Here is a 72,089-nt window from a genome sequence, read left to right as displayed (position 1 = left end):
TTTAACACTTTTTAACAAAAGGTTTATTAATAGTAAAAATTATAAATTAAGTAGAATTTGCTCCTTGATAATTATTTCTAATGCAAATAAGAAAATAATGGCTTAGATTACTAACTGAATAATATAATCTAATACTAACAAATACGATTCATTTACTTATTAATATCAATGAATTCTAATAATCAATTAAATAATTCATTATATATAATTTCTAAGTTAATGCGCTACAATTTTTGAAAAATGTATACTCATATTTTAAAACCAAAACATAATGAATCACTCAGTATCTTTTGTAATTTCCTACAAATCAATATAATATATTTTTTCAATATAATATTTTTTCATAATAAATTAAAATTCTTTACTTCAATATATATACAAGATGCAGAAAAATTCATTTCATCGATTTTCAAAACAAAGAAATTGCGAAATACAAATTTACCGTTGTAAGCTTGTATATTTATCGAAGGTAAATGAATGCACACCACACACTTGTATAACAATCGCAACACAAAGCCTATTAATGTCATATCGACAATACGACCAGTTGTCATTATTATTGGTGCAGTTTAAAGTTGATATTTGTTGCAGTACATCGAAAACAATATATCGAGAACTGACTTTTATCGCATCCTGTATATCTATATATTATAATTCAATTATACTTCAATTGAATAGTATATACAAACAAAAAATTAAGATCATTCTACTTTTATTAGTTGTTGATGATCTCATAAAAAAAAAAATCAATAGTTTTAACTATTTTGTTAATTACATTATTAACCAGCACCTAAAAATAATTAATTATATTTTTTCAGCCATAAGTCATCACCATTTAAGATATAACTTATTCAAACTAACAAACAAATGTATATAATTGTTTGTCCTAAAATTCATAATATCCAACAAAAATAATAGTAAATTTAAATAATTTAATGATTTTAATACAATATGTAACATTAACTTGCATTTAAATATAATTTATAAGCAATGTAATGTGATAGTCTTGTTGAATATTGAAAATACTTGTATAAGATGATCATTGTTATTAGACAATCAGAAGGCAGACAATACAGTTAGTAGTTGGTATAATTAAATTTCGTAAAATTTATTGATAAAATAAAAGTTTTGACTATGTTAATGCTTATTGAACTATGAGTTAGTATTAATTATAAACTTTAAGAGTTGCCAAAATTATTTATACTGACTAGTTTTATAGCTTTTAGAAATTTATATAAATTTCAAATTAATTATACACTATTTTTCTCACCAGAACTCTGGATAATATTTAATGTTTTTGTGTTACTAATATCATGAGGTACTAAATAATTTTAGTAAAATTACATCCGATAGCATTATAATTATTATCTCATGCACACCTCAAATAAAATCATGACCCCTTACCAAATGTTTCACACTCAAAAGAAGTGGTACTAATGGTATCCCTACTGTCACTGATGACGTTACAATCGTCCTTATGATTTGTAACGTCACCGCTGCATGTCAAAACCGGAAAAAGATCATTAACGATACAACTCTGCCCGTTATAACTGAACAAGAAATGTAGATAAATGAATTGAAAGAGAAGAAAAGAAAACTATACATAATGATATATAGTACTTACGAAGACTGGAAAGTTTGAGTTAATTCGTGTTTCAGTTCTCCTTTGTGGTTTATAGTAAATATTCTTGATATTGGTATACCAATAGCTTGATAAGACCAAACATCCTTAAAACAAAATAAAAATTAGTGAATTACTTAACTAAAGATTTGTGAATCACACTTTAAGAATGGTAAATTTATTTTCGATTTTATTTTCAATAAATTTTACAAAATGTTAACACCAGAAAGTAATTATTCAAAAAAAAAAATATCAATATTAAAGTAAGTTTGTATTTAATTCAATATTTAACCATATGCACAGCATAAATGATGACTAAATATATGTTTATTATAATGTATCTCATAAATATTTTAATACAAAATGCTGTCTTTTTATCTACTATTCGAGATTTAAAATAAAAATTAAGTTATTCATTTTTTTTTTCAATTTTAAACTGTTTTTTTATATATTTAACATTCTTTGTACTGCAGTAAAAATTATATAAAATTTCTAAAAACTATGAACATGATTAATGATAAAACCAAATTCACTAAATATATACAAAATGGAAACTAACATTTATTTTATTTCCATAGCCAGCATAAAATGGTTTGTTATCAGCAGGAAATAGAGCTTGAATATCTTTGAGACAAGAAATTTTGAATTCCTCTGGTTTTTTCTCAATGACTTCGCGGTGAAATGCATTCAATAAGCTAGTTGGATTCAATAGCACAGGTCCTTCTGGTAAAGACAAATCTTCTTGTTTGATACTTTTTAAGTAATCTCTGGTAACTCTGGATTGACCAATAGCTCTAGCTGATAAATATAATAATTTATAACCATTATCTTTAATCTTAGTAAACAATTTTGCAACACCACTTTGAGCCCAATCTTTACCAACAATAGGAAGTATATGACCCAAAACATCTGATCTAAATAAAAATTAAACAAATGTTAATTTGAACAAATCATAAATATATAATAATATAATAATATTATATAATTACTTGGTAATGGTGCCATCAATATCAGATATAACAATTTTGTCATCATATCGCCATTTAAATAAAAAACATTTGCAATGACTAGTACCTTGATAGGCAGTTGTTACACTAAACACAATTTCATTAGAACCTTCTCTTAAATTTAATTTTTCCTGAAACAACAAACAATATAAATTATTTTAGATAATAATTAAGTCAATATAATATTATATACATATATAAGTTATTTATTAAATCATTAATTAAAATTATATAATTTAAACATTAGTTTTATATTCAAAAGTATCTCTGGTAGAGGTTACCAAACTTTTCATTTATCCAATCCATTTTGTACTAATCCAGACCATAGACCTTTTTTTGCTAATTGAAATATTTTTCTTTGATTTGATAAAATATACAAATAATTATTTAATACTTTTTAAATTTATTAAAAAAGTAATCTTAAAAATTGTTTGCAATATACTTTTGGGTCGCACCCCAAAGTTTGGGAACTTCAGATATATGAAGTTAATTTACAACAATATAATCATATTAGTTTACCTTAGATCTATAAAATAAGTAATAATTATTATATAATACAAATTATTCATATTAGTTCATTTTATCTTGTGGATTACAAAATTATGCAAATAAAAAAAAAACACCTCATTTAAATTAAATGTATGATTTTTTCTTTTAATACTATATAATTGTAACAATTACACTTACCATTTTTTTCAAAACTATAATCTTTGTAAAACAAATTAATATTTACATAAGATTTTTAATTTAACTAGTTTTCTATTAATTTTTTTTTATTTGTATTGATTTATACTTACAATTTGCTCTGATGTTAATCTTAAAGTTTTTCTACAAATATCATTCTTATCCTTCAAAGACTTCAATGAAAGTTTTGTTGTTTCTAGTTCAAGCTCTGAGTCAGTTGAACTATAGCAACGTTGTCTTGGGCTATATATAAATAATTTAAATTAACAAAAATAAAAATTAAATCATTTCAAAGAATAAACTCACACATAGTTATTATTAGATGTTTCCATTTCATGTTCTGTTTTCCCATCAATTTCTGATTTCATTATACATTCATTTATATCGCTATTTTGGACTAACTGCTCAGATAAATGATTGGAATCACCTTTCAAAATATTAATATTTTCTTTTATAAAGTGTAAAATAAATATTAAAAATAAAAAATTTATGAAAATGCTATTGAAAATTCAATTCAATAAATTATATTTTATGTAATAATGAAATTTTAATTATTAATTCAGGCACAGTAAATAATTTATAAACCAAAATAATTTAAATTTTAGCAATAATCTTGGGTTTTACTTTTTTATATATATATATACTACACATAATATGTATTTTATATTATATTACACTGCTAATCAAAAATTTGAAAATAAATATTTTTTATAAGAATTTTTGTAACAATGAATTTGTTTTGAAGCACAGCTTTGTCAAGTCTTATTAAATAGTATACTCTATGCAGTTTGCTGCGGTGACTACTGTTTCTAACTTGTGACACACAGGTAATCAGTAATGGTATAGGGTTGATCTTCCAGTCATGAGATAGGAAATTTAGTTAAAGTTGATGCTATTATGAAAAATGAACAATATAAAAATATTCTTATCCATTATGTACTTCATCTGGATTTAAAAAAATTGGCCAGTTTTGTTTTTCAACAAGACAAAGATCAAAACACATTTTGGTTCTTTTTTCCAGTTAATTAGAGTAAAAAGAAGTTTATGATGTACTTGTCAATATGACAGGGCCACTGCAACCACCAATCTTAACTCCATTGAAATTTTGTGGAAAATCTTGATCAGAAAATAAGAATACCTTGTCAAACATCTACTGGGGAAAAACTCTATGGAGTTCTATCTACTATGGAAAAAACTAAAAGATGCTTCCCTAGAACAGGAAGTATTGAATAAGCTTGTTAAAAGAATGCCACGGTTGGTGAGAGCATTCTTCAAAAGCAAGGGTGGATTTTATGATGAAAACAATTTGATCTAAATATGTTTTTTTTTTTTGTTATGATGACTGAACACATTTTAAATTTTTTTTAATTTTTTTTTAACAATGGCCTAAATAAGTAAATATATATATTTGTCGATACATTGATAGAAATTTCTGTTTACAATAATAATACATTTTGATTAAAATAGTGTTTCCAAATTTTTAGTCGGCAGTTAGTATAATATACAATATATTATATATTGTATTAAGTGTTAACCTGTTGTTGTAATTGATTTTGTATCTTTACTGGCACGACTCCAGTTGAACCAAGATGTATAACCTCGATTGAGACCTTTAGTTTTTTCTTCTTGTACTTTAGTTTCAGAGTATTCATTCTATGTAATTAAAAAAATAAGTATATCATCTTTATAAAAATATATTTAGAGAAATAATAATCATAATTAATATTATAGCTTAACTTATACCTGGGGTAACAATTTTTGATAAGCAGCTATGGAGATCAAATGAGGCAAAGCAGTTTGACAATTATAATATTTTTTGTTTATGCGCACTACTAAATTAGGATTCTTTACAAGATTATTGAAATCTGAAGAAAATTCTGCATATGAAATCTGATGAGTGGAAAATTTTTCTTCAATTATATCAGTACTACTCAAATTATCTAGTTCTCCACATAAAGAAATTGATACTTCGCAAGGCAAACTAAAATATTCTTGATTAATATACATAGAATAACAATTATATTAAATCATATTTACTTTTGATGGAACTTTTCATCAAAATCACTATCAATAGATTTTGGTCCTTCCCTATCCATGCTAGTAGGTGAATGAGATAATGAAGCTCCTTGTCCAGATTCCATGTCATCATCATCAACATCATCAGTAATTTTAACATCAGGTCTAGGCGGTGTTTGATTGTATAAATACATTTCTAATACCTTTGGATCTAATTGATCTGTACATAAATCAGCTAAATATATTCCGCCATTCTCAGAAGAGTTGTGGCGAATGTGTTTGGTTTTTTTCATGAAACCCAACATATTTGCCAACATAGATCTTTGATTAGCTGCTTCTTGTTTTTTAGAAGCTTCCTGTAAATTTGATATAGGATCATCAGAGTCCAAACTACTACGACGTGCTGGAGGGGTAGGCAATTCTCCCCAACGCCAAGATTGATGATCACTAGAACCATTATTCAAATCAATCTTATTAATTGCACATTTTCCAATAAGACTTTCAATAGCTGAATCTCTGGCTCTTTGCTGAAGTTCATATTCAGTATCGGACTGGACAGTCGTACAATTATATTTTACTTCACCAAAACTAAAATAATATTATATTTTAAAAATAAACAATAATTAATAAAACATCTGAAAGAATACACTTACTTTGAACTAGGAGATGCATCTGTATCACTAAAGAAATGTAAATCATTATCTACATATTGATCTTGGGAACGATCATCATTTAAACAAGAAGGAGTAGGAAGATCACATGACCCAAATGTGTTTCCAAGTTTTTTAGTTTCATCCTTCACTTTCCTTTTTATCACAGATTTTTTACGTCTCCGTTTACGCATTTGTGGACGGGGTGGGGAGTCTTCAATTGGTCGAAACTTTAACGGTTGAAAATCTTGAATTCCACCATCAACAGTTTCAGCACAAAATGTTTTAGGAACAACTAGTTCTGTGTTAATAGCATATTCTATAGATTTTCGTCTGTAAAATCAAATTATATTAGTCATTAACTTTTGAATATTTATGTAAATACTTGAAATGTATTTTTAATTTTACTCTTCATCATCTGGTATTGGTGAACATGCTAAATGAGGTGGAATTGTTTCAATATCATCTTCTTCTGAAATTTCTTCAACAAAAAATGCTTCGCCTGATTCTCCAAGTTTCATATGAAGCTGAACAGGCTCGCCATTAATTTCAATTTCAACCTAAAATATCAGTAACATACATAAAATATGTTTTAGTAAATATTCAAAAAGAATAATTATAATAATCATGTATTTTAGATCAGGGGCATAATTAAGGGGGGGTGAAGGGAATATATCCCCCACAGAGCCTATATATTATAGTATAGGTACTAAATTGTGTAGAACTTTAAAGCAACATTTATTAATACATTTTGTGTACCTATATATTAGTTAAAGGATTTTTGATGAAATAGTACTCTCAGGTTAGTACCACTCATCCCTGTAATTGAAAATCTAAGTATATTGTGTGTAAAAAAATATCTCCCCCCCCCCCCCCCCCCAAAGACAAATTTCTAATTACATCAGTGTTTTAGATTAATTTTGAGGTACCTGAATATATAATAATTAAAATTTAATTTATAATTATTTTAAGTAGAATCTAAATAAAGGTAGTGTTATTGTAAATAAAATAGTAGAAAATAAATTAAGTTAATATGTTGTGGTAAAAAAAAAAAAAAGGCAAGAAAAAAGCAATTCAGTTTAATAGATAAAATATGAAGTTAAGTCATTAGAAAAGTGGTGCGCATGGTATAATAGATTACATAGTATAATAGATTTTCGAATACTATTAATATGATAAGAATAAGTCAGGGTATGGTAACTATAAATATCAAATGTGTTTAAAGGTAAGTTTAACAACAAAGTATATACATACTTTTTTTTATGTACATTCATATATAACCTTACATTTTGAATATCAAATTCAAATAATAAATATTAATCTCTTACTCTTTCTTAACAAAGTTTACAATTAATGCAATCTTTGATCTTATTTTGCTTAGAAAAGATAAATAATACATATAATATAATCTTAATTATATTAAGAATAATAAAAAAATTTATTCTGTTAATCAAAAATATCAATATTATTTACTGTTGAAAATGAATACATTTTCTTAACAGAAATAGAAATTTTAATAAATTGAAATTTACTTCAAAATTGATTTAGACAAAGAATAATTAAACTATTTAAGTAGATTTTGAATTCAATAATATATATATAAAAAAAAAATTAATAACTATTAATAAGTATCAAATCTAGGTAGGTAGGTATATCAGCAAAATATAAAATTAATGAAGAGGGTCAATGATTTTTCTTTTAAAGGTCATTAATTAAATTATAACAGATGTATATTATAATCGTATCTATAATATTTAAAAATATTGATTATCAACTAGGTTCATATTTATATCACAAATACTAACTAGTTATACGAAAACAACATTTCTTTAAATTACAGCAAATTTACAAATAACCTTTAAAAAGGTTAAAAAAATAACATGTTATATCACCTTTACATAATTAATTTCAAGCATAAATTTCAATAAAAATGCAATAACTCAGTTGAAGAAAAATCTATATTTTCATTCATTTTTATATTTAAAAAGAGTAGATACCTATAGTATTTCCCTATTTGTGGTTCTAGATAATTTATCAAAAATAATAAGTAATAAGGAATAACTTGAGATTTAGATCTTTAAATGTTGAGTATTCTGGCTGGTATTTGTTTGCAATGAAAATTGAATAGTATATTTTAGCAAGCTTCAGTCAGTTCAAAAAGCTTCAGCTATTATTTGTTAATCTTAAGGAGTCAAGGATTTAGCCACAAGAATATTTTAAAATTTTCTAGGTAAAAAAATTTTACATTTCAACAAAGATATTCAATAGCAATGGGAAATTTCGCAGCCAATTCATTCCTGACAAACACCACACACCATTCGTGTGATGAATTTCGGAATGAAAGGATGGTTGGTCATAAATGAAGCAAACAGGAACATTGCAGAAAAATGCAGTACTTACAATTTTCTCCCTGCTACGTAGCACACCAATCTTGCCAAAGCGCACATGAAACGGGGAGCATGTGAACGTACCATCTGGTTGTTCGACGACGACGATGTCAATGGCTCCAGTCAGGGTGGCCGGATTGATCTCGTTGTAAACATGCCGGAAATTACTGATGAACTTGCCCAAGTAATTCATGCTGGCCGCAAAGGAGCGGTCAACAGATCAGACCAAACGCCGATGACAACAATGCTACGAAGTAGCTTCACTGACCGCTGTCGGGAACACAACAACGCGATATTAGAGACGGAATATGGAGTACCAGAAAACGGGACAACGGTGCGAGAGTACAGTGGATGAGCAACATGGGTTTGGGTAGTAAGTCGGTTGGTGAATGCGGATCGTGACGGTTAATGATTATAGCGTCGGAAACGGACTAGTAATGATAATAATTTACCTACGGTCGTTTGTACGTGAACCAAACACCGCGTGAACAAAAAATGATTGTGACGAGCAGTAGCAATTCAATACGGTGTTGACCGTCGCAGAGGACGATGGTGGAATATCGACGACGACGACGACGACGACGACTACCGGACCAGCATCAGTCGCGAGAACAAGTAGGTGTAGGTTCACCGAAACGAACTACAATGGAACGAACGCGGACAACAGATTACAACTGCGACGTCGAAGACGCCGTATTTAATCGCCGTGGTAATGCGGTCGATAACGCGAGTCGGTGTCAACGGTACGACGCTGATTGCCGATTTCGATTTCACCACCGAACAGCTGATCCGGCACACTTGACGCGCGCGCGCGCATGGTCGGTGGGAGCAAGCGTGGCGTGACGTGAAGGGGTGGAAGGGGCGAATATCATTACGTTACTATTTCGATGTTGTTATTGTTGTTGTTGTTGTCGTTGCAGGACGTGAAACTCTGCGTCGGTAGTGAAGGGGAAACGCGGGCCGGATCGTGTTGTTGTAATATATATTATCAATTCCGAATTTCGCCAATAGCCTCAAGGACGACGGTTATGTTCTTTGTTACAGATTAACTGTCGTACTCGACTGTACACAATGCCCGCGCGTCCGTTGTCATCAATATTCGTCGTCAGTGCTTATGGCATTAAAAATTAATGAAACACACGCTATCTAATATGACGTTTTATAAATATTTTAGAACAAGCGCTAATAGTATATCAAAAACAATTAATTCCAGAATATTTTCTTTGATCATTTGTTTATGCATGATGTATAAATATCGAAACGGGAATATGAGTATTTTTCATTTCTAGTCGCAAGAATTGTCGACAATTTTGATTAAAACGATGAGATTTCTTTGAAAATAAATAAAATATTGTATACCATAGTATTCAGCACCAAAATTGGAGAAAATCACTTCATAACTGCGAAATATGAAAAATTTTAGAGTTGAATTTTAGAGTTACGAATTTAGAGCTAATAAGGTAATTTTATCTTTATTCTGTCTGTAAAATTTGCATATTAAGTCATACGATAATAATAATCAGTATTCTATAATAATAAGCAAATGCTATAAAGCCCGAGTACTGATTCTCATTTATAATGTATTAAAAAGTAAAGTATATTTGGTACAAAACTGTCATTTATGATAAACTGTAACACTCCTAATGGAATATTATTGGGCTTTAATAATTCAGATATTGCTACTAACTCATTTGTAATTTCTATTACATCAACATCTGATTTTTTTATTTATTTTATTAACAGTAAGTTGTATTATCACAATGAATTGTTTTGAATTATTTCATACTTCATCTCTTAGTTCTTTGAGTTTTGAAACTTTAAAACTGCAATACTAAACAATTTAGGAGTATTGAATATTATCATTTATGTCATGCAAAAAGTTAAAATGATTGAAGTGGTTATGCGTTTGTTAAAATCTCTCTTCAAGATAATTGATTGCTACGTCCAAGTTAAGCTAAATTTTAAATTTAGTTTTTAAATCAATTATGAATTCAAAACAAATCTTATATCAACACATTTTAGTTAATAATAACCAAAGTAATTATATTTTCTAACATATCTATGTCTAATAAGATCTCATTTTAAATAATCTTTCACGTTAAAATAAATTATCTCTATGTAAAACGACTAATTTTTCTCAATATACTCATTCTTTTATTTTTTCGTATTCATTTGTGATTGTATTGACTTTGTAATAATATCTGATGATGAATTTTATAAATATTTTGTATGGGCCAATGTTTCCCTCTAACGAATCATTTTTCACACAATTGAATGTATTAAATCTATTACTTAACTAATGTGGTGAACCTTGAATATACTTTTTCCTATTGGATCAAATGCGAGAAATTGTTAGGTTGAATTAGGTAGATACTCGTGATTCACACAAACGATAGCTTAAAAATCTAAATTTATACTTATGGAACCACAATGTGTACAGGTCAGATATAATCTTATAAAAATCTATCGGCATTATTATATTATTTAATATAGAGCAAAAAAAATAAAATGATTCAAATTGTTTGTAGGTATCCATTATTAATGATGCTCGTGTTACATTAGAGTTGTTTTCGAAACGAGACGCGTGGTCTTGTCAATTTTTTTAAGTTGGCAAACGCCTTTGATGAAGAAAGAGGAAATTTGTTAATAGAAAAAAACAACATATTTGTTCTTAAATTATTAAAATTCATGTTTATGGGTGAGTAATTGAAAACCAAATGATTAAACAATAACAAAATGTTTATTAATATTGTAAAGTCTATGGTTATAGTTTATCATTATCATTATCAGACGGTATAGTTTATCATTATTGATAAACTATCTTAGATTTGTAGCGACTATTTTATGATGTATAAATCCTTAAGAATATGCAATTATGATTAGTAGTTATAAATTATTAGTATCTATCGAGTATTTGAGTAATTGAATAAAGTATAAATCCTATTTTCCTGTGCTCAATGTGCCCATTGTGATATTGCTAAACATAATAAAATAATACTGATAAATAGGGAACGGATTTATATGTAATAAAAATACATAAATATGTACATATGTATGTACGTATAATTTATAAAATATGTACTAAAACCATCCAAATATGTAGGAAAAAAATAAAATTATAATTATCAAATTATCAAAATGATTTGTTGCATTGAATTATTACAATATATTTTAAATTATCAAATATTAAATGTCGCCTATTAGATCTGAAAATATTTTTAAAACGGTTAAATGATCGTTCCAAATCAACCTACGTTGGTTGATTAAAGCATATTTGAAAAAATAATATTAGAAGGCGATAATTCCAAATTTTTAGAAGGGTGTCTGCCACTCATTATGTCATTGATTGATTTAAAATAAATATGGCCTGAAATTTTTTTCGGTAAAAATAGGAATTTTCTTTTTTACTACTTCTCCTATTGGTCCGTTTACGAGTTTTCATTTTGCAATCCTTGATTCGACAATTTTCATACTTTCATTCAAGGACATATTTTTGTTTCTAATTTTGTAAATGTATGTGCAATGAAAATAAAATTCACTGAGATGAAAATTAAATTAGTTTTCAATGTTTCATTTTGAATAATATTTTGAGCTTTTCTAATAGCGATAGAAGTTCTGGATATAAATTTGAAATAATTTCTTGTATTTTTGTACGAAGAAGACGTATGAATGATGAAATAATAAAATATGTTTAAAAATATTTACAAATTAGTGAAATATGTAAAAATATGTAATTATACCAAAATATGTAAAATAAAAGTAGCATCATATTAATAGGAATGATTTAAATCATGAACATTTCTTATCAAATTTTAAATATCTCGTTTTAATAAAAATATGTATTTACATATAAATCCGTTCCCTACTGATAAAGTACTTACCTAATAATTATTGGTTAGATAATAATCTGAATGTAAATATAATGAATTTTTGTTAATAATTTAATCTAGCCTTTCTTTGTTTGAAAAAAAATCGAAAGAGCCTAAACTAACTTAATTTAACAGTTATAATAACATACGTAATAATGTAAAAAAAAAAAATTAATAAATTACTATAATATTTTTTAATACATTTAAACTTTAACCTACTATGTACAGAATTACTAACATCATTTTAATATTGTAAATTGTATGTACAATATAGTAGTAATAAAAGTAAACTGTAATTTAGTAAAAATTCGGTTATGTATTAGTGTTTGCTAATTTGTACTTCGTGTTAAACAACAAAACCCAACTTTTTAATGTTTTACTATACTTTGTATTAACATATAATACACATGGATATTTTTATTGTGCAATTGAAATATAGTTCAAAATAAAATAAACAACTTCATGCAATAACACTTTCAAAATAAAATCAAAATTTAAATTTCCTAAAATAAATATTTATGAAAAATAGTACCTATCCATACAATTACTTATTTTTTACTCATCATTATGTATAATTGTATAATTTTCTCTGTGTTCAGAAAATTGTAATAAATAAACAACGTAAAATAAATAATTTGTAAAATAAATATGCTGTATGCAAAACAATAAGCATTAGAATTATTATTTTATGGTAAGTATATGTTAATGTAAATTGAATGTATCATCTCATAGGTACAACCAATGACGCAAAAACCGGGTGTGCAGAGTGTGTCGTGCACACGGGCTCCTAGACTTACATACATTTGGGGGGCCCCCTAGTCCCAGCCTAAAATAAACTACACTTTACAAACACAAAATTATTTAATAATATTATATTATTATTTTATAATAAAAAGAAGCTTTTTTCAAAATACAGGTAAGGATATTATAATATTTTAGAGTAATATAATATTTATTTGACAATGAGTCCATTGAGTATTTGAGTAGGTATACAATTTACCTACCTAAACTACTTAAATTAATTTACTACATTAATATATAGTGAAGTATAATATACAATAGTTGTAAGTATTTAATTTGATATATATATATAATACACTAACTGATGTGAAACGTGTTTTAAAATCTAAAAAAATTGATATTTATAAATAAGACGTACAACAAAAATAAATCTTAGGAAGGGGCCTAATATAATTACCGCACACGGGCCTCCTATTTTGTAGTTGCGGCACTGGTACAACATAATTATTATTCGAAAAATATTTGACCAAACCTATTAATAGTTACGAACTGATTTCACAAATCAATTCTCTACATTTTTATGATAGATAATACCAAAAAAAAAAAAAAATGAATATACATTTATATATATTTTTATAATAATTATAGTACTAAAATGATATACGTACATATAAACGGGTTTTTATTACAATAATTAACATCTAAATTCCAAGATAAAAGGAACGAAATACGAACGTATTATATGAATAATATTTAATACTTATAACATTTTAAAACGTAGAAAAACTAAACTCAATCAAACTAAAACTAACTACTACTTAATTACTTTTAAGTAAAACTAAGTATACAATAATAATGAAGTACAATTTGTAATCCAAAATGTTATCAATGAAACTATTATGTACACAAACGTGTATGATGTATGTATAATGTATTTACAAATAAACTGTGTAAAATAAATGTTATTAAAACATTACATAGCTAATACAAATTTATATAAATATATCATGGGCAGTCAAAACAAAACTTTTTTTATTATTCTTTAAATGAATTGATTCAACAAATTGGTTTTGTTTCTACAATGATTTTAATAATTAATACATAAATACAAACAATGAACGAAGTATTATATGTAGCCGCATTATTTTTAAATATTAGACGTCAAAATATATTTTTCCAATAAGTTGATAAAATGATTAACAATTATGATTGAGGGAGAGGCAATAGCCATGTTTATGACTAGACTATCATTCAACTTACTAAAACGTATATAAAGATAAATAACTTTGGTTATTTGATTGGTTTAAATAACTTTCGTATTATAGTATAATTATTGCTTGAATAATTATATTATTATGGTTTAAATATTATTTGTCTTATCTAACTGTATAAACTAGTTTTTAAATTGCATTTAAATAATGATTGCTAATTTATTACATAACTATTACGAGTTAGAACGTCTTGTTAGTTCCCACCTGCAGTATTTCCTACATAATAGAAATATAATACCTTTATAGAAATTCGTAAAAGTATAAAGTTTATTAAGCAATATATCAAAGACATTAGACAATCTTTCAAAGTATAAATATTAAAATAGATCAATCAACTAATAGTAGGAATAGTTTTAACTTTTAACAAATCAAAATAATTGTACGGTAGAATTTTGTAACGTTTTACAAAACTCGAGTATCGGCTATAAATGATTAAAAACAAATTTGTTATACCCATATACCTTTATAATCCATATAATTTGGGTCAACGAACAAAAATTTAACTGTCTAAAATATTATACAGATAGTTAGGTCTATTTTATTTTGTCTTAACCCATATACAGACAAATGGTTTTTTTGTCGTGTAATTTCCTACTTTCACATATTCCGTTTATATATTAATAAGTGTTTATAACAACTAACCTAGACCTATAAAAAGTATGTTATGTAAATTCATATTAAAATCGTTTCACCTGTATCTTGCAGTTTCAACTAGAATAAAAATTGCAATATCTATGTATTAAAAACAATGAAATAGAAATAATAACACAAAAAAATAAATTATTAGTTTTCAAATATATTGAAAAACAACTTAATTAACTCTTAAAACTTAGTTAACTCTCTTAAATATCAATTATGAGTTTAATATTAAGCCATAAAATTTTTTTTCAATCAATATTTTATCATATTTTTAAAGTTTGTTATAAGTGTGTTGTAAGAATATAAACAAATACCTATTATGTGGATTCTGTAAAATTGCCTCTAGAGCATTGTGCTAAAAATAATGTGCATGGAAAATGCAATGAACTCATTTTAATTATACATAATTGGTATTCAAAGTAATGCAAATTATTATAGAATATAGTTAAATACAATAAATATAGTATACTGCAAACTAAATCATTTAATTTAATACATATACAATTGATATCTAGTATTATTATACTATAATGGAACAAATAACTAACTTATATGAGTAAAATAAATTTTAAATGTTAATTTTAAATTAGGTAATTAGGATTTTACAGTTTAAATTTAATTTAACTAATTACCTACAGGTTATTAATTGTTAACATATGCGTCACTATATATTTTTGATAATATTATGTATACATACGAGTAAGGTATTTAATTTGTGTACAAAAACTTCACATTTTATCAGACATTTGTTTATTAGTTTAAATAACGAAATCGATAAAAACACGAATAATAACGTTTAAAATTGAAGATACACTACTATAATTGATATTTTAAGTTATGGTGTACATATGAAACACATATTCATTACTTTTCAGCAATAATTGTATAATTATTATATAGTGCTATACTGCTATTACATTCAGCCACACAGTTTTCATCATATAAAAGGGCGGGACACTTTACCACCAAAAGTGTACTTTTCTCTTTTCCTTTAATACCTGTTTCCACTAAATTATATTTTGATCGATACCCATTTCCACTAAATTATATTTTGACTGATACCTGTTTTCACCAAATCATTTTCAATTACACGACACAATAGTTTAACATATTTATACAATATCATATGTGTTAGATATTGATTGGTGTATATTAAACTCTGCAGTGAATTTAATTTTGTTGACTTGTTTTAACATTAAAATAAAATACGATTGCAATAATTTAATAACTCCGCACCAAAACCGAAGAGATGAATTACCATATCTATATAGTATAATATAATATATCATCTATATATTTATAAATTATATACCTAAACAAAAAAATATAGGCTTGGTATCGTTAAATTCAAAATATCGGATTATCGACCTAATATCAAAATAAATTATTTGAAAAAGGCATTTAGTTAATATTTAATAAATATAATTTGCTGAAAACATCAAAATGTTCCCATTAGGTTTTTCATAGTGCCATGAAAATAATTTCAAGGTTACTTAGCAATAAATTGAATAAATATCTCAATAAAATCATGCAAATGCAACATTTTCCGAGCTTTTTGTTATTATGAATACTGTTATCATTGAATATTAAATTATTACTATTAAAATTGGTAACCACACGTTCAAAAGTTGGATAAAATCAATTTCACGGTATCTTATGGTTAGTGAAGTAACTTGTGATTTATTATTCGATATACCTTGATGTAACAATACGGTTCAACCAATCAGAGATAATTATTTTAGAAGACACGACACGACACAGTTTAGTGTGAACCCAGCTAATGTATTAAATGTACTAAATTAGTACATTTTTTTTTCGATCGGTTGAAATACGTATATATAGTTATATGTATCTGTAGTTTTTAATTTTAAATAATAAAATTTGAGAAATTTGTCAAAATATGCAAAATAAGCATAATAATGTTAAAATAAGCATTCTCCTGCAAAATCTATCAAATATGCAAAAATATGTACATTCAAATTTTAGATCTGATATCATGGCATCGAGAAACGAATTTATTTCGCACTCTGCTATATTTAACAATAATTAAAAAAAGTATGCAAATGCTAGAAGTCCCTAAGCATAGTTATAACTAATAAATATAGCGAGAATTTGTATGCATTAAAAACCAAACAAATATGCACTAAAAAATCTTTATCATACACAAGTATATGTACTAATGTAGTAAAAAAAATTTAATTTTTGAACTATTAAATAAAATAATACACAAAAAAATTACATTTAAAATTATGTAGCCCTACTGTAAATACTTTTTTTATTTTTCATTTTAAAGGAAAATTATTTCTCCATACCTACAAAAGTAATAAGTGCGTATTTAAAAATATATATAATATTGGATTTGGAGATAAATCATCGCGGATTTAAATTTATTCACTTTCGCCATTTAAAATTTTTAATGTTTTAGTATATCGTAGTCTTCATTTTTTGATAATACTTTTCTACATTTTTCATAAACAGATTTACTCCTTATATTACAATACCTTGTAAATGTTTTATAAGTATCAATAAAAATAAAATTAAAATAAAAACACTGAAATGTATATTAAAAGATAAAATATGCAATTAAAACATAAAATAAGCCCTTAAAATAAAAATAAATGGGTAAATATCGAAATATGCAAAAATATGCTTAAAAAAAAAAAAAAAAAAAAATGACTGTTTAAATTGTTACGTCATAATACAAATGTTGTGTTAACTTAGCATATCATACGACCAAGCAGAATAAATATGCAAACGTTTATAAATCCGTGTTCTACTAATATTTGAATATTAACACAAAGTCAATTTTCATACTTTGTGTTGTATAGATCCTCTTGATCAGATTTAAAACCACATTTAATTTGATTTTAATCATTTTAAACATTCTTTTATTTAAATTTTGATTGAAAAAACCGAGAAACTTGAATATCAATATTCTTTTTAAAAGCAAAAATTGTTTTATAATTTTAGCATTATTTTGTAAAATTTAAGACATATTTTCAATTGTATGTTAAATGTTTACCTATATGTTGTATTAAATGTATTGAACTTTTATTATCTGCCGGATATACAAATAATATGTACAAAATAAATAATACTGAAAAGAAAGCATAATACATTATAAAAATAATAGATTATTAATAATCTATTATTTTTATAATATATGATGCGTTTTTTTCTATAGTTAAATTTATAAAATATAATAAAAAAAATTCTTAATATTGAACATCAACTGCTATATTCACTATTCACCTTGTGTATAGTGTACCGGAAAATGCAATAGATGTATACCTCATTCAATATTTCAATGTCATTAAAGAGAATAAAAACTGCTTGGTATTATAAGACAGCGCATTGTGTTGATCAATAATTTGATTTAAAAAAATTACTTTTAACATTCTTATTTTTAATCGAAACTACTGACGTACAAACTTAAATGTAGAATTATTCAGTTATGGACAAATTATATTAGAGATTTTTTTTAGACTATTGTAATTGAATACTTGTCTAAAGTTTAAGAATCTGTAATAATCTAATCAAAGAACCCACGTGTTTCTTCAACAAACCTATAATATAATAGATACCCGTATGTCAAATCTAACTACGTTTTTTTTAATTTTTGTTATATGTATAATAATCTTTTATTTTAATTTAAAATCATAGGCGTGCGCAGGGGGTATGCAGGGTATGCAACTGCATACCCTAAACATAGAGCTTTCTTTCTAAAATACAAAAAACAAATAAAAATTATAAAATATTTGGTCTTATGTATATTATGTGATTTTGTATTACATTATGATTTTTATTATATTTTTATATTCAGTCTCAGACACTTTAATTTATTTTTGAAACACAAATCATATGCTATAACGATTGAATGTGTTAATTAAATTAAGAAGTACAATAATTCAAGCGAGATTAAATAGCTATCAACAACAGAACAATAAATGGTTATAAATTAAAATCCCAAAAATATTATTGGTGATATTAAGAACTCAACTGTACGCAGAATCGTTTTATGATTAATTTTGATTATTTATCAAATTTATTTTATTTTTCATTTAAGTATATAATTACGTTTTTATTTATTTACCCTATTTAAACGTATTACTCAAACCATTTCAAGTGTTATGTATTTAATTTTTTGTTTTCGTAATTTATTTTAAATTTTAATTATGAAGACAGTTATAACGATTAAAAAATGGCTATTCAGTTACTTTTTTCAGGAAAAAAAAAATTTTAAATTAAATAGTTATTAAGACTAGAATTTTGAACGCTTAAATTAACTTTCAGTTTAGAAGGGGGAGGTAGGCAATGGCAACCTTTCGCATACCCTGGAAACGAGGTATGAGTACGCCTATGTTTAAAATAATTCACATACAATGAGGATTAATATGTCTTGGCAAATTGTTATTTGTATTATTTATTTACTGTTCAATATAATAAAAAACTTGTTAGATATATTCCGTCTGAATGTAAGTTTTGTGTTGTGTTATTTATTTTTAGCTTACATAAATTAAAAAATACTTTACAATTCTTATTTACTACCCAGAAAATAAAATATAATTTAAAATTAATAAATTTCTCGTTTATCTCCAAGCTTAATTGTATAAATCTATATAAAGAAAGTATGAGAATTATATTTTTTTAGAGAAAATATTGTCATTTTATTTCCATATGATATAAAATATATTTTACAACTACCTTATAAAACGTTTATTACCTACACTCAATAGGATAAAATTATACCAATTAATATGCACGAATTTTATTTTATTGATACCATTGATTATATAAACTTTATACAAACTCAGAATTGTCTATGTTAATACTTTTTATTAAATTATTTAATTTATTTGAAGTGCTAGTATAAAAATGTATTTTCATTTCTTTGGAATTAAAAAAAAAATGTTATTGGGAAATTTTTAAGTACCTACCTATCTATAATACGCAAAAAATATTAGTTCGATGCTTTGATATATTACAGTTACATTTGCCTCGAGTTGAGCAAAACAATTATGTACAACTAACCCATATTTTTTGCGCTGTGTAGACTGAGCTGCAGTATAATTTAAATAATTATCATGGTCTACATACAGAAGTAATAAATACCCAGCGATTTTACACTCTGTTATATTATACTGCGTTGTTTTTGGTGTGATTCTTTGACATTTAAAATACCCAACTACTCAAATCAATCAAATTAAATAAACTGTACATATATTGAGGTTAACAAGTTACAAGAATTTGCATTCATTCGTGAAACGATTAATATTTATACGAAAAAAATAAATGGTTTGAATAAAACCCAATTAATTGCTAAGTATAATATGATAAAAACAAAAATCAAAAATTGTTGACACAAACAACTACTTATTTATAATAGTATAAAATAATTTGGATCTCTCGCATATGTTGATGAATGACGCATACAGACAACGGTTAAGTACTGACCTTGAATTGTGTCAATACATAAGATTAAAATCAACACAAAAAAAAACCATGTGTAACTTCATACTATACATCAAGTAATAACCATAACAAAAATATGTTTTTGTAATACGGAGGTTATTTCCTAAAATGTTTTCTTAAGGATTGTAAACAGAGGATACGCATTATATTTTTATCAAGTTAATACGTATGTTATGTATATACTATTATGACGCACACTAGTCAAAAATTAAAACAGATACGCATGTTGCAAATTTGTTTACTATCAAATTGAAATAAATATTTACCACTTGATCATCAAAAATATTAAATTATTAATCAAAAGAAAAACAACATGTTATTGTCGAATGGGGTGTGTTTTATACAAGATATTTTAAATTAATTTATGGATTAGGAAGATTCGTATTTAATAAACAAGCTGGTACTTTAATTATATCTACACATATAGGTACTGGAATCATATTTATTATATTATACGAAATGTAGTAAACACATTTGTTTTAAATTTATTGTTTTCGATAAGCAATTTTTTTTAATTAAACCGATATTATTGGTTATATAATATTATTAGGTAGGTAATTAAATAGTATTAATTATATCTAGAAGACAGAAAAGAAGTGAATGATGAATTAACACGCATACGATAATTTAAAATTAAAGTACGAACGGCAATTGAATATATAATAAATATTAATAATTCACATAACAATGATCTATTGATTTTTGAAATAAAATAAAATAAAATTAATTACAAAAAACTTTTTTCATATTATATAGACATTCGCATACACGTGGCGTGGGTAATTATTTGTTTTAAAGTTAAAATACTTAATAATAATATGTAAATTTTGTACTTATTGCATATTTTTGTTAAATATATCGTGTATTTATTACAAAAAACATTAATTAATTATGAGTAATATATGGTTTATAAAGTTGTATACACTATTGATTTTGTTTTGTTTATGTAAAATGTTGATAATCTGTTTCTGTCTTATGCAATATAAATAATTTTGAAAGAAAAAATCTAAATGCAATAATACAAATATATTATATTTTTGTGTAAACATATCAGCACAACAATAATCAACCATCATTGTTCCGAAATTATCAAATTATCAAAAAAACGTACACCTGATTACTCTTGTCTTACATTTTTTATGCATAACATATATATATGTATGTATACGTAAGACTATAGTTTTTATAATGTGTTTAAAAATTGTGTGTAGCAGAAATGTAGAATTTTATTAAAATGAATTTATAAATACATTTTATTTGATTTTATAATAAATGTTTTTAAATATTTAACTTATATTAAATTGTAATTATAATATGTGTATATTTTTTGATGAAACTGGTTTTTTATCCATTAAAAATATTTCATATGATTATTATTAAAAGTATATTTTTTTTATAATATTTAATGTTTTTGTTGCAAAAGATTGTCGCAAATACATGAGTTCACAATAATCGTTTGAAACACTAACTCATAGCAAACCATATGAATACCAAACACCTTTTTATAAAATAACAGGTACTTTAAATTGTGTTCGAAACGAAACAAATACATTTAGAATATTAATTATATTATTGTACAATTACTATTTGATTAAAGCTTTAAAAAATCTTAATAAAATACTATAGCTAAAATTAATTAATATAATGTCATATTTTGTGTCACTTTGAATTATTTACTCATATATGTATTATTTATCTAGTATAGAAATTATGTAATAATCTCACAAAAGTACATTGGTTGTTTATGTTTTATACATAATTTTTATAAGATATTACGTAAATTAAATTTTATAATAATATAAATACATCATAACTAAATAAATATACATTTAGCATTGTATTAATAATGATCAAACAATACAGTAGGTTGTGCGCAAATACATATTTTATATCTACTATAATTAATTAACTAATACTCCACAACAAATAGCAATAAAGTACTGCACATGGACTTAAAATGTATACTAAAAGGTCAAAGGACTGATAAGAAGAGGAACTATTTTGACCTTCAAATGGTATACACTCAGTGCCGCAATAATCAGGTGTGTTGCGTGTGTCAAACACACGGGCCCATGACTCCAGCTCATAATAGGGCCCAATAATAATATTTGAAAAATAAGTAAAAATAAGAAAATAAATAAATAAAAACAAAATAAATATTTTGTAATAATATTGGAGATTGTATTATTATTGATTGTATATTAACGTTTTTTTTGCGGCCTATATAATCGAAATTCAAAATAGCTTGGTTACAATTGATTAAAGTTACGGTTTCTCTGCAGTGTCCAGACACGAGGGGGGGGGCGTTAATTTTATTTACACACGAGCTCAAGTTAGTGTAGTTGTGGCACTGTATATACTCTTCCAATACTTCGGTTATTTTATGCTTGTTCGGTGCGAGCCATTTGGTCGATGATTTAGTTGGATTGATAAAATATTATCTAAATATCATGTAATCAAATCGTTTTATAATCGAAAAACAAATAGTCGAATATTTTATTAATATGGTTGAAATATTTTGTCACTGATTAGGTTTTTTAGTCAAATTTAAGATAATCATTAGATTTGCGATTACTTCATCTAATATTTTTATAGATGTAGCCCATATGTAGGTTTATCGAAGATATCATTATCATACAATCGTGAGATTTCATAAATTAATTAAAATATTACAATCTACTCAATACGAAACTAAAGTAGAAACTGAGATATAAATGTTTGGCTTGGTAAAAAAAAAAAAAAAATGAAAACACAAATACAATATGTAAAACAAGTGTAACAAAGAGTCTTAGCTGATCCAGGTTATGATTTATTAGAGTACTAAATAGAAATAGCTCAAAATTTAAAATATTAATTAATTTCATTAATACTAATAATTATATTAATTATTTTAATATATTATTACATTAATTAATAATAACTTAATTAATTTTTTTAAAGTAATTTTTTTTTACTTGTATGAATTTTTTAAATAATTACCTCAAAATATATAAGACTAAAATATATTTGGATTGCATAACATTTAGATCAATTGAATTTCGGATATTAAATTTTTTTCAATCAAAATTGTATTCGAATGGATGACTTTCGTCCACTACATTTTTTATTAGACTCTCTCCCCTCCCCCTATGCCTGTTGTAGCCAGCATACAAGTGTATCATCAAATCTTTTTGTACTTTATCGTTGCTAATAAATTATAACTGTTAAATAATAACATAAAATATTATTAGTCTCATTCCATTATTTCTAGGTTGTATAGATTGTTATTATTCAAACATGTATATACAATTTTAAAATGTATTTATATAATTTTTAATCATTTAAAATGAGTTCTTATTAGACATAGATAACATGAAAAATCATTTTTTATCCTGCTTCGTATGATTTTTCCTGGCGTTAAAAATGTATATACATGCATTTTTGATTATGAAATAGTAAAAATTTAAAAAAATAAACTTATACATAGTAATAAATTCAATATAAACAAAGTACAAGAAATTATTTAATCAATAAATATAATAATTTATTAAAACTATTTTAAATATAATAATAAATTATATTCTCAAAAATAAGTGTTAGTCATGGGTGGACCATTGTTCTTTTATCTGAAATTGACATGCAAAATAATTTTGCATATATATTCTCGTCTATATATAACATTATTAATTTCATAATTATTATAAAACCAATATGTTATTAAAAACAAAATATACAAGCCATATATGAAAACATATTTTAGATATGTTGATGTTACTTTCATTTTATTTAGAGGTTCAAACAGACAAACAGAAAATTTAGTTACTAATTTAAAAAAAAAAATAAAATCATTTAATATACACTCTATATACAAATAAATAATAAATACAATTTTTTAGATGTTACAATTGCCTTAATAGATAAATTTTTATGAACATGAAACCCATCCAAACTGATTTTGTAATACTACATGATTCTAATCACCCATATTTTTAAAAAATATTATTTTTTTTTATTCAATATTTTATAGATTTGAATGTATTCTATTAAATAAATTTAATTATCAATAGGAACTCAATATTATCTATTATATAGCCCAGAAAAATAATCTAAAGTTAAATATTATTAAAAACATTCATAAACATATAAAAAAAAAAAAAAAAATAAAACACAACTCACAAATAATATTGTTAACTACTGTACTATGAAATATCAAAATAATATATTTAACAAATTCACTAAAATTCTGAACAATAATACTTATAAAGTATAAGTATTATACTTGGATGGAGTATATCAGGATCTAAGAGTACTGGAGGTAAAATATTGGAAAGATGTTATCCACGATAGGGGAAGATGGAAGGCCCTGACGGTGGCAGAGAAGACTCTTGGAGAGTTACAAAGCTAAGAAGAAGAATACTTATAAAGTAAGAATCGTTTTTAAAACTAATAATAATTAAATCAAACATACAAATAATAGAACTAAAAACAATTCTTTTGAAAATTCTGGTAAGTATATATAAATTTAAATGTATCTGAAATAAATTATATACTAACAAGACAAATAAAAATTTTAAAATAACATATAAATAACTCTTTTCTGAAATAAAATTTAAATAGACTGCCCTTAATTCAAATTTTGCTAAACATGTTTTAGAAAATAATCATAATATACATTTTGATATCAATACAAACTTAATATAAATATTAAGTACCCAAAATAACATTTATATTAATTCAGAAGAGTTGCATATACACAACAAAATAAAGAAAAATACTTTTAATAATATTTTAAATATACAAACATATTTTAAAAATAATATCTTATATTAATACATTTTAGATAGTAGGTAATGAATAATAATAACCAAAGTATTTATATTTCTGAACTACTGTCTAATAAGAACTCATTTTAAATAGTATCTCCTATAAAAATAAATTATTTCTATGTAAAATGACTAATTTTTTTCAATGTATTCCTTCTTTTAATTTTTTTCATATTCAGTCACAATTTATATTAACTTTTACCTGATGATGAATTTTTAATTCGAAACCGGTCGTACTTCACAATTATAACAAAACTCCAGGCTAAGCTTTTATTTATTCCGATATCTAATATATTTATTTATATAATAAAGAATAATAATTATTCAACATAATATGAAATAAATTACTAGTGTTTTTTTGATAAATTATAACTAAAAGTGAGTGTCGGAATCTAAAACTATAATTTAGTACTATTAAAAATTTAACCATCTATATTATAGTTTGATATATTATATACATTGAAGATAGCTATAGTTATAACATAATGTAGATAGTGTATCTAGATACTATAATGAGGTGTTTTATTTATTTTTATTTATAATAGTTATTGTTAATAACTTTATAAGATTATATTAATGTAACATCGCAACATCTTTCGTATTTCTATAATATATTAATATATCATTTGAATTAAATGCATGAGTAATGTCTCTTCTAGGAAATATTCTCTAAAATGATGTTGAACAGTTCACAATGCAATCTTATTTTTATCGATTGGTATTCGATAACCTGGCTGTCAATGCTAGTTATCTAGATAAATTAATATTAAAATAAATGATGAGCAAGTATGAATAGGTGCATTTAATCTCGTTATAAAATTAGACTTGCATATAACATATTTAAGTAAGTTATTAAACATTGTAATCTATGTTCGCTTGTATAAAAATAATTAAATGTAATCTTATACAATTTAAACATTGTACCGAGCTATTACTATTATTTACCATGTTAATATTGATTATAAAAAAAAATTATTAATAATAACTATCTAATGATTGACGTTTTTTTTTAATCAATAATATAATGTATAATTAAGTTTATCTGTGACTCATGTTTGAGAAAAAATTATAAAATTTTTTTTGATTTTTTTTTACTGAATCTAATTTTAAAAATAATTAAATTAATGTTATTTAAATTGTTCAAACTAGGCAACTACTTGGCTAGCTATAATGGGCATGACCGTTTTCGACCAAAAACGTACCGTTCCCTTTTCAGTCAATTCACTTTTCGACCAAAACAAAAATTTATATAATAAATTTAAAACAATGATGTACAATTGTCAATAATTATTAAAATATTAATATAAAAGATAACGATATTTTGTATCTAGTTTTGATCACTTATCGTAATAAAAATTATTTGCATTTTTTCTTCGAAAAATCAGAATTTTAATTTAAAAATTTTAGGACTACAATCGTTAAGCCTGCCGGTTCCATTCACAAACTCGAGTGCCACTGCGTGGCACTTTTCGGAGGGATGGGCTTTCGCCCCAAGGGGAATTATAGTCTAAGCCTAACCTAGTTTTTGTACAAACTTTGATACTGTTGCAAATGAGATTATGCTCTGTATATGAACCTAAAACCTCGCTTCGCGAGTAAAACCCTGAATAGTTATTAATATATTATAGTAGTTTCCATCATAATCAAACATTGTTTATCATTATTTTATTATTATAAATGTATTATAAAATTTTTTGTTTTGGTCGAAAAGGAAATCGGCTTATTTTAAATTTGGTCAAAAAGTGATTTGGCCGAAAAGGAAAGGGTACGGTTTTGGTCGAAAACGGACTCGCTCGATTGAATATTTAAAAATTGCTTACCTGTGGAAATCATGGCATAAATCATTAGCTTATTTGAACACATTTTGTCTAATATACGAGTAAAATACAAGAATATACATGACAACAGCAGCTAATGCTAAAATCACCAAACTGACTGTTTATTATTAATCCGTTGTTTGAACTCACAGGTTATAACAGTTGTTTAATTTATCATTTCGCTTTACTTTTTTTTAATATTAGATACAATTAACGATACATCATACTTTTCTCGTTTATTGGCTAATATCATTATTTATAATCGAAAATCCTTAAGTGATAGTATTTTTTTTTTATTTTACGATTTTATTCTACGAATATAATCATTAAATATATAATATATTATAAATATGACTCAAATGAGTTTTTATTATATTATTATTAGGGAACGGATTTATATATACAAAAAATTCTCAAAATATGTTCCCAAAAATGCTATAATATGCTTCAAAATATGCACTTGTAATTAAATCAAAAATTTTTTTTTAAATCATGTAAAAATTTCACAAATATTGTAATACAAAATTGAACCATCGATTTTTAAATATTTTTATGTTTGTTTATATATGTCTGTAGACGACTTCTAATTAGTGTTTTTTCTTTAGGTATTTTAAAGTTACGAATGAATAATAAAAAAAAATCACTAGACACAAAAACGGCGACAGTTTTAAATGTAAAAATATACGTACGAATGCTCGCACTGACTAATTGGTTTCCGTAATTCCATAAAGTTCAAGTGTTCAACTCTATCATATGAATTTATCTATATTAATATAATATGTATATAACTACTCATATGTTGCATATAAGTATGTCATTTTATTTTTGGCTATAACGATCGGTTTATTTATAATATGTGGCTGTGAATGTGAAAATATAAAATATTATAAAATAAAACAAATATATGCACTATAAAACTACAAGTATGCATGAAATATGCAAAATAAGGTGATAACGTTGAAATATGCAAAATATGCTAAATAAAATTAATGTTATTTCAATAACAATGATCTAAATTAGGGAAAATTCTCATCAGATTTCAAAAAAATTAATCCAATACATATATGCATTTGCATATAAATCCGATCCATAATTATTATATTATATTATATAAAGTTTAAAATATGTACTGTTTTCTTTGTAAGTGTAAAATGATTAATTATTATATAAGTATCCATTAAACCTTTAAAAATAAAATATTATTAAATTAATATAGCTTTTAATAGGAAATTCTAGAAATATCGAATACAAAAAATTCTTAGAGATAACTTTGGCACGAAAATTATTATGTTGCATATTTTTGGCAGACAGTAATGATAGTATTTTTTCACTTTTAACCTAGCAAAAACAAGCACAGCTTTAGCTGTTTTAATATGTTATTATATTTCATGGTTAAAATATTATTATGAAGTCTTATTATATGTATATTAAAGCATAAATGGTCACTGAGAAATGGTTTTTTTAATAACAACATCTTATTATCATTTAACTGCAGTGTTCTAAAGTATTTGAGTAAAAGTATTTGAATAAAAGTATTAAAATACTTTTTTAAGTATTGAATAATTTTTCAAATACTTTCAGAACGAAGTATTTTCGATGGTATTTTAAATAATTTTTTTTCTGTTGAATACTTATTTATATTGAATACTTAGTATTTTTTTCGAACATTTTATTTTTATTCAAAATATTTGGTTGGAAAAATATTGCGAACTATAATCAAAATCCGAAGGTTTGTGAAAACCAGGTTTCTAAAAAAAGATATTCAATAACAAAATTTAATTTTGTATTTTTAGATAGGTAACTGTTAATATCAGATACGATATTTGTCTGGTTATACGGGATTATGAGAATAACATTGATTTTCCCACAAATCACTATATAGCTGCAAGGCTATAACTTTTTATTTTAAAGACTTTAAAGTTTTTAATTAAAATAAAAATATAAAAATAATAAAATTAAAGTAAAATTTTAAAGTTCTTAAAGATTTGTGTAGTTGTGTTTATAACCTACTGGCTACTACAATTACTTCAAGTTTTAATATGAGTAATTCTAGCCATAATACTGATGATGAAAGTGATTCAGAACCGCATAATACATTTCTTTCAATTATTTCTTTGCAAAATGTTAGTTTATCATAGCCTTATTTCTCCAAATATTTTTTTACAAAAGTATTCCAAAGACTTTTTTTAAGTATTTGAAAAGTATTTGAAATACTATACAATTAAAGTATTTAAGTAGTATCTTAAATACTTGAAAAAAAATGTATTTGAGTATTTACTTAAATACTTTTTAAAATTATTCTTTACAGCTCTGTTTAACTGACTAATGGTCCAATATGTATAAATTGTACAGATTAGGAATTTTAATTTTTATAATTAAACACTAAATAGATATAGGATCAATATATAGCAATCAAATTTTAAAAACAGTATTAGAGACTAATCGTATACAATATTCATATAACCATATAGGATGGAGTAATTATATTATATTATATTTATAACTAAGCATTAAGACTGCACATATCTACTAGTTTCTTAAAATATCTCAATACCTTAATTACTCTCAATTAATTGAATGTATTTAATTAATTAAAAGATATAAATCTTTTAGGAATTCTGCCAAAATTATTGTTGAAACAAGTATTTTGTTTATGTGCTGCGCGGTGCTCAAGTTGACAAAATAAAAGTAGGTGAACTCAACTTAGGACTGTTAACTCAACGGACTGTTAACTCAAAAAAAAAAAAAAGATCATTCGATTACTTTATTTCGTTATGTTACGGAAAATTACAGCGACGTTTCATTCACATATATTTTCAAGGATGAAATGTCTTTCTCAATTTTTTAAGCTCTTAAATATCACTTTGGATTTTATTTTTTATTATTAAAAAAAAATGAATACTTTATAAATATATACATATGGTTCTATACTAGGAACCCATACTAAAATCTATAGTATGGAACATTTTTTACGATGAGCTGCTGAGACTTCCTATACTAGAAGGAGTAGAAATAGTTAAAAGATCGACCTCGTAATAATTTTTGGAGACGATGTGGCACTGATAGCGAAATCAATTGTAACTTTAAAAGTCGAGATACTACGAGTGGAAGCAACAGAAATAGCATTCAAATGGTTGGACAAAACAGGCCTAGAAGTAGCAATAAAGAAATCCGAAGTTATCCTCATCACGAATAAAAGAACACATAATATCATAAAGGTCAGAATGAGGGTAATTGAATTCACATCAATATTAAACATAAAAAAACCTTGACCTTCATCTGGACTCCAAATTAAGGTTCAAGGAACATATACTCGCTGCGGTAGCGAAGGCGAGCATAACAGCTCAAAGCCTGACAAGGCTAATGCCGAACGTGGGTGTACCGAAACAGGTAATGAGAAGACTATTCACGAGTGTAGTCATATCACAGGTTATATACGGGGCGCAAGTATGGGCAGACGTAATGCAGTCAGGTGACTAAGCCATACTAGAAAAGTGCCAGGAAGATCATATGTGTGTTCTGCCAGCAAAGGCGTCATTGGGCAGGGGGGACAGACTATGGTAAATGCCTCACTCTGAAAAATTTTAAAAAGTCGGCAATTCTTTGTCCGGTGATCAAATGCTAAAGTTGGTAAATATTAAATTTTTATTTACTATTTTGTACTCAGAAATCAGATAATATTCTCTTTTAAATACGCGTTCACGGTTTATTAAAAGTTGGGAAACACTGGCTCCTCCCCGTTTATGACAATCGTGAATATAATACACCACCCATTAGCAAAGGAAACGAAAACAGTTTTTGATGCAAGACTAAATGGAGCTGCACAAGAGAATCGATAGAAATGGACAATAGAAAGAAGCTGGATACATGACAATAACTAGGACATAACCAGGAGCGGTAAATGGATTAAAGAATTGAGTCCCATGTGCTGGCCAAGGCCGTCCGTAAAAATATTTCTATGGGGATAGCCAGTGAAAACCACAATTTTATATGGACCATAGAGTTACTCTATGATATGGACCTACAACCATGATTAAAACCATGAACATATATAATGTTAAAACCAAATACTAAATAGTGATATTGAAAACTGACAAACAATTTTGTGTCATCTTATTAGTCCTCCTTATCGCCCTCCAGGACTGCTATAAAAGATGCTAACAAATGTAATAAATTACTACAAAAATTATTATCTAAAGAAATGGGGGTTTCCTGGCACCCCCCTGAGGGCGGCCTTGGAGCTAGCAGAATATTTGGCCGGTTATTTTTTCTTTTAGGCTTTTTTATAATTTGTTGACGTTGATTTTATCGATTTTGATTATCTGCGCAGACATTTTTTTTGTCATCCAGGGAAAATTCCTTAAGATATTCACTGGATAATATGAATATTAGATACCTACGAGTTAAATAATATATAATTATAATATATACAATTATATATTATTTATTAACATAAGATAAAAAGAATAAACTTCATTTTTGTTAATATTTACGAATATTATATTAATTACTTTATGTATCATTGACTACAATGGGTAGGAAGGTCATCTTAATTTTCCTTTCTAATATTTTTACTTATATACCCATGGGTGCCCATAGGTAACATTTTAGGGGGTTAAAATAAAAAAAATGTTTGAATGTAAGATAATAAAGATTTAATGTTTTAAAGATTTAATTTAGCGAATTTGAAAATCAAAAATTGTGTAATAACCACTTTTTCATAAATTGTTCAATTTATTTCGTTCAAGCCACAGACATTGTATACGTATATCTTTAGACGTAAAGTTTAATTAATGTCAATCATTCGTGATATTTAAATATTAATGGTTCACAACGAGTAAGATAATACTCATAAGATAATTCACATCGAGTAACCAACCGCATTCTATCTATATAGGAATAAAACCAAAATATCGAGGGAAGGCCGTATAATTCCGGAAAATATACGTATATTGGTGGAATATATTCGTTCCATAACGTATTTATCCGGACCGTATATCAACGGAATGAAAAATTTGAAAACCGTATTCGACCGGGACGTATAATTCCGGTAAGTAAAATTCTGGGGTCCAAAGTAAATAGTCAATATGTTCGAGAGTATTGTAAATTATCTATATCAAGCCCCTTAAAAATCTACCGTCTAAAGTCTAAGCCCTAAGGTTGACAGTAACACCAGTGGCGGATTTAAGGAAAGAGCTAAAAGGAGCTTTATATAATCCATTTGAATTATTGTCAAATAACAGACTTTGGTGATGTTCTGAATACATTACAGTATTTTTAATAACTTTTACATGTATTCTAAGTACAGCATAAAGATTTAGAATACTTTTTTTAAAGTTTAATCTTATATTCTATATAATTACAGTATTAATTTACCTACAAATCGCATTTATTCTCAAATTGAATAAACCTAATATATTGATAATTTTCTAGTTCTCCGACACTTGGTTCAATGATATCCATTTTGCAAACCAGTAATTTTATTTTTAAGTTTGCCGTTAATCACGTTAAATGATTTCCAAATGAAAGAGTTGATTCACTATTTTAATGCACCTACACAAATAGAATAATATCGTTTCCTATCATCGTGGAATATAAATGTTTCAAACAAGTTAACTTTTTAGTATTTATAACAAAAAAATTATTCATTCGTACACTTTTTAACCATATTTTCGGTCTATGAATGTAATGGGCTACTACAAAAAGATTCTACTATATTTGACACGGCCTCAGATCGGTGTAGATTTTATTTCCTCGGTGAGGTAGCTGGTCACGGTTTAGTGGTGGTGTGTAGTGGAAAGAGTATACAGTTGACCAAAGAAAAACAATAACAATATGCTGAGACAAATAAGTATATTATTCCACAAATAAGAAAAAGAAATGGTGTACATAAAATATACGGTCTTCTGGTGATAGAAGGAAAAGATGACGAAAATCATTCTTTTACCACGGTCGCGAGAACAAATTTGGTAACTTGAGGCGACCGGTCTGTAAGTTGCCACCGGTTCCGATAACTTTTCCCACCTCTGTCCGGTTTTCCGAGGTAGGTAGGTAGTATCGGAAACGGTGTTGTCGTTGTCCTGGTTGGGGCTGGGTAGAGAGCAGTCGTGGCTCCTCGATAGTGGCGTACTTAATGTACCTGCACCACAGCGGGACCGCGTCATATTGTATAATAATTTCAACAGACAAGATATCTAACAAGGATATTTAAGTTATTATTATCTTTAGTTATTTAAGTTAAAGAAGACTCACTAGCGTCTAAAAACTGTTTAATATAGGCAATTTAAAATACACTCCGGAATAATACGGTCCGGATGAATACGTTCCGGGATCATACGTTCTTAGCAAATAAGGTTTTCTAATTTTTGATTCCGGCGAGATACGATCCGGATATATACGTTCCGGGATTATACGGTCCGGACATATATTTTCCGGATTATTTAGCCCTCCATATCGAGCAAAATATTGAATGTAATGTACTCAGTGGCGTATTTACGGGGGGAGGGGGTTCCCGGGTCTTGACCCCCCAGAAAAAAATTTAAAAAGTCATAAATAACTTAGTACGTAGGTACCGAGAAGGAGATTATTAATTTTATATTATGGGTTTATAATGTTTCTATTATAAAAAAAAAAAAAAAAAATACAATACCTATTGATTGTTTAAATAACTTGGGTTTAACTTTTGGTTATTTTTGTTGCGTCGTCGCCGTCCAACGACGACAACTACGACGATAACGAATCCGACGACGGAAACAACGACGATAACGACGTAACATAATAACTATATATTAATAATTATATATTTATGTTAGTAAGTACGCCGACTATTATTGACATTATAGTAGGCATTCAGCGTAGTGCGTTCGTCGTCCGTAATAATTTGCAGTTTGTTATTGACGGCATTGACATAATATTTGCTTAATTCGCTACACGAACACCGAAACCCTTAACAAGACAGTAAGGACGTACGGTAATTGCTAATTTATAATTTCAAATTTAATTCACAAATATTATTGTTTGATGTAACGTGTAAAGTGAAAATATTAAAATGATCTAATTTTTATTTGATACACTACTCAAAATTGTATACTTCTAAATTTACAATGCTTGTATACACTAGGTATATATAATATTATTCTAAATAGATCACAATTATGACTTCTAAAAAGCAACCCAATATTCAGACTTTTTTCAAACCTCAAAAAGTTGATAATATACAAAATAAAACAGGTTCAGTAGTTTCAGGATCAGATAATGATATCCCTACGTCGTCCACGTCCTATATAAATAGACACGATATTTTCAATTACGTCAAAAGAGTATTGACTCAAAATGAAATACATGATATACTAAATGCAATTTGGATTTCCGATGTAATTAATTAATTAAATTAAATTAAATTAAATTAGTTTTCCTGTGAAAATATTTATTGTTGGAAAAGATAAAACTGCTTGGCACTTGAGTTTCAATATAAATGGTTTGCTAGCTTTTCTTGGTTAGTGTATTCTGATATAGACAAGGGAGCGTATTATAAATTATGGTAGCTTTTTCAACAAATTATGCTGGAATTAATAATCATGCGTTAGGATTATTAGTTACAAAAAAATATGACAACAGGAGACATGCATTAGAATATTTCAAAAATCACTCGCAACTAGAATATCATAAAAAATGTATATTAGATTCAGAAAACTTTTTAAATATTATTAAAAATCCCACTTCATCAGTAGACAAATAAATTGATATTGGAAGGAAAAAAGAAATAATACAAAATCGTAAAAACATCATTCCTGTTATTGAGGCAATTATTTTGTGTGGTCGGCAAAATATGGCAATAAGAAGGCATCGTGACTCAGGGAACATTTTCAAATCATGCTCAGATGACAAACAAAATAATAATGGTAATTTTAGGGCAATTCTTCGCTATAGGGCCCAAGGTGATAGTGATATGAGATCATATCTTGAAAGTTCTGATACCATTAAGTACACAAGTTCTACTAGTCAAAATGAAATAATCGATTCTTGCAATAAACTATTATATAGTTTAAACTATATATTATAATATTATATAAACTATAGTTTAAACTATTATATATTCTTGCTGACGAAACGGCTGATGTGTCGGATATAGAACAGGTATCTTTGTGTGTCAGATATGTTGAATTAAGCACCCTTGAACTTCATGAAGATTTTTTGTAATTTTTTCTTGCTATTGACATGACAGAGAAAGGATTGGCGAAATTAATAATTGATAATCTACAAAATTTTGGCATAAATACAACATACGTGGTCAGGGGTATGATGAGGCGGCCTCTATATCGGGAAAATTGAATGGCGTTCAAGCACATATTAAAGACACTCACCCCAGAGGCGTAGCCAAGGGGGGGGCTAAGGGGGCTGTAGTCCCCCCATGGGCTGTGTTTATATGTATAATGTATCTTGACTATTTAATAGAATCAATGGATGCTCGTTTTAATCAAAGGCTTATTGATGTTATGCCACTTGAAGGACTTATTCCGGCTAATTTAAATATTTATGACGATAAAAATATTATAAAAGCTGCTAAAATATATGTCCAAGATCTCCATGATGATACCTCATCTACAATCAGAGCTGACTTGTTCATATGGAGGCAACAATGGAGTCAAAATACTATTCCAAAACCGAATTCTGCTCTTGATTCACTCTCTCATCGCACCAATCTTCGAACTAACATTAAAATACTTTTACAATTATTCGCCACGTTACCAGTTACCTCTTTAACTCCCGAAAGAACGTTTTCAGCACTTAATCGCTTAAAATTTTTTTTAAGAAGCACCATGTCGGAAAACAGACTGAATGGATTAGCTATGGCTAATATAAATAAAAAAGAGCAATTCGATGAAAGTGAAATAATAACTGAATTTACCAGAAATTCGCCTAAGAGGATGCAGCTATCAGAGTGGAGCAAGTGACTGAACACTGAAACCAAAATTATTATTATTATTATAAATTATATATCAATAAATATTTTTAAAACTATACTAAAATGCTTGAATTATGTTTAAAAACTTGGTGGTAGATGGTGGGGGGGGGTTAAGTATGAATTCTCATATCCTCTCTTACCTTACTTATCCAAAAAATGTGGTTAGCCCCCCCATTTAAAAATCCTGGCTACGCCACTGACCCACCCTGTAGCAATTTATGTACACTGTTCAGTACATGTGTTAAACTTGGTGGTATCTAAATCATGTAGCGCGACTCAAATAAGAGGCTGTTTAGGAACTTTAGGGATAGTCTGCGATTTCTCTATTTTTCCGAAAAGAAAATCAATTTTTCAATTTCATATTAAAAATTCATCAAAAACGTCCACAAAAAAGTCGTTGAAAAAAAACTTGCGAAACTAGATGGATAGAACAGTTTCACGCAATAAACGATTTTATGGAACTTTATGAGTATGTCATTGAAGAAGCATTGGATACAATTTCGGAATGGGACGATAACGATACTTCGAATAAAGCAAGACGTCTTAGAAGTTCTATTTTAGATATAGAGTTTGTGATATCATTATTCGTACTAAACAAAGGTTTCAGTATAGGTCTACCACTTTCAAAGTTTCTACAAAAATTAAACATCGATCTTAAATTGGCTGTACAATTAGCAAATGATATACAAAAAGAATTACAAAAACTTCGAACACACGCCGATGAATTTTTCAAGGAAATATTTGAAGAAGTTAAAGTAGCAGCCGAAAAATTTGATATTGAAATTAAAATTCCAAGATTAACAAAAAAACAAACTAATAGATGCAATATACCATTAAATACTCAGGAACAATATTATTGAGCATCAATTGTTATACCTTATCTTGACAAATGTATTACAGTGCTAGATGAAAGGTTCAATGTTCATCGATCAATTTTATCAGGTTTCGATTCTCTATTTAGGGAAAATGGTCCCATCCAAGATATTATACTTCTTTCAAATAAATGTATTGAAGATTTACAGAAGGAAGGATCTCAACATCAAATTATTGAAGCAGAATACAAATTATGGCAAAGAAAACTCATGCGAACAACAGAGAAACCAAATAATGCTCAAGGGGCTATGGCTATATGTACTTAACAAGTCAATTTATTCAAATATATTTAAACTTCTTCAAATCTTAGACACGCTTCCTGTTTCCTCTGTAACAAATGAAAGAACATTTTCATATTTAAAAAGAATAAAAACATATCTAAGGAATTCCATGTCAGAGGTAAATTATTATAAACTTAAATAATATTCTTGTTATTTACAAATTACAATTAAACACTTTGTTTATTTTTTTTTTTATAGGGAAGATTGAACGGTTTAGCGGTGTTATCAATAAATAAAAAGTACTTAATAAAACCAGAAGAAGTTATTGAAGAATTGACGAGAAAAAAAAGACGTTTACCTTTTTTATTATAATATAACTATTAATTTGTATTAATAAATTATAATAGTAGTGAAATATAGATAATATAATACAAATAATATAATTATTACATCAAAACTCGTGTTTTTTTATATTAAAAACTTTGGTCCTTAATATTTAGACCCCCCCCAACAAAAAATTTGAAAATACGTCACTAAATATACTAATTATTTAGTGAAAATCAGTTCATCAAAGTTTATTTTAATCTCAAAATTTATAACTTATTGCATGGTAAGTGATAACAATGATTATCACATCTTGATAACAAATAACAAGTGTAAATATTATTATCAAACATTTTTTTTTATCAGAACATGGTCTTTTAGTATTGAGTGATAAAACCTCATATCGATTAAAATTTTATTTTAACAGTCGAATAAATACTGTATGGTATAAATACATTAGAAACAATAACTTGAATTTATTAGAATATTTTTGATTTTTCGTAACGAAAATTTTAATTTAGATTGTTAAAATGAATGCCGAAGAAAGACGAGAAGCAAGACGTAGGAGAATATTGCAAAATTCCGAAACCAGGCTTAAAAAAATCACTACATTAAGTACAAACGAAAATTTGTTAGATGGACAATCAGACTTCATAAAAGACGAATGGGGTAATAAATAATTTTTTTTTTTTTATATTTATTAACAAATGAATTAGCTATTCATAATATTTATTATTTAACATAAGATTATGTTTTTTAAATAATTCAACTATTAAATATTCAAGCACATTTGAAAATTCTTATCTCTTTTATAATGTTAATTGTAAAAAATTAACTTAATAGTTTTTTACAATTTATCTGAAAATAGTTAGAAAATGATAAAGATTTTTAATTTTTTTTATTTTCAGAAAATAGTACAATGAATCCTGTATTATCTGATTGGCCTGTTCCAAAATGTAATTTAGATACTGGAACATCAACAACAATTCTTGAGGAGAAACGTGTTTTTAACTTTGAACCAAATCATCTTAATACAAATTTACATTCCAAAAATGTTACTTATAAAATCAAATGTTCACCCATTACAATTTTACATATAATATTATCTCAAATTGTTTTAGTATTATTTTACTATGACTTAGGATTTTTATTTGGCAATGTAAGTTTTCTATTATTGAATATTAAATTATTGAATCTAATTACAGTATTTAATGTTACAGTATATTTTAAACTTTTAATTTAACAAAGAAATTATTTTTTGAAACAGATGGTTAAAAAAATAAAATAAAATTAGCAACCAAATTGATCTTAGACTTTAAGTTCTTTATTTTCAGTCTTATAACATAATCTAGATTACTGTAATATTAGAGAAAACTATGAACTTCATGGCAAACCATTGACATGAAATTCATATTCAAAAGAATTTCAGAAAGGTAAAAGTATACCAAAATAAATCTGTAAATATGTGATTTAAAATTGCAAAACTTTTTTTTTTTTTTTTAACAAAATTTTATATTACGCTATCTGTTACAATTAATGAACAATAAGCTTAAGCGATAAAAATATAATAAAATAGACAGAAGAGACTGAGGGAAATTGCAAAACTTAACATATAAAACATACTTCAATTTAAATAATTTAATTTAATATTTATAATTATTTTATTGGTTACCAAATATTTGGATTTTAGTAAAAATTGTAATTTAGTTAACCTCAAAGATTTCATACTGCTTAATTAAATCATTAAATTATATTATATATATATATATATATTATATTATATTATATTTTAAAACTACATTTATAAATACTACACTTTTCAGAATATTTTTTTTTCAATTAAATATTTATCATTATATTCTAATTAAAAATGATAATACTTCCCTAAAGTTGTATATACATATATATGTGTATGTATGTGGACGTGTATTAGTGATTAGCATCTAGTGTCTGTATCTTACTCATATTTATTTAAAATTGACTTTATTGCACGAATAATTATTTCTCGAGTATAACTACTCAATTTTTCTTGATTCTTATACATTAATTTATTACACGAATAGAATACAGTTAATTTATACTGGTAACTATATCTTAATTTAAAGTGAGTTAAATTAAAAAATACTATATAATATAATATATATATATATATATATATAAAAATAAATATTTGTTTTTCATTTATTTATAATTTAAATACTCTATTATTTTATTTCATGAATATTGATATTGGTTTAAAATTTGATCATTGTTTATTCTAGTTAAATCTTTTACCAACTGACTGAATATTTTATTATTTTTTAGTCTGTTGTGGTACCATTTTTGTTAAGCATTGTACCTGAGTTATATACATCCAAAGAACAACATGATAGTATACACATGGTTATGTTATTGATGCTGGGGCTTTCTCAGAATTCGGCAAAATGGATATCCAGGTGTATAAAATTGACAAGCGTAGTGGGAAAAAGGTTTTGTATATATATTTTTTGTTTTGTATGTTCATATGCTATGTTAACACTTATAAATTTTGATATCAAACACACCAGTTCCATAACATAATAAAAAATAATTTATTTTTATTTTTAATCATTTATTGTAAATTTTTTTTTTTAATTATATTATTTTTTACTATTATAGTTGACTAAAATGTTTAATGGGCCTTATTATTTGGATTACGTTAAATGAATTATTGGAAGCTTGCAATTATTACATTTATGATGTTATTGGTATTTTGTTATTATTAATACTTGAGTTTAGATACAATAATTATGGAAAATTGTTAAAAATAAATGTATATTTACTATATTTACTATACATTTAACGAGATGGTCTTAAAGGCCCAATAAACCCACAAAAAAAAAAAAATGTATATTTTTTAAGAAGTTTAATTACTATTAAATATGTAATTAAACATATTTATATTATACATTAATACTCAAATGACTGCATACGAATTTCATCTAAAAATATATTTATATAAACTTAATGGAATTACTTTGTTATGATTAAGAGTTATCTGAAATGCATGCAAGTAGATTTGTAGAACAATATACCATAAAATTAAAATTAAATAAAAGTATCTTAAGAATGGACATTTGGAAAGACCTTATATTTTGGTAAAATAAATACGATATTTGAATCAAATTTTAAAATAAAGCAATGGTAATAATCAGCCAGCAAGACTTCATATACTAAGAATAGAGTATGTATAAAATTTAGTTAAAAAATACCTAAATATACACTTAAATATAAATTATTAAATTTTACTACCCAACAAAGCCAAAAAGCCTTTGTATATTTCTAGGAACCCAGCCATGTACATCAATGGTACTGAAAATGTCTATTAGTTCTTGTTCATCCAAAACTAATTTAACTATCACAGGAAAATAGTTTGGAAAGCTTAATAATCTAAATGATTTTATGTCCCTGCTCATTAAGGAAGATTACTCTATCATTAACCAGGTTTATGAGAACAGCGTTTTCCCATAAACAGTCCAAAAGTCATATTATGATAAAAAAAAGACAAGTTCAGATAGTTTCATGGTTTTTGTTAAATTTTAAGAAATTTTTTAATCAGCAAATAATACTGAAATTTCTTCATATGCACTACACTATTTAACTGTTCCATCCCAGTGTTTTTAGTACAATTTTCTATTTAAATACATTTGTTGATAACAATTTTAAGAATACTGTAGGACTGACAACTAAAATTATGTGACAAACCGTTAGTGTTGTCAAACTAAATCTGTAATTATTACTAGATGTAAATGACCAACATTTTATTAAAATATTTTTAATATGCAAATATATAGTTTGTAATTAAGAAAATATACCCATTGTTCAACAAATACATGCAAAAACTTATTGAAAATAAGTTATGAACTTTTTTAAACGTGTTAAAAAATAATTTAAAAATATACATGTACATAAAATATGAAAGAAGACATATTAATATTGTATATACACCACTTTAGAAATTAGAACTTATTACACTGTATAACAATGATTTTGCTGATATTTTCAAATATGTAAGACCTTTGACTATCTGACAAAATGTTTTTATAAACAGAAAATGACCTCTCCACATCTATATAAACTGAAAGCGTGAGGGATTTTAAGAAACTTGACCTTAACCATTTTAATTTGTATATAAATATTACAGTTATAATAATAATTTAATATCAACAAATATGATTAATATAATAGTAATATTTAATTATTATTATTATTACTATTTTTTATATATATTATACGCATTTATGATTTTTAAATATATCAAATATGCAATTATATGCTAAATAAGTTTGCTTATTTGGAATCTAGACTTCATGAATAGAGCTTTTATTGTAATCCAATATAAATCTAGCTGTGTTAATAAAATATGTAGTCATGAACATCCAAGCTCTATTTATAACTAATAATATATTCTTTGTAATTTCATCCTATTTATAATATAAAAAACTGATATCTATTTAAAATTTAATAGTCTACTTACTAGTATGTCCATGTTATTTAATTTTTAATTGTTTTCATAAGTATTTAATACTTTTATATTTAATTATAAAAAATTAATATTTTTTTTATATTTCATTGATCTGTATTTATTTATTTTTGAAATTTAATAATGCTTGGTATTTCAATGTATTTTTTTTATCTTTTAATTCTGTCTATTAAGTAAATTATGATTTTAACTACACATCCATTTTATGTATATTGTTCATATTATATAGTTTTGTTAATTGATAATAATAATTAATTCACAAACTTTATTCTATGTTGTCAAGTTATTGTAATTCATAACTTATAAATTATTATGAAATATCAGTGATAATTTTGTTTGGGATTTTGATGGCCTCAAAAGTCTTTGAAGGAAAAAAGTACCAAATTAATACCTTTTGATATTTCTAATTTACCACAATTGTATTTTATATAATTATAATCTGTACTTTTTAGAAAATTAGATAAACAACTAAAATATGAGGCTTTTAAACAATTAATAATAAAAATATGAATATAGTTTTGAATTTTAATATAAATTATTATATAGATGTATTGGATATTCTATAGTCAAATGTCTAAAATTATGTGTAAAATGAGTTGTTTTCTAGTATTTTACGAAAAACATTTTATTATTAGATAAATAAATGCAGAAAAATTAGTTTTGAGTTGTACTACTAAAATTAATGCATTTTAACATTATTATATATATTAATTTAATTATAAAAATAATAAATATTAATCAATAGTTTGTATTATGATCTTTTGGAATTTATCAAGTATTTAAAATAAACAATTTTTAAACTACTAAAATGTTTATCTAGACCACTGGTTCCCAAACTGGGGGACATGTGCACAACATTTCTAGGGAAGTGCAAGCAGTTATTATGAAATACAACTTTTATTGATTAAACTATTTTTATTTTAAAATGTAGAAAAAAAAATTAATTGACCAGTTCTCTTTATCCATCCTCTATCAAATATTGAACCAAACATAAAAAAAATGTTATCAGCGTTAACCTCAATTAACATTAATTATTAATTTTTTTATTTACTATTATTAATATTTTATAGTAATTTATTACTATAATATTTCACCTTAATTGATTGTTCCATTTTATTATTTATTATTATTTATATTTTATAATTATTATCATAAATAAAAAAGTAATTTTGAATTATAATTTATTTGTAAAGTACCCAAAAAAAGTTGACCAAGTTTTTCAATTTATAGAAGGGGACACAAAATGTTTGAAAATCTATAAAGTAGAATAAAAGAGGTTGAAAACCACTGATCTAGACAATAAAAATAAATAAATTATATTATTTTTTTTTACTTTTGAGAACTATTGATATACAAAAAATAAATATGAAATAAATAAAACTGCAAATTTATTTGTATTTTTAAATGTAAAAATATATTACATAATATGATCAGTTAATGTAAATCAAGATTTAACAATATAGACATAGCATAAATTCATATAACAAATGATTTGCTCAGGTTTATTATAAAATACTAATACCAAAAATCTCAATAATAATGACTAATTGTTTTTAATTATATCATCTTAATAAAATAAGATTTACAATTGAAATAACTAATTACAAATTTATATCTCTAGAAATAATATATTTTAGTATTATAATATTAAAATAAAAATGTCTTGTCTTAAGACTTGATATTAAAATATAAAATTATCCATTATTTAAGTGATAGTAACTTATTAAACTGAAAACTCTCTTTTTCTTTTTCTTTCAATTCAAATAGTCTGTGGATACCTTTTCGTAAGATCATGAAATTATAATCTATAATTCCTATGAATAGAAATAATATTATTTATAAATATATTACTATATTAACATATATAATGTATATGGTTAAGAGTATGTAATTTGTAATCTCTCACTCACTTTGTTTTTCAAAATTATCCTCTCGTAATATACATACAAGCGCTAAAAAACTGCACACTTCTCTTAAATATAAAATTGTACCATTATTGAGTTTAATAAGACTTGAACTTTGGTCATCAAAAGCTGGATCGTTCATAAGTCCTGGGTCTTCTCCTAAACTGTACATGTTTCAATGTATTTTAAAAAGTCCAAGTTAAATATTTTATTTATAGTAAATTGCTTACCCATAAATATTTGATAAATCTATCACAACATCAATCATATCACAGCAAAGTTCATAACTTTGCATGTCAACTGGCGATGAATCAGTTGCAACATATATTTTAGTTTTAACATCAAATAAAAAAGCTTTTTCAATTCCAGAAGTCTGAAAATCAATAAAAAATTAATTGATAATTGATTAGTGTATTCAAAAGAAATATGAAAATTAATAGAAATTTTATTACTGAAATAATAATATTGAGAAAATTTTCAAGAGTTGCATACTGAGGAATCATTTTTTGTACAACTCGACTAAATGCTTCAAATATGCTATGATCATATATTGACGTCAAATGGAAACTAATATATATTTTTTGTTCGTCTCCTATAAGGAAAATTGCAATGATCACAATTTAATAAATAAATAATATCTAATATTTATTTTAATAAATACTAAATTATATGGTGATGAAACTATTTTCAATAAAAATATAGTTTATTACCAGAATCTATAAGATCATCATTAGCTCTTTGGTGGATTTCTCGTTGAGTCTCCATTTTGGTATCTTCTGTGAGACCATCAACTTTATGAATAAAAACTTCAAATTTTATATTATTATTTACTTTGTAAGCTTTTGTTACAACTGAATGTAAACGGTTCAACGCACTAGCTATAGCATCCTATGCATAAAAATAATATTTTAACTTAAATTTCATAATTTATAGTATTTTTTAATGTGATAAATTATTTACTTGAGCATCAATCACAAATATAAGTGATTCACATCCTTGAAAAATAGATTCTGCTTCATATTCAGGATCGGTAAAATCAAAATGACCAGGAAAGTCACAAATTTGGAAATTGACAAATGCTGAATTATTTACAACATCTTTTAACATTGAATTGTTACTGCCAATAAATAAAGTCTCATTAGGAGACATTTTTTGAAATACTACTTTTTGTATAGAAGTTTTTCCACTCCTGTAAAAATGTATAAATTTATAAAAAATATTAATTTTTAGTTATATAAAAATGTACCCTCGTAATCCCATAAGCACAAGACGTGGTAAATCCTCTTTTTCTGATTCGGCATCTTCATCAGATACAAATGGATTGTATTCATAATGTTTTGGTAAAGAACCAATATCAAAATTAGTGTTAAAAGATTCATCCTCAACTCGATTAAATGACTAAATAAATACATAGAAAAAAATTACACAAAATTATAAGATTAGTCACATCAAATATTTTAACTTTTTATCTAATTATGGTAGACATTTAAGTACATTTTCCCAATAGGTCATTATAATTGTAATGGTATATAAATATTTTAAAATATGTATTAATATTGTTTTAAATTAATTTTTTTTAAATATAAACTCTAATTGTTATTTAGGCAACAAGTTAACTTAAATAAGCTTACATTAGATATGCAAAAATTTTTAACTTCTTCTTTAAGTAAAATTAATCTTTTGATTTTTGACAGGAATTTTTAAAATATATCATATAACCAACATTTGGAGATTAATTTAAAATTTATAATAGTTAAAATATTCATTAGTTACAAATTGTACTGGCAGTTTTGGTAAAATATGAACTTAACGAATACAAAAGCAAATTTTATTAAAGATGGTAATCGTATAAGAAATCAATTTAAGTGGTGTTTACTTATCACAGAATATCAAATGTAAATACATACCATTATTGCTTAGTATTCCGTTTTAAATAAAATATTTATCTTAATAGGAAAATAATATAACTTTCAGTGGACTAATCACATACTTGAACAAAAGTCCTATGCGAAATGATCGAACTCGGATATTTTTATAGTTGTATACGAATTAAATTCAAATGGAACAGCGGAAACGCAAGAGTGGTTTTCTACGGAATGGTTGTTTTGGTTTAAAATGATTACAGAACGCTTCAGTTGATAACATTTAAATAATAATTCATATAATATACGTGCCGTACAAGTGTATAACCACAGAATAGTTGAATATTCATATATGTCTGTGGTACAACCTCAGAATATACGTTCCGTCTTATCAATTATCGTCTAAGTATTTACCCATGTGATCGTATTGTACTATACCACGGTTTAAGATATACCTAAAGTATAGTAGGTAGGTTAGTATACTACTGGGTCTATGGTTAGTACCTACATGGTTAGTATACTAAGTATAAAGCCGGGTTCACACTACACCGTGCCGTGTCGTGTCTTCTAGAATAATTATCTCTGATTGGTTGAATTATATTGTTACATCAAAGTATACTGTATAATAAATCACAAGTTACCTCACTAACCAAAAGATACCGTGAAGTTGATTTTATCCAACTTTTGAACGTGTGGTTACCGATTTTTATAGTAATAATTTAATATTCAATGATAACATTATTCATAATAACAAAAGGCTCGGAAGGTGTTGCATTTGCATGATTTTATTGGGATATTTATTCAATTTATTGCTAAGTAACCTTGAAATTATTTTCATGACACTATGAAAAACCTAATGGGAACATTTTGAAAGAAAATTTTAAATTTCAAACTATTTTATTTTGTTTTATCTTCTATATTTATACTTAGAAATTATGTTTAGCTTAGTAAAATATACTAACAACATTTTTACTGTTATATACCAGTATACTTAATAAAATATCTTTATTTATGAACATTATTGTGTTAAAAAAAAAATTAAGTGCATATTTTTGAAGCATATTTGTACTTTTTTAAGCGCAGAAGTGCATGTATATTTAGTACTTTTAAGTGCATTAAGTTCCGAGTCCTAATATTAATATAATGCATATTGTCTATTATATAATTTAATATTTATCAGTTTTTATTTATTGAAACTTATGAAAACATTTTATACCTAATAAAAAAAACTCTCGAAAATATGTAATATTAAAATTTGATAACATCACCATAAGGTATATATTGGTATCACACATTTTCAAAGCACACGGTCTGGTAAAATACACGTTACGGTGTAGTGTGAACCCGGCTTGAACCCAGCTTTAGTCTTACTTTGTGCATTAACCATAGACATATAAAGATATCATAAAAATGTCTTAAACTAATAAACAGTTATTATATAATATTGTATATTGATGTATTATAAATTACTGTATCTAATAATTTTGGTTAAATTTAATTTGATTGTATACATTTGTTTGCTTAAAGAAATTGATTAAACTTGTATTATGATCAAAAGTTCTTATTTCTTATCAAAAGAACATAAAAAAATATAATTGGAATAAAAGGTTTTTGATTAGAAATGTAATAGTTTTTTAGCACTTCAGTATAATCCTCGGTAGTATAGTGGTAAGTATCCCCGCCTGTCACGCGGGAGACCGGGGTTCGATTCCCCGCCGGGGAGGAAACTTTTTGCTCAAACTCGTAGTTTTTTTTAATCTTCAAGTAAATTGATTTTGAGTTCATTTTTTGAATATTGTTGTGAATTTTTTTTATTAATACAACATTTAAATATTTTTTTTAGATTATTTTCGCACATCAATTATAACAATTATAATTAATGTAATAATTATAATTTGTGGAAATACAATGTTTCCATATTGTACTATATAGTGTAAACACCATAATTTACTTTATAAATCACATTTATAATATTACATAAATTCCTAAAATTATAAAATCAATTAATACTACTGTAATATGGTGTCGGAGGATATTTTTATATGAAATTAGATGTTTCTCGTTTATTATTCTTCATTGTTTATGGTATTTTTAGCTTATTTTCTATAAACTATTACAATTCATTTAGATTTAAATATTTAACATTAAAGCATCGATTTTAGTGTAAAAATAAAGTTCAAAAAAACCATGCACCATATTATAAGTTTTATGATTATATAACATTGACTTTTAATAACTAAATTATCACGAGAATTTTGACAAATTTAACTAACATAAAGCTGTATATTACTCATATGTTGTATTGTTACAATATTATTGAATATAATATAAAAATATTATGCAAGATTGTTAAATAATTACATGTATTTGGCGATAATTTAATAGGCTGTCGAATAATAATAGTCCAATTGAGCTTAGAATATATCAGTTATAGGCTAATTTTTGTATATACATATACAAATTTACATTTCTGAATTTAAAATGGTATAGCAAAATCTAATTTTTAGTGATTTTCTATATATAATTTTAAATCTATCATCATCATATTGATGAGAAAACTTAATAATCTTAAAAAAAGTGTTAACCATTTTACTAACGTATCACACATGGCTTAACAATGTGTGTAAGTAACCCCACTACATTGCTATTGTTGAAACGTCAAGTTCCAAAAGCATGAGGTACGCACGCAGTTCGATTTATTTAACAAGGTGTCTTCAGGAAACATAAATCCACGGTTAGGTAACTGTCATCCGAAAAAAAAAATATTAAAGTGAAATGGTAATAACAGTTGCCAGAAAAACTCTTGAGTGATTGATTAATAATAAAAAATTTTAAAAAAAATTGCAAAAATTAATTAGACTTTTCAAATTATTATGTTGTTACTTAACATATGAGTTAATTTTTTTTAAAAAAAAAAAAACATGAGAAAAAGTTGCGAAACATAATCTTTTTCATATTACCTTTGTTTGAAATATGTGTATAAAATATATAAATAAAAAAAGTGCAAAAATTTTCCTCCCCGGCGGGGAATCGAACCCCGGTCTCCCGCGTGACAGGCGGGGATACTTACCACTATACTACCGAGGATTATGAATATGAGTAAAAAATTTTTTTTATTTAACCCACACAATTATTTATTATTTTTTATTATTATTATTATTTTTTATTTATTATACAAATTAGCAAATCACACATAATAGGACAGAGGAATCACGATTCAAGATTCATGTTGGAAGATTCTAATCTTTCTGTCGTATACCGGATCCCGGTTTGGTTAACGGCGACCAATAAAACCCGTAGTATGAATGGTCGTTTTCAATCGCAATTTCATGTTCGTCGAAAAAACGGTATTGTGAGACCTATGTATGTTGCATCAACGCATTATTTGGACGTACGTCATCCAGAGTAGGGCATTATTCGAATAAAGTCTTATTTTGATGATTATTTAGATAACATTTTATTCGAATAATCGAAAAAAAAAATAATTCGTATATTTTATTCGAATAAATATCTAGACAAAATGTTGCCCATCTTTGACGTCATCACTACGGACGCCGACGTGCTTAGTGCAGGCGTGGATCTAAAACTAAAATTGGGGAGGGGGGTCATTTTTTCGAAAGTACAAAAAGATAATACACAATTACAAAATAATAAAAGTAAATTATCAATTCAAATTAGAACGTTATGAATATAAAAAATTGTTAATTTTTAAAATTAAATAACAAAGTTCAATTTTCTTTGTTTTATTTTTCCAAATTTAGAAATATTATTATCAACATTTATGGGTATATTCATGTGAGTATTGAGCAAAGGGTTATTTTCCTGTATTAGACGAAGCTATGTCTTGACACGCTTGAGAGTAGATAATGATCGCATTTATAGTATTTTTTAACAAGTTATTAGAACCTAAATTAGCGAATAGCGGTACCATAGCAAGTATATGGTACCTAAAATATTATATAAACATACGGGTAACGGATTGGGAGTAACAGAATTGGTTCCCGTTTGAAAAAGGTATTTTATTAGGTATAGAAAAATTGGTTCCCGTTTGTGTACGGGTTAGGCGGGCCAGTGCATAGAGAGCAAAAAACAAAATTTTAAATCTATATGTATGGCATATAGACATAATTATTATATCGATGAGATAGAGTATAGAAATATAATAGATATTATAATAGATTACTAGAGACTAGCAAATTACTAGCAAACAGGAAAGAAATAACAAATACTTGGAAAATTGTAAGATTGAGTTCAGTAATGAGAAGATTACGAGAATTGTATATTTAAAGAAAGTTAGCTTTAAATTTGTAAATCAACTATTTAAAATTGTATATATTTTATCATTTTTTTTTTAACATACATTAACGCACATTAACCAAGCCTACTTTAAAGTTGACAGTAGCCTGTCAAATTGAGAAGGAAAATGTGCGTTATTAAACGGAAACCATTTCGGCTATACCTAATAAAATACCCTTTTTTAAACGGGAAACAATTCAGCACGTTGGGTTGGAGCTCGGGAATCAATTCAGTATCAGCCAACGGATTGACAGTAATCTTATCTGAGATAAGTTATCTTTCCGTCGAAAGTCGAACACTTAAAAAATTCCGCAGATTTACTATTATATTTATATTTATTCACCAACAATATTATAGTCTATCAGTAAGTTTATAATCACTATTAATATTCTTAGAAGTTGGATGGTGAAATTATGATTTTATGAACAAGTGGTGATGTAGTTTAAATACATATAAATATAATATGTTGTATAACATTTTTATTGTAAGAAAAAATCTAATTAAAAAAAAATTAAAAATTATCCATGTTTTAAAATAATACGTATTTTAATTTTTAAATAAACATGATGGACCTAATCTTGACGTTTTTTGGGGGGGGGGTCATGATCACCATGACCCCCCCTGGATCCGCGCCTGGCTTAGTGGGACTCATACTGTGTGAATTAGAGATGTTAAGTTCGCGAACGAATAGTTTATTTGAACTATTCTGAACTGTTTCAGTACCTGTAAGTTAACAGATCACAGTTTAAAAAAAATTGGTAGCATTGTATAAATGAAATAGTTCGCGAACTTCCTTAAAAATTCTCTGTGATTCGTTGTTTGAAACAACGAATTTAACTTTTAACCCTGTAAATGGTAAACAGTTGTTTACAATTAGATAACAAATACATAATTGCCCATAAGTAGTGTGAATTACTACTGAACTGTGTATTGCTGTTCTAATAGTGATAAAACGAATAGTTCATTGTCAAACAATATCAGTATGATCAATAAAATAAGTAAACTACGTGAACTTAAGAATAGTTCATTTGAACGAACTGTGTACTAATGAACTATTTACAGAAATTAACTAAACTTTCCATCTCTAGTTTGAATAGGTTTTCACGTGGATCCGGTCAATTTGACGTAAGACATTGCACGGATACGACATTTAGACGAATGTTAATTCGACACGTTTTATGATACTATATCACCACTCGATAAAAAAATACTTCGATAAAAGTTACATGTATTGCAAGACAATCATGATGTTTTTTATTGTATATAAATATATCTACTTTGATTTTAATTTTTATTGTTATAAATGATCAATTTCATAAATTGTATCTTAAATGCTGTCCGTATTGTTAAACGTTCATCATTAATTATAAATCACAATACAACACCAGTACACCAACGCAAGATATTCGCTGAATATTCAATGAGACATGAACGTAACTACTCTTAGCCATTGTTCACATTTTTACAAAATTTAATTATTTTACTCACATATACCTAATATTTTTTAATATCGTTGTTTATTTGATGTCATCAGATGAATACAACCAAACACGTTGAAATGACGCGACTCCAAATTACTTATCGTCAAGATTGCGTTGAAAATCAGAAATCATAAAGTATCGGAAATTTTGTCTGAATCCTCACAAATGGGTTGTAGTTTATTATAGGCTGGGACTAGGGGGTCCCTCAAATGTATGCCTTGAGGCCCGTGTGCGCGGCACACTCTACACGCCCGGTTTTTGCGGCACTGGTCGCACATTTTTACGCACATTTATAGAACGATAATTGCGTTAAACCGATCGACGTATACATTTCTATGTCGACTGAATTTAGTAGCCGCAAGACATATGCATGTACCGATGTATCTGTATGCAGTGCGAATTAGTTGGAGTGTTACATTTTCGTTAAAACGTTTTAATATGTGGACTATTACAATGAGATACTATAGTTCGACTAAATTCACTTAAGTGCGGTGTAGTAGAGGTGAACACTGAAATTAACAAGCAACAACTGCGGTAATTACCATGGCCCTTAGGCTCTATATACACTCGTACAGTTCTTGAAATCATGTATTTAAAACCCGAACCCGTAGGTGGTTGGATTGACAGTTTTATGGTGATTTGTTCTTGTATTTGAAATACTTTAACAATGTTTCAAGTGAAAAGTTAAAATTAAGTTCTTTAGTTGTTTGGGTCGGATTCTGTTAAATCGTGAAATTCCCGTAAAACATGAAAAAACGATTTAATTAATTATTCTAGTAGTTGGCTGTGTTGAGACTTATCTAGATAAAAATATTGATTATCTATTATTTTATTTTTTTAGATATATAAATGTTATCTATTTATTAATCTTATATAGATGAAAATTTAAGTTTTCCATTGTTTATTTATCTAAATATTTTTTTATGTTTGATAATTAATTAATATTTTGAGTGTTTTGGGGATTCGTGATTTTGCCGCATATCGCCTGTATAGCTACAACAAAAATATTCAATAATGAACATTTGAAGTTAAAATTAATATGATTGAAGAGGTACCTATACATTTTTTCCAGATTTCGATGAACATTTATTTACTAATGAGTATTGACCAAATGTAGCTATTATTTAGCGCAGATATAGTTATATATATGTGAATGTAATTGAGAAATTTACCAAGAAAACCATTTATAATAATGACAATAATAACTTTTTAGGTAATGGATAACAATTAACGATCATTGTCGTCGTCATTTACTGTTTCTCAACGAAAACTATTAAAATCATTTTGAAAATAAATCTTTTGATTTTTATATTCAGGTTAATGTATTAAATAACGTATAGAAAATTTATTTTCGTTAATTTTAAGTTGACAAACTGTAAAATATTGTGACATGCTAAACGGCCCAAACGGATAAGCCCGTTACCATCCACCACCAATAACCGTTTGTCGATCCTTTACGATACTGTCGTCTAAAGTGTTTTCTACTTTTGTAAAATATGAAACAGTTCTTGGTATCCACGTCTTCTACAGACTAAAATGATTTAACAAATACTATTTTGTTCTTAAGTCATACAAGGCTACATTAATTTAAATGGACATTTTTTATGTCATATAAAAGTATGTTTTAAAATTTTTTTAACTCTTCGTGAATCATCCAATTGATTTGAACAATACAGGGCCGTATTTAGGGGGGAGTTATAGGCTGCTGTTGCCCCGGGCGACTAATTTTTCATATTTTCAATATATAATGATCTAATATTTTTGAAGTGAAACTTCTTTACAAAATAAAAAGTGTATCTCAAAAAAAATAATGTACCAATATTGTCAATCACGGCGTCAACACACACACACACACACACACACACACACACACACACACGACATTGCCCTTAGAATGTTTTTGTGTACACCAGCAACGAATTGTTCTTCAGAAAGATCTTTTTCGACTCGCAGAAATTTTTATTTGGTATAATGAAGCGTTTTTTATTGTTGCCCCTGGTGTCAAATTCCTAAAAATACGGCTCTGGGTGTATGAATTTTATAAACTATTTAGTACAATATTGTATAAACACTAATTCAATAAAATTACTTCAAATTAAGGAGTTTTAACTATTTATTCGTTAGATTAATTTATGTTAATGTTTCAACTAAAATTTGTATTTTAAATTTTATTCATCGCATTCAAACATTAATTTTGTTATTTTAACAACCCAAGTATTTACAAGACGAGGTGTAATATATTGACATATTGTTTTAAAATTAAATGTTATTCATACAAGTATTAATTGAAAAATTTAACTTTTGTTAGAGTTTAGTACATTCCTCGGTAGTATAGTGGTAAGTATCCCCGCCTGTCACGCGGGAGACCGGGGTTCGATTCCCCGCCGGGGAGGAATTTTTGCATTTTTTGTGTACGTATCAAACAGAAGTAGTGTGGGAAGGATTATGTTTCGTAAATTTTTCTACGTGTATAATTTTTTTTTTTTTTTTTAAATAATTGACTCATAAAAACATAATGACTTGAAAGGTCTAGTCACTAGACTCAGTATTCTTGACTAGTACTTAATTTGAATAAGCACTAGACTCTAGTGCTTATTTAAATTGAGTACTACTCTTTAAATCAACATATTATGTGGCTGATTTATTTTTGATATGTAATATTATGATTATGGACTCAATTTTAGTATTCACATATTTTATTTGTATTTTGACGTTGATCTACTTCGGAAAAGTTTGTGATCTAATTATTTTTACAATTACACTTAGGATAATATTTGAATAAGATAATATTATAAATTGAACCTAAGCCGTTGGCGTGGTAGTGTATCAGATTTTATAAGAATTATATTTCACTATTCGTTATTTCTATAGTTCAAAAAATTATGTTGGTTAGAAATCTAGAATATTATATAATATGAAAAAATATAAAATATTGAAGTAACTTTAAAATTCTTAATTGTATAGTAAAAAATAATGTAGAATCATTACATTTAACTCATTAAAAACATTACAAGAGAAGTCTCATTGACTCATATGACCATATGAAACATAAAATAAAAATAAATACTTATACATTTTTCAAATATTTCAAATATTTAAATACGTATATCTAAAAAAAATTTGGTAAAAATATTGTTAATAACAAATAAAAATCAACTCAAAAGTAAAAAATACAAAAAAAAAAAAACTCTTAAATGAAAATACATAAAAAAAAATCAAAGTTAAATTTCTATTATTTTGTATACGTAATATAAATCGAGTTTATAGTATTGTTTTATACCAATAGAAAAAAAAAAATGTCATGTCTACACTATCATAACTCCAATTCAATGGTATGCATAAATATTTTCAATGGGGGAGGGGGGATTATATTTAAAAATTATTCATATACATAATAAATTTTGTTTATTTTTTTCTATAGAATAATAATTAATTTTTTGGGTTTTATTCTCAACTCATTAATTACCTCTTCTGGAGACAAAAGAACAGCACTATATGTAGTTAACCAGTGATGTTAAAAGTTAAATTTTTTGCTTTATTAATTTTTTGAATAGGAAACGGGTAAAAAACAGTTGGAATCCATGAGTTGGTGAGAACCTAAATAATGGACAGTAATGCAATTCACAATACACAGTTTAAATTATAATAATTGTAATTACTTACTATGTATTTTTAATAATCAATTATTATCCGCTTTTACAAACATACCAATATCATTAACTCAAGATATAACAGTGTTTGAAGATGTTGTACCTGATGTACCTGATGTGCCTATAACAATTATTAATAAAAAAAAAATACTATTTTTTATTTTATGATTTTTTGTAAACAATTTGGAGAAAATAAAAATATTTTTATAATGCTCAAGACGTTGTATTTTTTTATTTTTAAGTATATAGGTACAGGCATTTATTTAGTACCCGATTTCAGTTAATATTTTGTAATTTTATTTTTCATTATTTTACTATAGGTATTTTTTGTAACTCTGTTTTTACATTCTGTTTTAATATGGATAGTTTTAATAATGTTTTATTAGATATAAGTAATGTTAATTTTATTAATTAATTTATATAAATACGCTTAATCGGATAAATGGTAATAGTTTTAAATTATCAGTTTTTCTTTAAATATTAAAACTATTTAATGTAATTCTGATGAATTAATCGTCTTACTCAGTTCTATAAAGATAAAAATTTTATATTATTATTTTAAATGAAACCTAGTTAAATTAAGATTAAGATATTTCGTTAAATGGTTATTTTTCGTTTAATTCGCTTAGGTCAAATAAAGCCAACGGCTTACATATTATTGTCAATGATAATAAATCTTAAATGAATTAAGGATAATAGTTCTAAAATGAATTTAATCAATGGTCGTAATTCATTAGAAATTTCAAGAGGTTTTAAAAATATAGTCTTAAGAGTTTATAGGTTAGGTTAGGTTTATAGGTTACCTTAATTAGGTTTCTTTTATAGGTTATTAATATTTTTTTAAATATTTTCTTCCTTTATCTTTCTAAATACTCAAGCAAAATTAAATTTATTATTAGTGATGGTATTAACATTGATATCCTATCATCAAATTTATTATCTACTTACTATTTAAATTATTTGGCCGAATTTGATTTTCAATCGTATAAAAAAATCTTGCCTTGATCATATATTTGTTAAAAATGTTGATGTTACAATAATTAAATCTATTAGTTATTTTAAAATGTAGTATTATGAAGAATTTTGCTACTATTCTTTAATTTTCTGAATTATACAGTTACTAATCAAATTTTGAATCCATTAGTTAAAAATCGTTTCGTGTAAACAGATTAACTTGTTAATATGAACACTGAGAGGAAGTTTTAAATATTAACTCTGTTGATAAAACTGTTGATTGCTTAAAATCTTAAAAATTACAGAATTAATTAGTTATTCATAAAAAATAGTTAAATGCAATCAAAATTTTAAGTATAAAAAACAGAAACAATGGATTACGAAAGGCTTAATTATTTATATTAGACGTAAAGATAAACTGCATATTACTAAAAATAAAAGGTCAATTGATACCAATTTTTGCAAATTTTATTTTAAGTTTAGGAATTTATCACAAAAGTTAATTAAATGTGCTTGCTATTGATTTTTTCGTAATCAAATTAAAAAAATAATGGTAATTTAAGTTTAATTTGGAAAATTATTTATGAAGCTGTTAGTAAATTTATCTCCAACGAGTTAAATACATATTTGATAATTTTAGTAATTAAATTACTGACGAATGTGGTATTGTCAATTATTTTAATGAATAATTTGTTAATATTGGTAAGCAAATTTCCAGTGAAATTAATAATAAAAAATCAAATTATTTAAAGCAGAATTTATTAAATTATAATAATTTCTTTTCCAACTCTTTTTTTATTAAACCAATTGGATAGCATGACATAATTGAACATATTTTAAAATTAAAGGATTTGTGTTTTTTTTATATTAATGATTTATCTAATGTAATAAAAATACTGCTTCTTTATTTTTTTACTAATTTATATTATTTATAATCTTGCTATTTCTAATGGAATGTTCCCTTCAAGTTTTAAAAAAATATTAGTTGTTTTATTAATAAAAAAGGATGGTAAAATATTGTATAATAAATACCTTTTGCATTAAATTTATCGATTTTAAAACGTTTGAAAAATATCTTACCAAATATATGGTGAAATGTCATAATATCCCATTGTTGTGAAAATTGGATCCAAAAGATACTTTAAAGAATTATTTTTTTAATTTTCCCAGTTATATTTCCATTATAATAAATACTTGAATGCAATAATGTTTATTACATGGCTATGGGTTCAATAAACAAAATCGTTATTATATATAAAGTTAAAAATCAGAAAATTTATATTTTCAACCAAATTAAAAAAATTTAAAAATTTGAATAAATGTAAATAAATATAACTACGCTCTGAAACATTTTAAATTTGATTTCTAAAATCTGTAAAATATGTAATACTATGCTATTTTACATTATTTACATTAAAAACCATTTTCTTAATTAAGTGTGATTTTATAAAAAAAATTGTATTAAGTGCTCGATTTCTTAAATCCATTATTTAAATTTACAGTTTATAATTTTTAATACATTTAATGTAAATTAAGAAAATACACGTCACATTTATAAGGGTTTATTTTAGTAAATTTATTAAAATTTTGAAGAAGTTTAATTATGATTTGAATACATGTAATATATATTTTTGTAATTCATATTTCGATTACAAGGGTTAAATAATAGTTTTACTTAAAAATGGTTTAAATAGATTATAAAATTAGAAAGGTCAAGTGATATTATAATGGAAAAATAATAAATTGTATATCTTTTTACGGATGTGGTTTACGTGACTATCATAAATATTATTAGTTACCTCTTATCCATTTAATGTTTCATGTAAATTATGATTACCGATGTGCTATGGTTATTACTATTATTATTATTATTATTATTATTATTTTTTTGATATAAAACAACAAATATCGTTTAGTTAAACAATTTCTTAAAAATTAGGGACATCAAAAAATTTTCATGGATTAATCAAAGTTTGTGTATTTGCTTATTGCTAGAAAATGATCGTTTCTGAATAAGAGCCAAACGAAATTTATAAAAAAAAGAATGAAAATAACACCAATATGTTTCTTTATATGACTGATGGGGGCAAGTATAAATAGTTGTGTTCGTATAATCTTCAATTAAGGTTTTCCGCAGTATTTTCATTTAATTTAATTATTACAGCGGCTCCGAGGTTAACAGAAGAATTACCAGATTGGCAATAATGTTAAGGGTATATTTGTGACTTATTATACTCAGGGGAAGTAAAATCAAGCATTATCTGATCGTTTATATTGTACCCTACAGGAAAAAAATCCTGCGTATAAATGGGTCACGGAAAATCAGGGGTTACGCCAAGAGATTGGAGTAGTTTTGGTGCGATAAGTTGTTGGTAATAAAATATTAGCGTGAGCTAAGTGAAATATTGTATATTACAATATTATAGTTACAGTATTAGTGGGCAGTTATCCAAACGTTGAGTCATCATGTTTTAATTGATTCGGTAAGTTTAAAATAGTTACGGTGGACCATTCTAACATTTCCGGACTATTGAAGAAAAAAAAAAAATGTCCCTGAATAATGACTAAAAAATTTCCAATTTTTTATTGTTATTAATTGTAAATCGATATAAACCGATAGATTGCAAAAAATTAGGAGTAGAGACAAAATTATAAAAAAAAAAAAAAAAATGTATAAACATTTAAATATAATAGATATCAAGATTGAAACCGTATAAAAAGGCTCAAAATTTAATTCCAATATTGCTTTTTAGATACATATTTGTTCTTAAAAATTTTAAAATTTATAGTTTAATTATATTATATTATTATATATAGAAATTCTGTACTGGTTTATTGTCATTTTATTTTTATCTAAATCGATGATTATCTTATTTAATTTTAAAAATGTTTTATTAATTTTTATTCATTCTTAAAGATTCTTTTTTTTAATCTGGAACGTAATTGTTGAATTACAAAAAAAAAAAACCGTTTACTGAAAGGTAATTTTATTTATAGCATTGTATAAATTTTTTTTTAAAAAAAATATTTTTAGTTTCTTTCAAGTAATTCATTTTATTTGTGTTTACATATAAAACAAATGAGTTTATATTTTATTAAAATATTTATATATGAATATAAAAGTAAAATAAAGGTTTAATTTGCTTAGAAATGTTAATATAGTTTAGTAATGATTGATTATCAGATGCAATAGTAGAATATTTATATAAATGTGATAAATTAAATAATTATTTCAATAATACAGTTCGTAGTTAGAATAAAAATTGTGAAATCATATAAAGTTATTAGAATAATAATAAATATAATTTTGAAATGTTTTAGGTAATTGTTTAAATTATTTTTATATAGGCATAATTAGATTATTTTGTGTTACAATCATGTTTTCTATGATTGTGAAAATAATTTTATTAAACGTATATTTTTTATTTGTTTTTTGATCGGGATTTTTGTATGGTTATAACGCGGGCAAGCTTTATTATTTATTAATATTTTGGCAGTACGCTGTAAGTAATATTTATTTTTAAATTATAATACGAATTAATTTTTAGTGATTACGATTTTTAAATTAAAACTTAATTAAATTATAATCCAATGCTTTATATTTATTACCCTAACGAGGCATCAGGTATACTGGTATCGATACGAGAAGCAAAGAGTTAGCAATAATTAATATCTATAGTCATAAGTAAAGCACAGCATTGTTCAAGAACAGATTTTGAGAAGAGTTAAGGGTCTTTTTTCTTCAAGAACGTTTACCATTTAGTCCATATTCATATGTATTACTGTTCGATACGTATTATGACGTGGGATCTGGTCAGTGCCTCATGAACTGCATCAATCTGACTCTACCCCGATCCTTTGGCTAATGTATAGTAACTGTATAACGCATATGCTATTATCCTTCACTAAACTGTCGGTATTCACGCTGTCACGTCCGCCCTTTTCGCGTTTTACGGTACTTGTGTTCACTATAACACTTTTATAATTATTTTATTTTTTCTAGTGTGTTCATCAGTGGTGACTGACGGGATGTCGAGCCGTTTTGCACGCATCTGACGGAGTGCCCGTTTCTATCAGTACTTGTATATGCTGGTTCTCGCTGTGATACCGGTCGTACAATATGTTCTCGCGTTTGCGACCCACACGCGTCATTCGCATTCTTTTGTGTTTCTGTCACGTCAGCCCAGATCAAGCCGTTTAAATAATCATCATCCGTAATAATTGTTGATGTTGAAAAAGTTCCCATTGGTTTTTTTTTTCTTTTGATATTACATGTGATGAATAGTTTTTAAGTGATTAATAGGGCTTGGATTTTAAAATATAATAAATAACAAAAAAAAACAAAAAATTGTCTTGAAAAAAAGCAAAAATTAAGCAAATTTATTTTTAAAAAAAGCAAAAAAAAAAGGCATGATAAAAAATTAACATAGATTAGTTATAAAACTGAATAAAAAAAATTAATTAAATTAAAAAGATAATTAACTATCATATATTTTATAAGACTTTCAGTGGTGAAACAGTCTTTATTATGTGGCAAAATGTTTTTATAAAAATAAAACGAATGCTTTACATCCACTGAAGTTATCGGTACATACTTCACGCAAGAGGTTTAATTTAAATCTAACCTATGATAATTAATTTCGTTTGATTAAATGCTACCAATATACTATTAATGTTTAGTAATTGTTTCTAGCCTTTGTTTTTCACAAGAACACGATTTGGTTTACCCGAAATTGCAGTTGCAATAACTCCATTAGCTTAATTTAATATATTTTTTGCATCTAAGAAAATATTTATACATTTCGTCAATGATCTAACTATCTGCAGATCGGTAATCTATACGTTTAATAAATTTAACAGTTAAGCCGAGAACAATAATAATCCAATACATTCATTTAGTTCGTATTCTGGATTTTCACATTTGTTATTAATTTAATAAAAATTTTTTTACTATAGTAAATTATTTTTATACTATAGTATAATAAACATATACATATGTATAAAAATTTCAAAGCTGGAATAAATGAAAAAGCAATAAAAAAAAAAAAAAACATTTACACAAAAAAAGTCAAAATAAACTGTTTTATTTGAAAACAGAAAGATGTGAAACGAATTTATATTTAAAAATGAGAGTTCTATCTCATATATAAAAAAAGAATCATTTGCTTTAAAATCCGAGCTCTAGTGTAACTAGTAACTATAATATTTAAGATCTAGTAGTCAAATAGTGTCAAGGATTTGGCAGTAATTTTTTTTTTAAAAATTCAGTTCACTTATACGGTTTGCTTTTACCGTTTTATTTTTATTCTTATTCTTATCCAACAGGGCAACACATGTTATCAAAAAGTTTCTAGCGCATGTAACAGTATGCGAGTCTCTCGTCGCAGACTATATAAAATATTTTTAATTAAGGTCGGGTAGTTGTATACACAACTATTACACAAATTTCCAGTAAAAATGTTTCCAAAATTGTAATTTTGACGATCAGTATTATCTGGCCATTGATCGGGTTTATCTAGTTATGTATATATAATGTTGCTATATTTAGATACATATATATGTATACTTACATGCAAAGCCACTGTTGCGCTGTACTAATAATGTGCAAGTTTAACAATACATTTAACAAAAAATTAAAAATAATTTTCATTAAGCTGGAAATCAGCTCGCTATAACGTTAGAGTATCTGTGAACTGTTTCCTTACTTATAAGTTAAGTTGATCGACTGGGTGTGAAATCTATCGATATTAATGACATGCGTTGGTTTTGTAGAACATGCAAATTAGTATAACAATTGCCAAGGATATTTGAATTCAATAAATAAATAGAAGAAAAAAAAACTAACAACAGTTAAAAATATGGATATCTATATATATATATATATATCTTTTATTGGAAGATTATAGATAAGTCAAAAAAATAAATAAAAAATACATACATATATATGGTTTTAATTTATACAAGTTGCATACATGAATTGATTGAGCGTAACATGGAATAAAGAATAGTAATAATGAAAACATAAAAAATAAATGTCGTAATAGGAATACTCGCTAGTAAGAAATAACTATGGAAATATGCTAAGTATTTAAAATTATATTCATCACAATATATATAATATAATTTAATATTAATAGTAATTATACAAATAATAAAATAATACTAATGTTTCTCGGAAAATATTTTTTTCTTCATGAACAGTGAATAAATATCTAGAGAAAACTAGACTACAATTTTGTTGATTTAAAAATAGTTTCGTTGCCATATAATTGTAACATACATATACCATTTATATCTTATAATAATACAACGGAACAAAATTAATTAATTTTAATGAAGAGGAAACAGTTTGTTATACAACTTGTTATAATATTGAAAATTTGTACTTAATACATTTAAATTAAATATTCAAGCAATGAAAATTAATATTTAGATTACAATATAATATAATAAGGATAACAATGTTATGGCAAAAATAAAGCCTTATATTTTTAATTTCAAACTTTGGTTATTATTTTTATTAGATCAATATTTTATTAATAACCTATATAAATATTCTGTAAAAAATATAGTAGAATTCAAAACATTATGATTAGTTTTTAAAATCTACATACAATAATGTGGCAGTATTAAGAAAACCATTCAAGATGGTCGATCCCATTTTTTTTGGGGCAAAGTTATATATTATTGTAAATGTTGACAATATTGTATACTTAAAAATAATTATTTATGTTTGCAATTGAATGATTGATTAGAAAAAGATTAATATTCCAAAAATACGTAAAATAAACTGATATAGTCTTTTTTTAGCCAAGAAATAGATTCATATTATGAATGCATTAAGGATAATATTCCATTAAAATTTAATTTATAAATTTAGCTTTGAAGTTTACATTGAGTCGAAGAAAAATAATATTCCTGGAATGTTAATCTTCTTCTACTCACTCGTTGATAGACCATAAGTAGATGTATGCTTGACTCGTGAAGAGCTTAACATAAAAATGAAATCCTCAATACTTAACGAAGAGTGGCAAAAAGATTAGCGGTTGCAGAGTTATTAGTTCACAGGAGGTTAAAAATTTTATAATAAATTTAAGGAAGTGTCTGAGATATATAAAAACAAAAGTGATGTAATGGCTAAAACATTTAATTACATGAAACCCCCCCCCCTCCATTCATGCCAGTCCCGGAAATGTTTTTCCTACGTAAGTTATGGTTTTACGTATTTAATATTCATGGTATTGGAAAACAAAAATCTGTATTTTACACATATACCGAAGGAACTATCAAAAGGGGTCCATATGAAGTGTGTAACTTTCTTTTTGATTATTTCAACACGATACTTGAGAAAGTAAAGAAACTGCATGTATTTAATGACACTTGTGGTGGCCAAAATAGAAACTTCATGAATAATAGATTTTCCGATAACCATCAATATTTCCCAGTACGAGGATACATTTTTTTACCCTGTGACCGAAATTTTTCCGTAATAAAGAGATCAGTACGTAGATTTGATCGGATTTATGTAACTAGACAGTATGAAGATCCTATTAAAACTGCCAAAAAGCACTTACCAAAATAAAAAATAAAATCCGTAAAAAATGAAGATATATAAATGTTTCATATTTAGTGACTATAGTATTTTTAAAAAAATAATAAAAGATATACAAAAAAAAAAAAGGTGAAAAATTCAGCATAAACCAGTATAGGCATTTGGTGTACAGAAGTGAGCTAAAAGATTATGTGTTTGCTTTATACTACATTGAAGATCTTCAAAATATAGTTTTTAAATTCAATAAAGCCGAAAAAGACGTGATATTCTCGGAAGACAAGGTTTACTCGTAAAATGATTAAGTTGCAGTCAACCCCAAAATGATCAGGATTTATCAAAAGTGAGACAATATATTCCACAAGAATACCAGGGATTTTATGACGAAATCTTGGAATTACTAACTTCAAATTATAAAAATAGTAATGATGATAATAGTAGAAATTAAATTTGTAATTTTTTTTTACTTTTTTTTTTCTAGAACTGATGAAATTTAGTGTTAAATATTTTAATAATTAAACTAAGTGATTAAAAACAGTACTTTATAATATTCTAAATAAAATAAAAATCAATACTTAATGAATTGAGTGTTAAATATTTTTAAACATTTTTTTAGCCTGATATTTTTATAAATATTTAAGTCAGAAGATAAAAGATAACATTCCAGCTCATAAAATGTTTTTTATAAAAAAAGCTGTTGATTATAACGATCTCATATTTTTGGAGGATTTTAACCTAAGGTTAGATTAAGTGCTAGGTTGCTGTTAGGTTAAGTTAGGTGCTAACCTACCTAAGCTTAGATACTAAGTTATGTTTATTATACAGACAAGTTTTCGATTCAAATAAAAATTAAGAAAATACCTGTAAATAGTCAATGAATAAATTTTAATCAGCCGTTCAATTATAAAATCGATTATTTTTTCAAATGTAATCATCATATATTAAATGAAAAAAAATCTAGTATTTACGTTTATCGATTTTTTGTAAATAATTTTATTTTTTGAAATATTATATTATAATTAAACATATTATGTGTAATTTATGTTTATATACTCTGCACGCAAAATAGTACTCTGGTGTTTAAAGTTTCTTATTCGTCGTTAAAAAATAACGAAGTCAATATACGGATAGAACGTTTTGTTCATTTCAATGATTGTTCGGAATCTGTTTTACTCAATATGAATATTAATTAGACAAATATTAATTTAATATTATATTACACAAATTTTAAACTTCGGACGATCTGGAAATCGATAAACATTTGGCAAAATAAATATAATATTTACTGTTCGGCTTAGAGGGGAAAAGTTTTTCTATATGTCTTAATAATATATTACAATCAACACGGAAACTGCATACAGTAATTAATATTACTACAGCGCGGGTTTCTGTTGGTATTAATTACATAATATAAAAATATGTTATACACCGGGACATCTGTGAGTCGATGTTGAATAATTATTACTAAATCATTAATTTTACAACGGGTAATGCAACGCATGGTTTTGAAACATAAATTATGGAAACGACAAACCCGTTTGTCTGGATGTACTTTTCACTATACACGTATCGGCAACCTATCAGATTTGAACCGGAAGTGTACAGATATGTTCATAATATTCACGTGGTAAATCATATCATGAATATCCGTTTAAGTGTACGGATAGGTTGCATCCAAATTGGGTCCCAAATTTAAAATTACTTCACTAGTTGGGTCCCGAATTATTTTAGGTACTACATTAGTTGGGTCCCGGATTTTTATAGGTACTATACTAGTTGAGTCCTGAATTATTTTAGGTTTACATTAGTTTCTGAATATTTTTTAGTAAGCATTACATTATACTAACATTTTCCTTCCTATTTTAACAGATTTAGGACTGTCTATGATCTATTTAGACTACAGGACCACATTTTTTTAAATTCTATAATTTATGTAATAATATAAAGTATTATTAAGTAATAAAAGTATTAAAAATTAAATATTAGTAATATTAAGTAATACAAATATTATAATAATTAAAAATATTATATAGTAATATTAGTACAATTTTAATAATTTTAATATTTTTACCAACACAATTCTAATAATTTATATTTTAATGGAAAAAAAACTAAAAAAAAAAAAAAAACTATAAAAATATTTTTAACCATACCTGTGGTCTTAATAGATCATTGACAGTCCTAAGTCTGTTAAAATGGGAAGGAAAATGTTAGTATAATGTAGTACTTACCAAAAAATATTCAGAAACTAGTGTTATACCTAAAATAATTCAGGACCCAACTAGTGTAGTATCTATAAAAATCTGGGACCCAACTAGTACCTGTGATTAGCGCCTAGTACTCGGGACTCAACTCGGATGCTCCGTACGGATGATATATCAGTATATTATCACATTTTTATTCTTATTAGAAAATCGTTTCGTAGAAATAAATTCGAGTGCAAAATATAAGCAGCGATAGGTTAAGGAAGATAACGTTGAAATGAAAATAAAGTCAAATGATCTGAGTATAAAGCATAAATTTACTTTTAAGTACCTTGGAGTTACTCTGGATAGAACATAGATTTATAAGAGACTTTTGGGAAACAGCAAAAAAAAAAAAATTAATATTAGAAATAACATAATCACTAAGCTGACAGGTAGTAAATGAAGTGAAAATACTGAGACTTTGCGAACCTTGGTTTTGGCGTTGGTATTATCAACGATAGAGTATTTTGTGTCTGTTTCGCTAAAATGGAAAAAATTGACGTTCAGCTGAGTTAATGATGCATTGTTAATTAAATCTCCGAGTCTTTAAAATTAATTTCTCTTGCTTGGCTATCTATTATGGAAAATATTATCCCTAAAAGCTTAAAAATAAAGTAGACATTCGGGAAAGAATTGAAAAACTAACTAGAAAATCCTAGCATTCCATTTCGTTCAATTATTGACCTCCTCTATTTATGAGACTAAAATCGAGGAACCCTGCATGGAATAGAATTAAAAATATTTATTTATATAAGTTCAAAGTAGCAAATAAATCGATTGATTACTAAAGAGCCACCTAGAAATAACTATTTAATTCGTGATTCCAACAACCGACTGCCTGAACTCGATTTCCCCAGAAAACAATGGGTAGTTACTCCTGAACAGATTTTGATTTAGTTCCGGATGTTATCCATATTTTATGAGAAAATGGGGGTTAGGAACGTCAAGTAGTTGCCAAAGTGAAAATTCCAAAACAGACGATAGCACATATTGGAGAGAAATGCCCCTTGTATTCTTTCGAAGGAGTAATGGTTAATCTCCACAATTTAGAAGACGGAGCTTCGGAAAGATTGGTTAGGCTACCATTGAACTTATAACTCCATAAATTGTAAAAAGGAAGTCGTTATATTTAATTATTTATTACTACCTATTATCAATGTTATTATTACTGTTGTTTTTGTTGTTCTTACTTTTACTTTTGTTTTATTTTTGTCTTACATATACTTTATTGTGTGATAATGTTATAAATCTACTACATACAAGCCATACCCTAAATAAACAAAATAATTTGAAATGTACACATAATATGCACATATGTACACCACGTACGTTTTATAATATTATTCAGTTTGATTTTCCCCATGGAGGGGTAAGTGAACTTTACGCTTTAGTTTTGCGATAAGACGATGATACGCCGTAGCATTGGTAATACGTCTCCTCCTTTCTTTTTAACGGTTTGAAGACAACAACAACGATCGGTACGTGCACGATATAACAGACCATGGTTACGACCATAACTATTCAACGACGACGATGATAATAATAATAATAATGATATGGAAATCGTGATCGGCCCGTTTAGAATTTAAATTCTAACCAATGCAAAACACTCGTTTGACAGCGCAAATCGAACAAACACTTTGTTAAGTTACAGTATATTATTTTTATTATTTTTGTTATATTGTTGTTATTTTTATTATTGTTATACCGTTCTAACTCGTGCATTTCTTTGTGACGAAGAGTGGAACAGAACAGTGGAATGAAAATATGCGGAAATGTGATAGTCGAGCGTAACACACGGTGATCGATTTAGAATTTATATCCGGGTGAAAATTTTTATGGAAGAGATTGTGGAAAGCGAAGTACGATAAATTGGAAATGAATCGATACCTATACGGAGTATTTAACGATCGTAGATTATTTGTTGAAAACTATATTTAAAATTCATGCTATTATTGTTATTCTGGTTATAACTAGGATTGTACAGAAACAATATAGCGTAGAAACAGGTGTATAGGTAGTGGTAACTTATTTGCGGCTACATTAGAAGTTGTCTATCCGCTGTCCAAATCATAAGTTATTTAGGTCATATTCATTTGCGTTATGATTCGATCTTCCATGAGGTCCTTTTCATCGCAGGTGATTGGATATTTGTAGCATTTCAATATTAAATTATGATTGTTAATTGCGTTAAATTGTAAATTGATATATATATATATATATACATATTATGTACAGTATATTATAGTGCGTTGTTACCAAACACGATACATATAAATAAGCTCGGTTCATATGCGATGGTCGAATAATTGTGAGGCGGCAGCAGCTAGTGGCGACGAACTCTGAAAAATGTACAGTTGTCAAATATTTTTTTACATAAGGTATCACTACCGTTCACCAAAAATATCATAAGATGTAACATGTGTTAGGTGCGCGTGAGCTGTACTCTGTCGACTGCCGGTATAAGTATTCTTAAACATTGGACCACTTCATTCGCGAGACGTGGTTCTAACGTCACCAGCCAACGGGGTTTAACTCTATTGGTATGAGCTTTACACGAAGATGGTGGTGGTGATAGGTAGGATACAGAATTAAGTGATGGGGAAAAAAAATCAAATTTCTCATTCATCGACTGATAATGGATTAGGGCGGGTGAATTAGACAACTATGCAGTCCTCGCGACATTTCTCGGCGGTAGCTGCAGCGGTCTTGGGCCTGCCCGGGCCCGTCCGTCATGTCTGGTTGAACGTCATTTGGCTAGTGACGACCGAGTTGTGGCGACGGCACGATGTGCTGTTGACGTGCGTCAGGTTGATGTCCTGTGCGGTGGACTCGACGGCGGTGGTGACGGACCGGACGAATGGGCACCAGCAGAATAGGTACCGGTTGAAGTGCTTGCGGAACACGCCGCTGATGAAGTAGAGCGCAACCGGGTTCACGCACGAGTTAATAAAGCTCAGGCAGAAGCCGACGATACGGAACGCATGCCAGTAGTCATCGTATGCGTCCCGCGAGTACGGGTAAAAGTGGAACCACACCATGAACACGTGATACGGCAGGAAGCTGATCATGAAGATGATGACAAATGACAGCACCATCTTGGCCACCTTCTTGCGTGCACGGATCTGGCCCGACTGGCCGGTGTGTTGCAGTTCGCCCGGCATGTTGCGCGTGGACACCATAAGGTGGTGAGCCATCAGGAAGTAGAAGCATCCGATCACGCATAACGGCACCACGTAGTACGCGAGCACCTTGAATATGACCATTCCTTTCGCGTAGCCGCCGCCCAGTGACCTAGGAAATGGGTAGCAGTACTCGATTGTCATGTTCGTCGTCGGTATCGACTCGGTTGCTACGTGCGAGAACGTGGCTGCCGGTGTAGCCAGCACCACGGCCAGTATCCATATGGCCACGGCCGTGATCAACGTGAACGGTTTGGACGATACGTGACGCCGGATGGGGTTCACGATGGCACAGTACCTGTTCGGAAAAACAAATATTTGTTAATTTTATATTTTGTAAGTTTTAAACAGTTTTTTTCTTCAACTAGTTTTCGTTAAAACGAGTGCGTCTATTGTTAACGAATGCACTCGGGTAATAATGGTAATCGATTCCATCGATTGTTGAGTGCAATTAATAAATACAGTTTTGACGATTATCTCGACAATAGTACATACTGGGATTTCGAGTTTAAAGTATAATGTAGAATCAGGTTAGGTAAACTATCTTATTCGAAAAATGTTCTATAGAGCAAAAGTAAACTCCGGTGGGTCTTATCGACCTATTGAAAAACACCTATTGTCGATAGAGCGGATTTGGTAAAACCGGAATCTTATATTTGGTAATCAAGCCAAAACGTTTAAGTTTTAAAACGTTATCAGAATAAGAAATCTCATACGTCCTTTTTTTATCGGATTTGAGAAAAAAAATAAAAATTGACTCCCATTGCAGTTACGTATTAATATTGCCTATATGTTACGCCGTGTTATTAATTTCTAAAAGCAAATGAAAGAAAATCGGAAATCTAATTAGAATCTGATTTGTCATCTGATGAATCAAATATGTAATACTATTTTTACTTTCCATATTTTTACATACTTTATGGTTTTATATTTTAAATGAATATTTCAATAAAGTATTACTTTTTTTCAAAATAATTTAAATTAACGGATAGATAAATGATAAAATATCGATCTGTATAATTGTGTTAGTCCCAAATATTATCATATCGAACTTAAATTTGATCCATTTAAAAAACCATTCTGTAACGTAGTGTAACTCTCATATTGTAAATTAGAATAAAGGTACCTAATATTATAAAAATTAAATATATATTCTTAAATGATAATTAGTTTTTAGTTTTTTATACTAAAAGTCAAATAAATTTTACTCTGCATTTTTTAAGTATTTTCCTACATATTTTAAATGCATATCACAGTCATTTTAAGTACATAAGCATCCAAAGATTAATAATTATATATGTATTATGGTGGATGGGAGCAAAAAAGGAAGTGAGTTAAACGTGGTTACGTATGGGTATAACATTGTAAGTTAGAAAAAAACATTAAAATTAAAATAATTGCTTTGTATTTTTCCATTATAACATGGACACAAAATATTATATGTATTTTTTAATATTGTATAAAAAAAATATTATCTGTAAATATCTGTTTTATATATTATTGTATATATTAATTATAATACAAATTACTTGTACTTAAATTTTTAATACCATTGATTGTTTTTATTATATTGATTATGAATGGTGATTATTTCTTTTATCAGTATAGAAATAATGTTATCAGCAAATAGCAATACGACTGAATTTCAATAATTGTATTCATAGATTATTATTTTTTCTGTATAAAATAGGCTATATATTGATTATAACGGAAATTAAGATTTTCGAATGTAAAAAAAACGATAATTGATGTTCATAAACAAAAATTTAATGGATCGAAATAAAATATTTCATTAAGTATATAGGTCCTTCATATGAAATAACTTTATAACTCAATAATTTATTTATACAATAAATTCAAGGATAGGTTTTGGGAACGGTTATATATTTTTTTGAGTTGTTTTTAACATCATTTATGGACTTATTGACCCAAAACGTGTTTACTTTATCTTGTTACCTAATCAACATGGTTTTTTTCATTTCGAACAAAAGTATTTTTTTTGATTTTAGTTCTGCTATGTGCTTGCATTGATATGGAACCAGAAGACCGAAGGTCCATGCTCGTTGATATTAAAATTTAAAGTGTATTTCATTCCATTGTAAGATTTACCTGACATGGAACAATATTACATTGTGAAGTGAAAAAATATAAAATATAAAAATATAAAATTATTAAAATTTAGAATTTTAATAAAGTTTTGTAAAAATAAATTTACCTCAAAATAGTAACGGAGTATAATATTATACATAGTTTTTACATAAAACTGTGTCAAAAATATAGTTTTATTATTATTTTTTTTTTTTGAATATTATGTTATTTTATTTAAGATTCTTGTATTTATGAAAGGTGATGCATTGATTATCACCTAGTGATATTAAAAATTTTTATTGAGTATACGTTATGTTATTGCTCCGAAGTATCTCCCACTACGTTATAAATTGATGATCAAAATCAAAATCCGAAGATCGGGATCAATTTAGTGTTTTTATTTTATTTTAATTTATTTAATGCTTGACTGTGTATCAGTATTGTTCTTTAGTGATATCTTGATATTATTTTGTCATTGTTCCAATGCAACTATTATGATTAGTGAAGAGTTGTATGGATTACAGTTAATTTTAGGAATAAATAAATATATTTTTATAGCCATGATATGTTAATTGTTATGACATTTTCAGTGAAAATCGATAAATGGATTAAATTTTTAAAATCGGTAGTTTACTGTCTAAAAATATTTGGATATTTTACAGGCTTTGATGATTCCTATTTTTAATTACGTGATCTTACTGATAATTTGATTTAAAAATACGATTTTTGTAATATTTAGTTAATACAGAGATAATTATTTACATAAAAAGAAAACCTTGATTTGTAAAAATAAATGGGAATTTAACCACAGGGAAAAAACATTAAAATGAGAGCCGTCGTTGGAACTTTTTTAACATTACTGTTTTCTGGTATTATTTTATAGTATTTCTATAGCGATACTAACTGTAATGCTACACTTCTTTACTATGTAATTCAGATCTTGCATTCAAATTGAGTTATTAAATATTCAAAGAGAAATCTTATCATTTCGGTATTCAAATACGATGTGTACAGTTA

General features: G+C 26.2%; 5 protein-coding genes and 3 non-coding genes across 13 annotated transcripts in view; 4 read left to right on the top strand and 4 right to left on the bottom strand.

Annotated features, from left to right (window-relative positions):
• Positions 1 to 9,131, bottom strand: part of LOC112683121 (phosphatidate phosphatase LPIN2) — a 9,742-nt gene extending 611 nt beyond the window's left edge. The window contains exons 1-13 of one of the 3 annotated variants that reach the window (XM_025554011.1): positions 8,818 to 9,131; positions 8,379 to 8,635; positions 6,387 to 6,538; positions 5,982 to 6,311; positions 5,350 to 5,916; positions 5,056 to 5,293; positions 4,848 to 4,965; positions 3,619 to 3,739; positions 3,426 to 3,555; positions 2,611 to 2,759; positions 2,181 to 2,535; positions 1,625 to 1,728; positions 1,405 to 1,550 (exon numbers count right to left, since the gene is read on the bottom strand). In XM_025554011.1, coding sequence (XP_025409796.1) covers positions 1,405 to 1,550; positions 1,625 to 1,728; positions 2,181 to 2,535; positions 2,611 to 2,759; positions 3,426 to 3,555; positions 3,619 to 3,739; positions 4,848 to 4,965; positions 5,056 to 5,293; positions 5,350 to 5,916; positions 5,982 to 6,311; positions 6,387 to 6,538; positions 8,379 to 8,558 — 2,590 coding nt within the window. In that variant the 5' untranslated portion in view covers positions 8,559 to 8,635; positions 8,818 to 9,131. The remainder of the gene's footprint in view (positions 1 to 1,404; positions 1,551 to 1,624; positions 1,729 to 2,180; positions 2,536 to 2,610; positions 2,760 to 3,425; positions 3,556 to 3,618; positions 3,740 to 4,847; positions 4,966 to 5,055; positions 5,294 to 5,349; positions 5,917 to 5,981; positions 6,312 to 6,386; positions 6,539 to 8,378; positions 8,636 to 8,817) is intronic. The other 2 variants (XM_025554013.1, XM_025554014.1) reach the window with 2 other exon arrangements.
• Positions 9,132 to 36,774: 27,643 nt separating this feature from the next.
• On the top strand, positions 36,775 to 37,407 carry LOC112683157 (zinc finger MYM-type protein 1-like). The gene is made up of 2 exons (XM_025554058.1): positions 36,775 to 37,213; positions 37,294 to 37,407. Exons 1-2 carry the CDS (start codon positions 36,848 to 36,850, stop codon positions 37,405 to 37,407), a joined length of 480 nt encoding a protein of 159 aa, XP_025409843.1. The 5' UTR covers positions 36,775 to 36,847.
• Positions 37,408 to 37,729: 322 nt separating this feature from the next.
• On the top strand, positions 37,730 to 40,107 carry LOC112683145. 3 transcript variants are annotated; one of them, XM_025554049.1, is made up of 5 exons: positions 37,730 to 37,804; positions 37,881 to 38,028; positions 38,268 to 38,518; positions 39,664 to 39,827; positions 39,997 to 40,107. In XM_025554049.1, exons 1-5 carry the CDS (start codon positions 37,802 to 37,804, stop codon positions 39,998 to 40,000), a joined length of 570 nt encoding a protein of 189 aa, XP_025409834.1. In that variant the 5' UTR covers positions 37,730 to 37,801; the 3' UTR covers positions 40,001 to 40,107. The 3 variants fall into 3 exon arrangements, with proteins under 3 accessions (XP_025409834.1, XP_025409832.1, XP_025409833.1); XM_025554047.1 differs by lacking the exon at positions 39,997 to 40,107 and having other exon boundaries at positions 39,664 to 39,945; XM_025554048.1 differs by lacking the exon at positions 39,997 to 40,107 and having other exon boundaries at positions 37,751 to 38,028; positions 39,664 to 39,945.
• A 3,410-nt stretch (positions 40,108 to 43,517) lies between these two features.
• On the bottom strand, positions 43,518 to 46,019 carry LOC112683143 (ras-related GTP-binding protein C). Of its 2 annotated transcripts, none has more exons than XM_025554045.1 (8): positions 45,672 to 46,019; positions 45,011 to 45,162; positions 44,725 to 44,953; positions 44,475 to 44,652; positions 44,217 to 44,356; positions 43,995 to 44,137; positions 43,771 to 43,928; positions 43,518 to 43,674 (listed from the first exon to the last, which is right to left on the bottom strand). In XM_025554045.1, exons 1-8 carry the CDS (start codon positions 45,672 to 45,674, stop codon positions 43,562 to 43,564), a joined length of 1,116 nt encoding a protein of 371 aa, XP_025409830.1. In that variant the 5' UTR covers positions 45,675 to 46,019; the 3' UTR covers positions 43,518 to 43,561. The 2 variants fall into 2 exon arrangements, with proteins under 2 accessions (XP_025409830.1, XP_025409831.1); XM_025554046.1 differs by having other exon boundaries at positions 45,755 to 46,019.
• A 1,258-nt stretch (positions 46,020 to 47,277) lies between these two features.
• On the top strand, positions 47,278 to 47,349 carry Trnad-guc. The gene has a single exon. It is a non-coding gene; the product is annotated as a tRNA-Asp (tRNA).
• Positions 47,350 to 48,641: 1,292 nt separating this feature from the next.
• Positions 48,642 to 48,713, bottom strand: Trnad-guc. Its single transcript has one exon. It is a non-coding gene; the product is annotated as a tRNA-Asp (tRNA).
• A 5,010-nt stretch (positions 48,714 to 53,723) lies between these two features.
• Trnad-guc lies at positions 53,724 to 53,795 on the top strand. The gene has a single exon. It is a non-coding gene; the product is annotated as a tRNA-Asp (tRNA).
• Positions 53,796 to 65,807: 12,012 nt separating this feature from the next.
• Positions 65,808 to 72,089, bottom strand: part of LOC112683166 (neuropeptide CCHamide-2 receptor-like) — a 204,314-nt gene continuing 198,032 nt past the window's right edge. The window contains exon 3 of the mRNA XM_025554065.1: positions 65,808 to 69,282. Coding sequence (XP_025409850.1) covers positions 68,535 to 69,282 — 748 coding nt within the window. The 3' untranslated portion in view covers positions 65,808 to 68,534. The remainder of the gene's footprint in view (positions 69,283 to 72,089) is intronic.

The sequence above is a fragment of the Sipha flava genome, unplaced genomic scaffold (genome assembly GCF_003268045.1).
Source record: "Sipha flava isolate LNK unplaced genomic scaffold, YSA_version1 220_pilon_pilon, whole genome shotgun sequence".
Classification (NCBI taxonomy): Eukaryota; Metazoa; Arthropoda; class Insecta; order Hemiptera; family Aphididae; genus Sipha; species Sipha flava.
Note: the sequence above shows the minus strand (reverse complement) of the source record. Positions and strands in the feature narration are given on the sequence as shown.

What these genes read in the sequence shown, in the direction of transcription:
- LOC112683143 (XM_025554045.1), bottom strand. An exon ending in GTGCTTATGGGATTACGAGG is followed by an intron (nt 44,954 to 45,010) that starts GTACATTTTTAT and finishes ACATTTTTACAG; the next exon opens with GAGTGGAAAAACTTCTATAC. An exon ending in TATTTGTGATTGATGCTCAA is followed by an intron (nt 44,653 to 44,724) that starts GTAAATAATTTA and finishes TTTTATGCATAG; the next exon opens with GATGCTATAGCTAGTGCGTT.
- LOC112683157 (XM_025554058.1), top strand. Translation starts at nt 36,848, where the DNA reads ATGAAAGGTTCAATGTTCATCGATCAATTTTATCAGGTTTCGATTCTC. An exon ending in TAAGGAATTCCATGTCAGAG is followed by an intron (nt 37,214 to 37,293) that starts GTAAATTATTAT and finishes TTTTTTTTATAG; the next exon opens with GGAAGATTGAACGGTTTAGC.
- LOC112683145 (XM_025554047.1), top strand. An exon ending in CTTCATAAAAGACGAATGGG is followed by an intron (nt 38,029 to 38,267) that starts GTAATAAATAAT and finishes TTTTATTTTCAG; the next exon opens with AAAATAGTACAATGAATCCT. An exon ending in TAGGATTTTTATTTGGCAAT is followed by an intron (nt 38,519 to 39,663) that starts GTAAGTTTTCTA and finishes ATTATTTTTTAG; the next exon opens with TCTGTTGTGGTACCATTTTT.